A 72,089-nucleotide genomic window follows, 5' to 3' on the forward strand; every position below is an offset into this window, starting at 1 on the left:
TCTCCCTCCTGTTTTGCTTGCCTTACGCCTGCCATGCTGTTGTCTCCTACCCCTCCGTTCTACCCTTCCACTCCGCACCTTCTCAATTCCCCTCCTTTCACCTTTCACCTTCCACTTCTTTCTTACCCCTGTCATTTCCTCTCTAACCCTCTTCCATTCTACTTCTTTCCCTCCCCCTCCTATATCCTCCTACCTTCCACTTCCCTTACCCTCCAGTCCCCTCCTCTCCCCAGCCAATTTCCTTCCTCCTCCGTGCTCCTGTTGCCGCCCCTCTTTCCAGCCACTTCCTTACCTTCCTACATACCTTCCAGTTCCTTCTCCATCCAAAATCCTATCCCCAACCAACTTCCTGACCCTCTTATCCCACCTCCCTCCTCTCCGCTCCCCCTTTTCATTTCTACTTCCACTTCCCTCCCGTTTTCCTATCCTATTTTCCCCTCTTCTTCCCCCTTACATCCCTCACATCCCTCCACCATCCCCTCCGCTCCCTTCTCACCTTCTACCCCTCAGTTCTTCCCATTGAGTTCCATCCCTATTCTTTCTTCTTCCCTTTTTCCTCCCCCTCCCTTTCCCACCTGCCCCATACCCTCTCCCCGCCTCCTATTCCCTTTTCTCCCTTCCCCACTTCTCCTCTTATTCCCTCCCCTCCCTTCCAACCCTTCTATACCCTCTTCCTTTTGCTTCCCTTCCACTTCCTCTCCCATACCCACTTCTCTCCTTTTTCCCTTCCACTTTCCACCCTTCCATTCCTTCTTCTCTTAACATTGACTCCCCCTTCCAATTTCGTTCCACCTCCCATCCCCTCCTCTCCACTCCCATCTTTCCTTCTAGACTTCTCTCCATTTCCTTATCCTATCCCCTTCCATTCCCCTCCCATATCCCAGCAACTGCCCTTCCATCTCACCATCACCATTACCCTCCCATTCCCACCTCTATCCCTCTCTTCCACTTTCCTGCAACTTCCCCAGCCCTTCTCATTTTCCCTCACCCCTCTAACCTTCTCCTTCCCTTTTCCTCCCAAATCCTACTCTCCTGTCCTCTATTCCCTTCCACTTCCCTCGTATCCCTTACTCGCCCCTTCTGATCTCATCACCTCCTCTCTCCTTCTCTCCCATTCCTTCCCCTCATCCTTTTTACTTTCCTCCCCATCCCCTGCTCTTTTCTCTTCTGCTTGCTCCCATCCTCCCTTGACACCCCTTTCCCCATTCCCCTCTTCCTATACCATCGTATCCCCTTTTCCTTTCTACCTCCCCTGTCCCTCTGTGGAAAAGTAAATTTTGCCATGTTATATGTGCCTACGTGTTTCCCATCTTATGTTATATGTGCATGATCGATATGCATGTATTCCCCCTGATCAATTAAAGACGCAATTACAGTTGTGTCCATCTCTAGTATGCCAGTTTCCAGTCCTCGTGAAAGCTACGAATATTAGGCCTATGTAAACCTACGTTGCCACATTTTACAGTGTGCACGTTAATTCATTGAATTGTCCCCGTTTCTAGGCCTCAAAAGGGCCCGGACTCAGATTCAGCTCCTGTCTCCTGAACCCTCTCCGAGGAGCGATACAGCCCCCACCTGCATCCCTGACCCTTCGCTTACTTCATGCCTCGCAGTGCCCGGCCCGGCCTGGCTCTGCCTCCCAGTCTGCCAAGAATATGTTATGTTTCTAGTTATCAGTCCAGCCCTCCTTTTCTGCATTCCTAAGCTACTGAATCGCAGCAATAGTTTCCGTCATGGTCTAGCCTTTATGTCTCCATGTAAGAGAAATACTGTATTAATATTCATAGACTATTCCTAGCACACGCAATACATGAAGAATAATGCATGCACCAGTCTTAGTGTCTGTTAGCCTTTGCCCTGATAACTTTTGGATTCTATCAACATGTACTCTAAACACCAGATACTAGATATGCCTGGGTACATGTTGCTCTGACACTCCAGACTTTAGTCTCCTTTTCTAGCGCAGAAGTCATAGCCCCCAGTTCTCCCTGGTAACACGTCATTGCCCATTTGCGCGCACCACTAGGTTAGAGGTCCCAGCTGCTCAGGTAGCCCCCTCCATGTTTCCGCCCCGTTTATGACATATTCTGTTACGTTTGCATCACATGTCTATGTATACGCCCTGTACACGCCTTCTTGTTACATCATTTTGCCCTTATCTTTCGCGACTGCTACGAAACCACGCCTACTGCTACGCCTACTGTATTGAATGTAATGTATTTTGTTCAAGTATATATATTGTGCACCCATATTAAAAGTTATCCCTTATGCTCCCAGATCCTGCCCCCGGCAGCTGCCATCCTATTCCCATGCAGGCTGTCCTGTTCCTGTCCTTTATGTCTGATTAAAGCCTGTAGACTCCAGCTACCTCGAATCCTGACTCTTATTTATTGAGCTATCTGTTTATATGAGTATCCTGAAAAATAGAACCGGTAATTAATTATTTATTTACCACATAATGGCGCCCGAATAGGGACTTGCCCTTTCCCCACGCGCCGGAGAAGCCACGCAGGCCCCCTGATCCTCTGCAGCCGTGACGGAACCATACCGTGCACGTGCAGATATTTCTGCTTCAAGTATCCCTCAGGCCCACGGAGGAGACGGAGGTTGCGGTCCAGCGTCCAAACGAGGCGGTGGAGGAACGCGGCGAGTCCCGACCAGAGCCCAAGCCGAGAGTCCAAGGTCCGAGGTATCCGGAGGCCCACCTGTAACTGAAGTCCGAGGTCCGTAGTCCGTCGTCGTAGCAGTCCAGTCCAGTCCGAGGCCTTCCGTTCTTGCTGCCCGGTGAGTACCGTTGCTGGGGTAGTATCTAGACAGGGTCAATTAATTTGTCTCTGGTCCGTGGGTTTGGGTACGCAGATCCAACACGAAGTGTTCACCTAGGTGGACGCGGGTCCTGACGTGTCTCTTTATGGGACCGGTAAGTTTCGTGCTGTTTTAGCAGTACATCTAGTCATTCCAGTAAGTTCTGTTCTCGAGAAATTCATGTGTTCTGTTCTCAGTATTCCAGGTAGTATTCTGTCCGAACTGTTATTTTAAATGTTATTTCATGTGTTTTCAATGTCGTGGTATGAATGATTTGTTTTTTCAGTTATTATTGTGTTTATCGTGTATTGTATTGTGTCCAGACTCCAGCCTAAACTATGCCTCTATTCTCGAAGTTACGCCAGTTAAAAACAAGAAAAGGATTGCTAGAGGAAGCAGTTCCTGTCCCGCCTAGGGACAGTCCAGGTCATTTTATGTATCATAAGCATGGCTTAAGTGCCATATTATATCTAGACTTATGGGTGGAGTACACCAAGGAATTAGACGAGAAATATAGATGGCCCGTATCAGGTACGTGGGATGCCGAGTGCATCATGCGAGTAGAAGAAGCATTATGGAAAAAGAAAGCCAGACAGTCCCAGAAAGATGCCATCGAGTTATGGCGCAAAGAATCTCATAAAAGAACCGAAAAAGAAATCAGAAAGACAGAATTAAGTAGGGAATCCTCAGAAAGAGCCCAAGAAAGGGAATTAATCGAAGTAGGTGAACGAGTTAAAGCCGAACAGTCAGACAGACAGAGAAATGCCCTTATTAAGGGTATGTATCCTCTTCTTACCGAGGGCTTGCCGAAAGCAACCCCGGAAGCACCATGTAATTTCCCGCCGCCATTAGTTCCGATTAAGCTACGTCACAAACCGACCGCAGCTGATATTTTTCTCTCGTCCTATTTGGACGACACAGTCCCAGAATATGCAAATCCTGTTCCGCCAGCTCCAGCAAATAATGTAATTCCTGTTCCTCCAGTCACCGGGGCACCCGTTACAGCACCTGTTACGGTACCCCCGGTCCAGCCCACAGTACATGTACCCGCTACATCAGTCACTCTACCAGCACGTACAATACCCGTCGACGATTCTAGTCAAGGGGCCTCGGGGGGAAGTCCTCCTGGAACCCCGCCTCAACACAAACGTGTGACATTACTCGAGCTACATGCCCGAGCGTTACAGCGTTCGCCCAAACAGCAGTCAGTTGCCGATATCAAGCGAGCCCTTACCGAATGCCGTTATGATCCAGTCCCAGGCGATGATAATATGGTCATATATTCATTGCGCGTAAGACGGGTGACCGAATACTTGGACACCCTACCAAATATGAAAGAATATCTAGACAGAATATATCGTTTCATCCGTACAGGAGCAGATCCAGGAAGTATTGGCGAAGCCATGACTCAAAGAAAAGTCGAAATTCAGCTTATGCTTTTAAAGTTTCTAATTAATTGTTTAATAAGAGAACAAGATTATCCGGATAAAGATCCGGAAGAAATGAAAGTCCTGACCAGGTGGAGTGACCACATAGCCGAGGGAAGACACAAGACACAGACCTGTATAGAGAGTATGTACAAGAAAATCCGTAGAGAAATAATAAAGTTACACGAGAAACGAGAAGCACTACAAGTAACCGAGAAAGAAGATAACTCTGATACCGAAGAGGTAGACGCCGAGAATCCCACCAGAATAGCGTATGTAGGTGGAACTAGACTTCCCGAACGACATTCACGCCTGGAACACAAGAAAGTTTTCCCTCCTCCCGCACCAGAACAAGGTTCTCTTGAGCAAGTATTTCAAGCTACCGATCACATTCTGAAATCACGAATCGGTTATAGTGAACTTAGTACCATGCATGAACAAGAACTAGCCCGATCAGCAGTTCGATGGACTACTGATTCTACCACTTTTCCAGACGAAATAGTGGCACAAATGTTTCTGAAACTGCCCCCAGCCGAGCAGCGACTGGTGGGTATGTATATGATCCAGCACCTCATTACACTGTATGAGGGACAACATTCTGATCCAGGTCCGTTACATGATGTTCTGAACGAGTTACTCCAGCATAGATGGAGAGGTCTAGGTACCGATTTAATTAGTATCATTCTAAACCAGCGCCACAAATATAGAACGTTTCTGAACCCGCATTTTGTTCACGTCTCACCTCCAGAAAGTAAATCATTTTACATAGATAGACAGCATCCGTTACGAGAAGTACACCCAGTTAGGACAACGGGTGGTGATCTAGAACGAGTATTTGTTTACACCCCTATCACCAAGATGGAACTCTTAGAGATGAAAAAGTTAATTCCCTGTCATGACAAAGATCCAGCAGGGTTCCATCGAGAATTAAAGGACATGCTCCGTATGGGAGAATACACGTATCCTGATATCATCAAAATGCTAAAGGTCCTGTTGCCCGCAGGGATATATGAAAAACTCAAGGAAAAAGAATGGGAGGTGGGAGAGAAAAAGATTGATTGGACAGCTCTAGAAGCTGAAGATAATTCACGAGTACCGGGTACCGGTCTAGGGGGTAAAGTTAAAGAATTGCCCGAGTTATTGATTCAGGTTTTGCCAAGGTTACTAACCACGAAAAAGGAAGATTGGGATGCAATCTCAGCTTGTAAACAGAAACAGGATGAAGACACTAGTGATTTTTATTCTAGATTTGAAAAATGTTTTATTATCAACAGTGGTCTGAAGACGAGTAGTGAATCGTACCCTCATCTTTTTGTTACCAAACTAGTCGAGAATTCAAGTCCACAAGTTAAAAATCGAGTTTTGAAAGTCGAAAGTAGTTGGCAAGCTAATACCCCGTCACAAATGCTACAAATGCTCCAGTATCACCAGAACAGAATCAGGGAAGAGCAAGAACACGAAAGGAGACGTATGAAAGACACGAAAATGAGAGTATTAGTTGCACAATCTGTACCACAAGACAGTCAGAAGAGGGGTCCGAATCAAGCCAGTCATCCTGCAGCTCCCATTAAAGGGACTTGCAATTATTGTAAACAGCCAGGTCATTTTATAAACGAGTGTGCAGTTCTGAAACACAACATAGCTACTGGTAAATCTAAAGAAAGACCACGTCCGCCCAGACAAGAACAAGTTTCACAGACTCCTCAGCCACCACAGAATGCACAACAGACAGTTCCAGCACCGCAGCCTATCGCTGCAACACAGCATGTTACACAACAGATGTACCAGTATGCACAGTCCGAGTATCCGGAGTACCAGCAGTATTCATGAAACAGCCTAGAGAGGGAGGTAGGCTTGCCTCTCATCGAGATACCTGTAGATCAAGAGGGTCCCTATGTACACAGTCAAGTATTAGGGAAAGACAGAAAGTTTCTGATTGATACAGGGGCAAGTAGGACTACTATCAGTCATGACGAGGTTCCAGGGGCTCCGCTCTCAGGCTCTAAAAATGTTTCCCTTGGATTTTCAGGAAAGCCTATTGTTAACGAGATTTCAAAACCAGTTTCTCTAGAAGTTGGTCCATTGTCCCGAACTACTGATTTGTTACTTACGAAATCATGTCCAGAAAATTTGTTAGGCATTAAAACATTAAAGGAATTAGGTGCAGTAATTTGCTTTTCCCCAGAAGGAGTTCGATTGTTCTTACGTGACTTTAAAGGTCACTATGTACTACGTGATTTTGATCCAAGAATATTGAATGTACCGCCGCATTTATGGGCGCAAGGTCCAACTGATGTAGGATGTATGCACATCACACCCCATCGTGTGACTCTCAAACAAGGTATAGTTTTGCCACGAATCAGACAGTACAGATTGCCACCTGAGGCTGTAGCAGCCTTGTCCAAAATTATTGACGAGCTTATTACTCAAGGAGTGGTTGTAGAAACTGACTCCAATGTATGTAATTCTCCTATCATTCCAGTTCTGAAACGTACTGATCCAAGTGCACCTCCAGTACATCGATTAGTGATTGACCTTCGAGAGCTTAATAAATGTATCATACCCCAGTACCCAGTAGTCCCAGATATTTCTTCCCTATTGACAGCCATTGATTCTGAAGCTACGTTCTTCACTGTTATCGATCTCAAGAACGCATTTTTCAGTGTCCCCATTCATCCAGACAGCCAGTACCTTTTCGGTTTTTGTTTAAATGGAAGGAGCTATAAATTTACACGAGCTCCTCAAGGTTTCACAGAAAGTCCTAGTATTTACAGTCAAGCACTTAAGAGACAACTAGACAATATTCACATGCCAACTGACACTGCCCTGCTCCAGTATGTCGATGATCTACTGATCACAGCCCGTTCCGAACGTGACTGCGAGCGTGCGTCACTTACAGTCCTGTATTTTCTGGCCGAGCAGGGGCACAAGGTGTCTCCTTCCAAATTACAATTCTGTGTCCAGCAAGTGGTATACTTAGGACACTTACTGTCCAAGTGGGGTAGGCAGTTGACACCAGACCGTATCCAGTTAATAGCGAGTCTTCCAAAGCCCAAGACACAGAAGGAGGTACGAGCTTTTATTGGCCTCACTTCTTATTGCAGACAATGGATTCCTCAGTATGCATTTCTAGCTAAGCCACTGATACAGTTAACGACACAGGAGGCAGCCGTATCGACTGTCCTCCCTTGTACCCAGGAACATACACTTGTTTTTAATGAATTAAAGAAAGCCTTATGCCAAGCACCTGTTCTAGCTACACCGAACTACAGTAAGCCTTTTACACTTTTTGTCACAGAACGTGATGGTACTGCATTATCTGTTCTCACACAAGATCAAGCAGGACAATACAAGCCCTCTGCTTATTTTTCGAGCACATTAGATCCAGTAGCCCAGGCTCTGCCTGCGTGCCTCAAGTCAGTTGCAGCCACAGCTCTCGCTATCAGACAAAGTGATTCCATAGTGTTAGGACACTCCCTGACAGTACAAGTTCCACATTCCGTGGAAGTTCTTTTAAACCGAACACAGACTCAGCACTTGACCATTGCACGTTTAACAGGTTATGAACTGATACTGTTCCAGCCACACATAGAAATCAGACGCTGCAACATTCTAAATCCTGCTACACTGTTACCGTCAGTTACTTCAAATACTGCCACACATGACTGTGTGGAAGTTGTTAACACTATGACAAAGCCAAGACAAGACCTGACAGACATTGCATTACCTAATCCCGACCTGACACTTTATGTGGATGGTTCATGTATGAGAACAAGTACAGGAGAACTAGTAGCCGCGTATGCAGTGACTACTGACACCGAAGTTATAGAAACACATCGTATTGACACCCTGTCTGCTCATGCAGCAGAGCTAGTTGCTCTGACCCAAGCCTGCATACGTGCCAAGAACTTGAAAGTAAACATATATACAGATTCACGTTACGCATTCGGAGTCGTACACGACTTTGGAGTGCTCTGGCAGGAGAGAGGTTTCATGACTTCTCATGGAACCAAGATTCAGCATGGTCTCCTCATCCAAGCTCTGTTAGATGCAATACATTTACCGACAGCTATCGCTATCATGAAGTGCAAAGCACATACGAAAGTTACTGACATCATTTCCCAAGGTAACGATCTAGCAGATCGAACAGCCAAGCTTACAGCTCAGACCCCAGACATTCCAGTTAACACGACACAGACATTCACTCTGGATCAGACTACCTGTATGACAGTTAAGGACCCTACACAAGATGTCATAGACATACAGTTACACGCTACTCCCGAAGAAATAAAGAAATGGTCCGAACAAGGAGGGGTCCAGACAGATCAGGGATGGTTGACGAAGGGAAAAGCCACATGGTTTCTCCCCGACTCTATGGTTCAAGTCATTATCAATACCGCACATAGTCCAGCACATTTAGGAGAAAAAGCTATGTTAGACAGTATTCAGAACCTTTGGTTCAACAAACACTTACGAGCTGCAGCCAAGCAGAAAGTCCGTACTTGTATGATATGTTGCCAGTTCAATCCAGGTAAAAGTGTCCCGGTGGAACAAGATGGATTCCAACCTCCTGACCACCCTTTTGAGGTCCTCCAGATGGATTATATTCAGATGGAGCGATGTCGAGGTTTCAAGTATGTCCTCGTAGTTGTATGCGCTTTGTCCAGGTGGACAGAAGCATATCCAGTTCCAGATTACACAGCCGCGACCACTGCCAGGCAGTTGGTTCGTGAATTCTTTCCCCGCTATGGACTCCCTAGGGTCGTGTATTCTGATAACGGCCAGCCATTCTCATCTGAGCTTATGAAACATGTTTCCCTTCTGTTAGGGTACCAGTGGAAGTTCCATTGTGTGCGCCATCCTGAAGCAGCCGGTCTCGTAGAGAGACATAATCAGACATTGAAAGTCCGCATTGCAAAAGTGTGTAAAGAGAAAGGTGTAGACTGGCTAGTTGCCCTGCCAGTTGCTTTATTTTACATGAGGATGGTTGCACATTCCAGATCAGGTCTGTCCCCGTATGAGGTCATATTCGGCCACCCCCCAAACATGTGGGGTACACCTAGACCCCGCAGTATTACAGATGTCTCCAGTAATATGCTGACAGATTACCTAGCTTCCTTGATGTCTGCCCTACACTCTTGTCGTTCACAGGTTGCCGCCGCATTTCCAGACAACACCGAGGTGAAACCGCATGAAGTCATTCCAGGAAGCCTGGTGGTGGTGCGGAATTTTGATCGTTCAAGTCCACTGGAGCCCCGTTGGAAGGAGCCTCGTCTTGTCTTGTTAACAACAAGGACCGCCGTGAAGCTAGAGGGCAGGAAAGGATGGGTCCACCTGTCCCATATAAAGAAATTCCATGGAGTTCGTGAAAAGACTTTTGCAAAGGACTGCCTCATTTCTAAAGACTGCCTAAAAACAGACTCTGAACTCAAGCCTCCCCTGTTAGAGGAAACTCCGCAACAGGAGTATAAAAAGAAACTCAGGTCTAGTAAAATAAGTCAGCCAGTTTAATTGTCTAAGTCCCTCTCGGGTGAATCGGTTAGACAGGTCTCTGACATGTATGAGATAGACCCCCATAGTGAGAGAGTTAGTCAAAACTCTATCAAATGTATCATTGTTCTAAGTTTTTTATTATATGTGAGTCTAATGGTTACCTGCACAAGTTATGCTTTATATTTATGTTTTCCAATCTCACATGTAAATAAGTTTTCTAATGCTACAGTAGAGCACACATTTAGTGATCTGCCTCCTCACGAGCTATCCTATCGTCTTGCTATGCAAAACAATACATTCATCCGAATGTTACACTATTCCCAGCAGACCAGCAATGCCACAAATTGTTGGGTGTGTGGTCGACTCCCCCCTTTCCAGACACCGAAGGGAGTTCTGCCACTCTTTCCTTATCCATTTTCACATAATGGTTCATATGGAGCATGGTCCACTTTAACGTCATCCTCCAATGATATGTCCCTTCTGAATAGAACATGTTTTCCAGACAAGCAAGGTCTCTCCCATAGAACAGGGTTAGATCTAGAAAATGAAGTATATAATTTTGGTAATTATTCTTCGAATTTTATGGTCCTGAATGTTCAGTCTGATACTACTCCAGATTTGCCTGCTATTTCAGTACTACCAGTCAAAGGCGAATTATGTGTCAGAAAGAATGGTTCCGCACATGTAGGACATAGTGATTGTACTACTACTGTCGAGTATAGTGACAGTGGGAAATCTATTTTCAAAGCCTCACGTCATTCTTATTTTGTGTGTGGTCAGACCGCATATGTTCGTCTGCCCCTCGATTGGGATGGAACATGTTACATTGCCTTCCTACTGCCACCAGTTTTTCTAGCTCCATCTGATTATCACAGAAACACACATCTAGTACACGTCAGACCTAGAAGGGAGATCGAGTCCCCAATTGTCGATCAAACTGAAACTACTCTAGAACAATATCAAGACTTCAATAAAGGTTTCTTCTTCTTTATAGGACCTGTCCAGAATAGTAAGTTAATACGTAGGTTAACCAGAACCCTCGAAGCAGTAGTGAATGAGACTACTTCTGCTCTAGGTAACTTAACTGAAGAGCAATCTGCTATGAGATTTGTCGTGCTCCAAAATCGTCTCGTTCTTGACGTCATACTGGCCGATAGAGGAGGAGCATGTAGAGTCATCGGATCTAGTTGCTGCATTTTCATTCCTAATAACACGCCGTCTGTTTATTCAGCTATAACCAGACTTCATAAAATTGCCCATCAGTTACACCAGAATCCAGGCACCTGGACATGGTCCAGTTGGGTCTGGAGTATTATATCTGCCTGGGGATGGAAAGTATTGTCATTCCTAGGTATTGCAGTAATGATCATATTCAGTTGCTGCCTCTGTATACAATGTGGCCCTGCGATTTGCGGCATGTGTGCTACCTCTTGTATTCCTAGTCCTAAGTCCCGCTCTAAATCCCGTTCCAAGACAATTCGAGACGAGCAAATGATGCTATATGAAATGATAGATGGTATCATGAATATTGATGTTTCCTGATGGAAACGTAGGGCACAAGGAGGGAATGTGGAAAAGTAAATTTTGCCATGTTATATGTGCCTACGTGTTTCCCATCTTATGTTATATGTGCATGATCAATTAAAGACGCAATTACAGTTGTGTCCATCTCTAGTATGCCAGTTTCCAGTCCTCGTGAAAGCTACGAATATTAGGCCTATGTAAACCTACGTTGCCACATTTTACAGTGTGCACGTTAATTCATTGAATTGTCCCCGTTTCTAGGCCTCAAAAGGGCCCGGACTCAGATTCAGCTCCTGTCTCCTGAACCCTCTCCGAGGAGCGATACAGCCCCCACCTGCATCCCTGACCCTTCGCTTACTTCATGCCTCGCAGTGCCCGGCCCGGCCTGGCTCTGCCTCCCAGTCTGCCAAGAATATGTTATGTTTCTAGTTATCAGTCCAGCCCTCCTTCTCTGCATTCCTAAGCTACTGAATCGCATCAATAGTTTCCGTCATGGTCTAGCCTTTATGTCTCCATGTAAGAGAAATACTGTATTAATATTCATAGACTATTCCTAGCACACGCAATACATGAAGAATAATGCATGCACCAGTCTTAGTGTCTGTTAGCCTTTGCCCTGATAACTTTTGGATTCTATCAACATGTACTCTAAACACCAGATACTAGATATGCCTGGGTACATGTTGCTCTGACACTCCAGACTTTAGTCTCCTCTTCTAGCGCAGAAGTCATAGCCCCCAGTTCTCCCTGGTAACACGTCATTGCCCATTTGCGCGCACCACTAGGTTAGAGGTCCCAGCTGCTCAGGTAGCCCCCTCCATGTTTCCGCCCCGTTTATGACATATTCTGTTACGTTTGCATCACATGTCTATGTATACACCCTGTACACGCCTTCTTGTTACATCATTTTGCCCTTATCTTTCGCGACTGCTACGAAACCACGCCTACTGCTACGCCTACTGTATTGAATGTAATGTATTTTGTTCAAGTATATATATTGTGCACCCATATTAAAAGTTATCCCTTATGCTCCCAGATCCTGCCCCCGGCAGCTGCCATCCTATTCCCATGTAGGCTGTCCTGTTCCTGTCCTTTATGTCTGCTTAAAGCCTGTAGACTCCAGCTACCTCGAATCCTGACTCTTATTTATTGAGCTATCTGTTTATATGAGTATCCTGAAAAATAGAACCGGTAATTAATTATTTATTTACCACACCTCTCCTCCACTCATCTCTCCTCTACTCTTCCACTTTCCTCCTCCTCCTATTCCCTACTCTCCTGTCCCCTCCCATTTCACTCCTCACTCTCCAATCCCATTCCCTCCTCTCCCCTCATCCCCTCCATTTCCCTTCCATAAGCTCCTCTCTTCCCTTCTACCTCCCTCCTCCTTACATCCCCTCCTCTCTCTTCTTTTGCTTGTCTTCCCCCTTCCATGTGCTTTTTCCTTCCTTCTTCCTTTACACTCCCTTCCTTTTCCCATCCCCTGCTTTCCCCTTCAACTTTCTTTTCCACCATCCTCCAATCACTTCCATGCTCCTCCCATCTACAACTTCTTTCCCCTCCTATCCCCACCTCTCCCTTTCACCTTCTCTCTCCCTCCAGTCCCCTCCTCTACCCCCTTCCCTCATCTCACCTCCCTCTTCTCCACTTACCCCCTTCCAATGTTCTCCCCTCCATCCCTTATTTTCCCCTTCTCTTTTCCTTTTTACTTTCCTTATATCCTTCCACCCCCCTCCTCTTCATCTCCTATCTGCTCTCCTCTATTCACTTTCACTTCCCCCTCCCCATCCTTTCCACCTCCAACTCCCATCCCCATCTCCACCTCTTCCCTACACTCGTCCCTCAAATATCTTCCCTCCACCCCGCCATATCCTCTTCCCTGCCACTTCCCCATCACATATGACTTTCACTTCCCTTCCCTTCCACCTCCCCCTCCCATCACCTCTGCCTTTCACTTCCCTTCCACCTCCCCCTCCCATATTCTTTTCTCCCATCCTGTCCCCTCTTCTCTTTCGGTTTCCTGCCCCCTTCCATGCCCCTCTCTTCCTTTCCACTTCTCTTCCACCTCCCCAAAACGCATCCACTTCCACTTCCTGTCCTCTCTCCTCCCCTTTTCTCTTCCACTTCCCTCTTTCCAACTCCCCTCATTCCTTCCACTTCCCTCTTACCTACTCCTGTCTTCTTACCCACCCCCTACTCCCCTCTTCCCCTCCACTTCCCTCTTCAACATCTCCTCTCATTTCTCTTCCACCCTACTCCTCTCTTCCCTTACACTTACACTTCCCATCAGTCCATTCCCCTTCCACGTCTCCCTTTTCTTATCCACTCCACTCTTCCCTTCTTCTTCCCTCCCATCTCCTCTCCCTTCCCACTTTCCCTTCCAACTCCATCCCATCCTCTTCCCATCCCCTTTTCTTCTGTTCCACTTCCCCCTCTCATCACATCTTCTCCTCTTCTCTCTCTCCGTCGCATTCTCTCCCATCCCTTCCTCTTCGCATATCCCTTCTATTTACATCCCTCTCCTTGCCATATGGTCTTCTCTTCCATTTCGCTCCCTCTTACATCCCATCCTCTTCTCTTTTGTTTGCCTCCCCCTTCTATGCCCTTCTCTCTCCTTCCTCCCCTCTTCCCTTCCACTCCCCTCCTACAATCCCCTCCTTTCCCATTCTACTTTCCTTCCCACCCTCCCACCCCCTCCTCGACACTCTTCCCTTCCACTTCTTTCTCCTCTCCTCCTATCACCTCCTCCGCTTCTGTCACCTCCAGTTTTTCCTCTTAACTTCCAGCTAACAACTACCATTGCTTCATCTCTCCTTCCTCCATCCTCTTAACTCCCCTCTACTCTTTCCTTTCACATTCCTTCCTTCATTCCTTTATGATCACCTCCCCCTTCCCTTTTACTTCGCTTGCATACCTTCACTATCCCCTCCCACTTTCACCTTTCATCTCCTCATTGCTTCCCTTCCAGTTACCTCCTCTCCCCATTCCTTCCACTTCCCATTTACCTCCCCCTCCCATCCCCATCTCTCCCATACCCTCTTCCCTCCCCTTCTCATTCCCTTTTTTCCTACCCATCTCCCTTCCACTTCTCTTCCCTCTACCCCTCCCATACCCTCTTCCTTTCTAATTCCCTCTTCATCTCAACCCTTCCCCACCACTTCCATTCACCTCCCCCTTCCCCATTCCATACCCTTCATTTCCTTTCCACTTCCCTTCCACCTCTCCCTTACAATCCACAAGCTTTCCCTCTTCTTCCAGTTCACCTCCCTTTCCCATTCCTTCCTGTCCCCTCTCGCTTCCACCCCCTCTTCTCCTCTGCCTTCTTCTCTTCCACTTGCCGCCTCTCCACCATGCTATCCTGTCCTCTCTCCTCTCACACTCCTCTCTACCCTCCCTTTCTCATCCCTTCTCTCTCCTCCCCTAATTTCCCATCCTCCCTTACACTTCTATCCCCTTCTCCCTCCCATCCCTTGCACTTCCCGCCCTTCCTATCTCTCCCAGCTCTACTCCCCCTTGACACTCTCCTCTTCCATCCTCCCCAATCTCCTCTGCCCTCCTCCCCACTGTCCTCTTCCTTCCTCCTCATGCTCATCTTCTCTTAATTTCTCTCATCCCTCCTAACTCCCCTCATTTCTTCCATTTCCCTCTTCAATGTCTCTTCTTTCTTCTCTTGCATCCCCTACTCCTCTTCCCTCCAATCCATGTCAACTCTCTCTTTCCCTTCCACTTCCCTTCTCCCCACTCCAGTCATCCTTTCCACTTACCCCCTCTCCCATCCACTCCTTTCCCTTCCACATCCCTTATTCCCTCTATTTTCTCCTTCTGTATCGCTCCCCTCCCAACCCATTTTCACCCTTCCCCTCTACCTTTTCAGTTCCTCCTTCTCATCCCTTCTGCTCCCCTTCCACATCCCTCCCCCTCCTATTCCAACCCCTCCTTCTCTCTTCCCCATTCTCTCCCAGTTCAGCAATTTGTGCCCCTGTAGATTCCAGGGCATCCCCTCAAGGTCTGCCTCCTCGTGGACCGTGGGAACAATGGGGGCTGGCGTCCCGCGCCCCTACCTCTTCTCATTAAGGCAGGTTCCTGGGCCATACTTTCAGGCTCCAGGATCTCTTGAGCACCCTTACTGACTGCCCTAGACCAAGTGGTCACTCACACCCACTCAGGCAGGCCCAACATCTCTAAATTAGCCTTCTTCTCCACCTTAACCCAAGGGGATTTCTCTAAATCATTGCCCAACAGACATCCACTGGCCCGGCTGCCCTCACAGCTACTTGAAGAGTACCAGAGAACTCCCCCCCCCCCCACTCAAAGGGAACTTGAGCAAACTCACACTGGCTCTGTGAGTTGTCCACTGCAACTACGGGGAAGAATGCATGAGGAATAACCTGCTCTTTGGCACCAACCGGCAACTGACAGCTGTCACACTAGCCCCGGTGTCCCTCAGAGCCTCCACTCTATTGTGGAAAAGTAAATTTTGCCATGTTCTGTGTCCCTACTCATCCATCATATGTTATGTGTGCATGACCAATATGCATATGTTATTCCCCATGTCTGATTAATGACGCAATTCCAGTTGTGTCCACCTCTAGTATGCCAGTTTCCAGTCCTCGTGAATACTACGAATATCAGGCCTATGTAAAGTAATGTTGCCACGTTTCTCAGTGTGCACGTTATTCCATTGTAAAGTCCCCGTTTCTAGGCCTCAAAAGGGCCCGGACATCAGATTCAGCTCCTGTCTCCTGAAAGCCTCGCTGAGGAGCGATACAGCCCCCACCTGTATCCTCGACCCTTCACTTACTTCCTGCCTCGCAGTGCCCGGTGCAGCTTGGCTCTGCCTCTGAGTCTGCCAAAAGTATGTTATAGTTCCAGTTATCAGTTCAGTCCTCCTTCTTTGCATTCCTAAGCTACTGAACTGCATCAATAGTTTCCGTCATTGTCTAGCCTATTCGGCTCCACGTTAGAGAAATACTGTATTAATGGTCATTTAATATTCTTCATCACGCACTACATGTAGAATAATGCATGGTCCAGTCTTAGAATCAAGTTAGCTTTTCCCCTCATGACTTCTAGTTTATATCAACATGTTCCCTAAACATCAGATACCAGATAGGGTTTAGGTACATGTTGCTCTGACCCTCCAGACTCTAGTCTCTGCTCCTAGCACAGAGTTCGTAGCCCCCAGCTTCTCCTAGTAACACGTCATTGCCAGTTTTCGCGCACCACCAGGTTAGAGGTCCCGGCTCCTTAGGTAGCCCCCTCCTATGTTTCCGCCCATTCATGACATATTCTGTTACGTTTGCATCACATGTCTATGTATACTCCCAGTTACACCTACTTTTACTGTTATCTCTCGCGACTGCTACGCGTCACGCCTTCTGCTCCACCCACTGCTACGCCTACTGCAATGTAATGCTATGTGTTTGCGCTATGTATATAAGTCGATGTATTGTTATTAAAAGAGAGCGCGCTCATCCCAGATCAAGCCCCGGCAGCTGCTGGGCCCCAGTTGTCCTGCTGGGCCCTGTTACCCCCGTTCTATGCAGGTTGTCCTGATCCTGTCCTTATGCTGTAATAAACCTGCAGAAACTCCTACTACCTCGAATCTTGACTCTTATTTTATTGAGCTATCTGTTATTCATTTATTCATCCAAAAATAGATCCGGTATTATTTATTTATATACCACATAATGGCGCCCGAACAGGGACTTGCCCTTTCCCCACGCGTCGGTGAAGCCACGCCGACCCCCTGACCCTCTGCAGCCGTGACGGAACCATACCGGCCACATGCAGATATTTCTGCTTCAAGTATCCCTCAGGCCCACGGAGGAGACGGAGGAGGCGGTCCAGCATCCGAACGAGACGGTGGAGGAACGCGGCGAGTCCCGACCAGAGCCCAAGCCGAGAGTCCAAGGTCCGAGGTATCCGGAGGCCCACCCGTAACTGAAGTCCGAAGTCCGAAGTTCGTCGTCGTAGCAGTCCAGTCCCGTCCGAGGCCTCCCGTTCCGTGCTGCCCGGTGAGTACCATTGCTGGGGTAGTATCTAGACAGGACCAATCTAAATTGACTCCTGGTCCGTGGGTTGGTGGTGCCCAGACTCACAAACGAAGTGTTCACCTAGGTGGATACGGGTCTTGATGCGTCCCTTTATGGGACCGGTATGTTCCGTACTGTTACAGCAGTGCATCCAGTAACTCTAGTCTGTTCCGTTCTCGAGAAATTCTGTTCTGTTTCTGTTCTCAGTATTCCAGGTAATATTCTGTTCGAACTGTCATTTATAATGTTGTTTAATGTCTTTCCAATGTCGTGGTATGCCTGAATTGTTTTCCCAATTGTTATTGTTTTTCGTGTATTGTATTGTGTTCCGATTCAAGTTTACAATGCCGCTCTTTTCCAAGTTACGTCAGTTAAAAACTAGAAAGGGTTTATTAGAGGAAGCAGTTCCTGTCCCGCCCAGGGACAGTCCAGGTCATTTTATGTATCAGAAACATGGCATAAGCGCCATAATGTATCTAGATTTATGGGTAGAGTATACCAAACAGTTAGAAGAAAAGTATAGATGGCCCGTATCGGGTACATGGGATGCCGAATGTATCATGCGAGTAGAAGAAGCATTATGGAAAAAGAAAGCCAGACAGTCACAGAAAGATGCCATCGAGTTATGGCGTAAAGAAGCTCATAGAAGAACGGAAAAGGAAGTCAGAAAGTCAGAGTTAAGTAGAGAATCCCAGGAACGAGCCCAAGAAAGAGAATTAATCGAGATAGGTGAACAAGTCAAAGCCGAACAGTCAGACAGACAGAGGCATGCCCTTATTAAGGGTATGTATCCTCTCCTTGCCGAAGGTTTGCCAAAAGCGACCCCAGAGGCATCCAGTAATTTCCCGCCACCATTAGTTCCGACCAAGCTACGTCACAAACAGACCGCAGCTGATATTTTTATTTCGTCCTACTTGGACGACACAGTCCCAGAATATGCAAATCCTGTTCGCGCTCCGCCAGTCCCTGTAAATCAGGCACTTCCCGCTCCTCCAGACACCGGGGTGCCCTTAACAGCTCCCCCGGGTCAGCCTGCCATACAAGTCCAGCCCACGTTACAATTACCGACCCTGCCAGGACGAAGAATGTCAATCGACGATTCTAGTCTAGGGGCCGTAGGAGGAGGTCCTCCTCAAACCCCGCCGCCACACAAGCGTTTAACATTACTCGAATTACATGCTCAAGCGTTACAGCGCACGCCTAAACATCAGTCTGTTACAGAAATCAGGCAAACCCTTACCGAATGTGTCTATGATCCAGTTCCAGGCGAATATAATATGGTTTTATATTCCTTACGTGTAAGGAGAGTGACCGAGTATCTAGTCACCTTGCCGAATATGAAAGAAGATCTAGACAGAATATATCGTTTCATCCGTACAGGGGATGATCCAGAAAGTATTGGCGAGATTATGTCTCAAAGGAAAGCCGAGATCCAGCTCATGATATTAAAGTTCCTGATCAATTGTCTAATAAGAGAACAAGATTACCCGTCTAAAGATTCTGCCGAAATGAGAATCCTGACAAGGTGGAGTGATAATATAGCCGAGGGTAAGCACAAGACCGTCGGTGCTATGGAGAGTATGTACAAGAAAATTCGTAAAGAAATAATAAAGATACACGAACAGCGTAAAGCAGCACAAGTAAGCGAGAAAGAAAGTATCTCTGATCCTGAAGAGGAAGACGAGAATCCCGCCAGAATAGCGTATGTAGGAAAATCTAGATTTCCAGATCGCCATTTACGCCTAGAACGCAAGTCTATTTTCCATCATCAAGCACCAGAACAAGGTTCTCTAGAACAAGTATTTCAAGCTACCGATCACATTCTGAAATCACGAGTCGGTTACAGTGAATTAAGTACCATGCATGAACAAGAACTAGCCCGATCAGCAGTCCGATGGATTACTGATTCTACCACTTTTCCAGACGAAATAGTGGCACAAATGTTTCTGAAACTGCCCCCAGCCGAGCAGCGACTGGTGGGTATGTATATGATCCAGTACCTCATTACTCTGTATGAGGGTCAACATTCTGATCCAGGCCCGTTACACGATATCCTGAACGAGTTACTCCAGTATAGATGGAGAGGTCTAGGTACCGATTTAATTAGTGTCATTCTAGAACAGCGCCACAAATATAGAACGTTCCTGAACCCGCATTTTGTTCATGTCTCACCCCCAGAAAGTAAACCATTCTACATAGACAGACAGAATCCGTTACGAGAGGTCCACCCAGTCCAAGGGGCGGGTGGCGTAATGCAACGAGTGTTTGTATACACTCCGATTTCAAAGATGGAACTTCTTGAAATGAAGAAATTAATTCCCTGTCATGACAAAGATCCAGCAGGGTTCCATAGAGAATTAAAAGACATGCTCCGTATGGGAGAATACACTTACCCAGATATCATTAAAATGTTAAAGGTCCTGCTGCCCGCAGGGGTATATGAAAAGCTAAAGGAAAAAGAATGGGAGGTGGGAGAGAAAAAGATCGATTGGACAGCTCTAGAAGCTGAAGACAAGGCACGAGTACCAGGTACCGGTCTTGGAGATAAATGTAAAGAATTACCAGAATTATTGATTCAAGTTTTACCCAGATTATTGACAACGAGAAAAGAAGACTGGGATGCAATCTCAGCCTGTAAACAGAAACAAGATGAAGATATTAGTGATTTTTATTCTAGATTTGAAAAATGTTTCAGTATCAACAGTGGTCTCAAGACAAGTAGTGAGTCATACCCTCACCTTTTCGTTACCAAATTAGTCGAAAATTCAAGCCCACAAATTAAAAACCGAGTTTTGAAAGTCGAAAGCACCTGGCAAGCAAATACCCCGTCCCAGATGCTCCAGATGCTCCAGTATCACCAGAATAGAATTAGAGAAGAGCAAGAACACGAAAGAAAACGTATGAAAGACACGAAAATGAAAGTACTAGTTGCACAATCCGTTCCTCAAGACAGTCAGAAGAGGGGTCCGAATCAAGCCAGTCATCCTGCAGCTCCCGTTAGAGGGAACTGCAATTATTGTAAACAGCCAGGTCATTTTATAAACGAGTGTGCAGTTCTGAAACATAATATAGCTACTGGTAAGACTAAAGAAAGACCACGTCCGCCTAGACAAGAACAAGTTTCACAGACTTCTCAGCCACAGAATGCACAACAGACAGTTACCGCACCGCAGCCTATCGCTGCAACACAGCATGTCACATCACAGATGTACCAGTATGCACAGTCTGAGTATCCAGAGTACCAGCCATATTCATGAAACAGCCTAGAGAGGGAGGTAGGCTTGCCTCTCATCGAGATACCTGTAGATCAAGAAGGTCCCTATGTTCACAGTCAAGTATTAGGGAAAGACAGAAAGTTTTTGATCGATACAGGGGCAAGTAGGACCACAATTAGTCATGCCGAAGTTCCAGGGGCTCCGCTCTCAGGCTCAAGAAATGTTTCCCTTGGATTTTCAGGAAAGCCAATAGTTAATGAGATATCTAAGCCAGTTACTCTAGAAGTAGGTCCATTGTCCCGTACTACTGATCTGTTACTTACTAAGTCATGTCCAGAAAACCTATTAGGCATTAAAACACTGAAAGAGTTAGGTGCAGTCATATGCTGTTCCCCAGAGGGAATACGTCTGTTCCTACGTGACTTTAAGGGTCACTATGTATTACGAGATTTTGATTCAAGATTGTCTAAAGTTCCACAGCATTTATGGGCGCAAGGTCCAACTGATGTAGGTTACATGCAAATCACACCCCATCGTGTGACTCTCAAACCAGGTGTAGTGTTACCCCGAATCAGACAGTACAGATTGCCACCTGAGGCTGTAGCAGCCTTATCCAAAATTATTGACGAGCTCATGGCTCAAGGAGTAGTTGTAGAAACTGACTCCAATGTATGCAATTCTCCGATCATTCCAGTCATGAAACGTACTGATCCGAATGCACCCCCAGTATATCGATTAGTGATTGATTTACGAGAGCTTAATAAATGTATTATTCCGCAGTACCCAGTTGTCCCAGATATCTCTTCCCTGTTAACAGCCATTGATTCCGAAGCCACGTTCTTCACTGTCATAGACCTCAAGAATGCATTTTTCAGTGTTCCGATTCATCCAGACAGCCAGTTTCTTTTCGGATTTTGTTTAAATGGAAGGAGCTATATGTTTACACGCGCTCCTCAAGGTTTCACAGAAAGTCCTAGTATTTACAGTCAAGCACTCAAGAGACAACTAGACAACATTCACATGCCAACTGACACTGCCCTGCTCCAGTATGTCGATGATCTACTGATCACAGCCCGTTCTGAACGTGACTGCGAGCGAGCGTCACTGACAGTTTTGTATTTTCTAGCCGAGATGGGGCACAAGGTGTCACCTTCGAAGCTTCAATTCTGTGTCCAGCAAGTGGTATACTTAGGACACTTGCTGTCCAAGAGGGGTAGGCAGTTGACACCAGACCGTATCCAGTTAATAGCGAGTCTTCCCCAGCCCAGAACCCAGAAGGAGGTACGTGCCTTTATCGGCCTTACTTCTTATTGTAGACAATGGATTCCCCAGTATGCATTTCTAGCCAAGCCACTGATACAGTTAACGACACAGGAGGCAGCCGTATCGACTGTCCTCCCTTGGACATCTGACCATACACTTAGTTTCAATGAGTTAAAGAAAGCCCTATGTCAAGCTCCAGTTCTAGCTACACCGAACTACAGTAAGCCTTTTACACTTTTCGTTACTGAACGCGAAGGTACAGCATTATCTGTTCTCACACAAGATCAAGCAGGACAATACAAGCCCTGTGCTTATTTTTCGAGCACATTAGATCCAGTCGCCCAGGCGTTGCCTGCGTGCCTCAAGTCAGTTGCAGCCACAGCACTAGCTATCAGACAAAGTGATTCCATAGTTTTGGGGCATTCCCTGACAGTACAAGTCCCACATTCAGTAGAAGTTCTTTTAAACCGAACACAAACTCAGCACTTGACAATTGCACGTTTAACAGGTTATGAATTGACACTGTTCCAGCCACACATAGAAATTAGACGCTGCAACGTTCTGAATCCTGCTACACTGTTACCATCAGTTAATTCAAATCCAGACCCACATGATTGTGTGGAAGTAGTTAATATTACGACAAAGCCAAGACAAGACCTGACAGACATTCCGTTACCAGATCCTGACCTGCCACTTTATGTGGATGGTTCATGTATGAGAACTAGTACAGGAGAACTAGTCGCCGCGTATGCAGTAACTACTGACACCGAAGTTATTGAAACACACCGTATTGATACCCTGTCCGCTCAAGCAGCAGAGCTAGTCGCTCTGACACAAGCTTGTATACATGCCAAGAACCTGAAAGTTAATGTTTACACAGACTCACGTTACGCATTCGGAGTTGTACACGACTTCGGAGTGCTCTGGCAGGAGAGAGGTTTCATGACTTCTCATGGAACCAAGATTCAGCATGGTCTCCTTATTCAAGCCCTGTTAGAAGCCATACATTTACCGACATCCATTGCTATCGTGAAATGCAAAGCACATACGAAAGTCACTGACATTATTTCCCAAGGTAATGATCTAGCAGACCGCACAGCCAAGCTTACAGCACAGACTCCAGACATTCCAGTTAACATGACACATACTCCAGATCCGATTACATGCATGACAGTTAAGGACCCTACACAAGACGTCATAGATATACAGTTACATGCTACTCCCGATGAAATCAAGAAATGGTCTGAACAAGGAGGGGTCCAGACAGATCAAGGATGGTTAACGAAGGGTAGAGCCACATGGTTTCTCCCCGACTCTATGGTTCAAGTCATTATTAATACCGCACATAGTCCAGCACATTTAGGAGAAAAAGCTATGTTAGACAGTATTCAGAACATTTGGTTCAACAAGCATTTACGAGCTGCAGCCAAGCAGAAAGTCCGTACCTGTATAATATGTTGTCAGTTTAATCCAGGTAAAAGTGTCCCGGTGGAACAAGGTGGTTTCCAGCCCCCTGACCACCCTTTTGAGGTCCTCCAGATGGATTATATTCAGATGGAGCGATGTCGAGGTTTCAAGTATGTTCTTGTAGTTGTATGCGCTTTGTCCAGGTGGACAGAAGCATATCCAGTCCCAGATTACACAGCCGCGACCACTGCCAAACAGTTGGTTCGTGAATTCTTCCCTAGATACGGACTCCCTAGAGTCGTATATTCTGATAACGGTCAGCCATTCTCATCCGAACTCATGAAGCATGTTTCCCTGTTGTTAGGGTACCAGTGGAAGTTTCATTGTGTACGCCATCCTGAAGCAGCCGGTCTGGTAGAGAGACATAATCAGACCCTGAAAATCCGTATTGCCAAAGTCTGTAAAGAAAAAGGTGTGGACTGGCTAGTAGCTCTGCCAGTTGCTCTGTTTTATATGCGCATGGTCGCACATTCCAGATCAGGTCTGTCCCCGTATGAGGTCGTATTCGGCCGCCCCCCTAACATGTGGGGTACTCCTAGACCCCGAAGTATTACCGATGTTTCATGTAATATGCTGACAGATTACCTAGCTTCCTTGATGTCTGCCCTCAACTCATGTCGTTCACAGGTTGCCGCCGCATTTCCAGACAATACCGAGGTGGCACCGCACGAGATCGTTCCAGGCTCCTTGGTGATGATCAGAAATTTTGACAGATCAAGTCCGCTGGAACCACGTTGGAAGGAGCCACGTCAGGTCCTCTTGACCACCCGTACTGCCGTCAAGTTGGAAGGCAGAAAAGGATGGATCCACCTTTCTCATGTAAAACTTTTTAAAGGATTGAAATCCGTTTCTAAAAACATTTCCCAGGATTCGAAAGATTGCCAGAACATTGCTCTTAAGGACTGTCCCGCACAAGACATTATTACAACCCCTCCCTTGTTAGAGAAAACTCCGCAGCAGGAGTATAAGTTAAAGCTCAGGTCTAGTAAAATAAGTCAGTCAGTTTGATTGTATAAGTCCTCCCCTAGGTGAAACGGTTAGACTGTTTCTGACATGTATAAAATAGACCCCCATAGTGAGAGAGTCAGTAATAACTCAATTCAATGTATCGTTTTTCTGAGTTTCGTATTATTCATCAGCATAATGATTTCCTGCACCAGCTATGCATTCTATCTGTATTTTCCAGTTCCTCATGTAAATATGTCTGCTAATGCTACAGTAGAGCACACGTTTAGTGATCTGCCTCCTCACGAATATTCATACCGCCTCGCTATGCGCAACAACACATTTATCCGTATGTTACATTACTCACACCAGACCAGCAATGCCACTAATTGTTGGGTGTGTGGTCGGCTCCCCCCTTTTCAGACATCAAAGGGAGTTCTGCCACTTTTTCCTTATCCATTCTCACATAATGGTTCGTGTGGAGCATGGTCCACGTTAACGTCATCCGCAACAGATATGTCTTTTCTTAACAGTACATGTTTCTCAGACAAGCAAGGTTTCCCCCACAGAACAGGTTTAGATCTAGAAAATGAAGTTTATAATTTAGGTAATTATTCGTCGAATTTTATGGTCCTGAATGTTCAGTCTGATACTACTCCAGACTTACCTGCTATTTCAGTACTACCTGTCAAAGGCGAATTATGTGTCCGTAGTTATGGTTCTGTACATGTAGGTCATAGTGAATGTACTACTGTTATCCAGTATAGTGACAGTGGGAAATCTGTTTTCAAAGCTTCACGTCATTCTTATTTTATTTGTGGTCAAACCGCATATGTCCGTCTGCCCCTCGATTGGGAGGGAACCTGTTACATTGCCTTCCTACTGCCACCTGTTTTCCTAGCCCCATCTGATTATCACAGAAACACACATCTAGTACACATTAGACATAGAAGGGAGTCCCCAATTGTCGATTATACTGAAACTACTCTAGAACAGTATACAGATTTCAATAAAGGCTTCTTCTTCTTTGTAGGACCTGTCCAGAATAGTAAACTGATCCGTAGGTTAACAAGAACCCTTGAAGCTGTAGTAAATGAGACTGCCTCTGCTCTAGGTAACCTAACCGAAGAACAATCTGCTATGAGATTTGTCGTTTTGCAAAATCGTCTCGTCCTTGACGTCATACTGGCCGATAGGGGCGGGGCCTGTAGAGTCATCGGATCTAGTTGCTGCATTTTCATTCCAAATAACGCGCCGTCTGTTTATTCAGCTATAACCAGACTCCATAAAATTGCCCATCTGTTACACCAAGATCCAGGCACCTGGACATGGTCCGGTTGGTTCTGGAATATAATTTCCGCATGGGGATGGAAAGTCCTGTCCTTTCTAGGTATTGCAGTAGCGATCATATTCAGCTGCTGCCTCTGTATACAATGTGGCCCTGCGATTTGCAGCATGTGTGCTACCTCTTGTATTCCTAGTCCCAAGCCCCGTTCCAAATCCCGTTCCAAGACAATTCGAGACGAGCAAATGGTACTGTATGAAATGATAGATGGTATCATGAAAATTGATGTTTCCTGATGAAACGTAGTGACAAGGAGGGAATGTGGAAAAGTAAATTTTGCCATGTTCTGTGTCCCTACTCATCCATCATATGTTATGTGTGCATGACCAATATGCATATGTTATTCCCCATGTCTGATTAATGACGCAATTCCAGTTGTGTCCACCTCTAGTATGCCAGTTTCCAGTCCTCGTGAATACTACGAATATCAGGCCTATGTAAAGTAATGTTGCCACGTTTCTCAGTGTGCACGTTATTCCATTGTAAAGTCCCCGTTTCTAGGCCTCAAAAGGGCCCGGACATCAGATTCAGCTCCTGTCTCCTGAAAGCCTCGCTGAGGAGCGATACAGCCCCCACCTGTATCCTCGACCCTTCACTTACTTCCTGCCTCGCAGTGCCCGGTGCAGCTTGGCTCTGCCTCTGAGTCTGCCAAAAGTATGTTATAGTTCCAGTTATCAGTTCAGTCCTCCTTCTTTGCATTCCTAAGCTACTGAACTGCATCAATAGTTTCCGTCATTGTCTAGCCTATTCGGCTCCACGTTAGAGAAATACTGTATTAATGGTCATTTAATATTCTTCATCACGCACTACATGTAGAATAATGCATGGTCCAGTCTTAGAATCAAGTTAGCTTTTCCCCTCATGACTTCTAGTTTATATCAACATGTTCCCTAAACATCAGATACCAGATAGGGTTTAGGTACATGTTGCTCCGACCCTCCAGACTCTAGTCTCTGCTCCTAGCACAGAGTTCGTAGCCCCCAGCTTCTCCTAGTAACACGTCATTGCCAGTTTTCGCGCACCACCAGGTTAGAGGTCCCGGCTCCTTAGGTAGCCCCCTCCTATGTTTCCGCCCATTCATGACATATTCTGTTACGTTTGCATCACATGTCTATGTATACTCCCAGTTACACCTACTTTTACTGTTATCTCTCGCGACTGCTACGCGTCACGCCTTCTGCTCCACCCACTGCTACGCCTACTGCAATGTAATGCTATGTGTTTGCGCTATGTATATAAGTCGATGTATTGTTATTAAAAGAGAGCGCGCTCATCCCAGATCAAGCCCCGGCAGCTGCTGGGCCCCAGTTGTCCTGCTGGGCCCTGTTACCCCCGTTCTATGCAGGTTGTCCTGATCCTGTCCTTATGCTGTAATAAACCTGCAGAAACTCCTACTACCTCGAATCTTGACTCTTATTTTATTGAGCTATCTGTTATTCATTTATTCATCCAAAAATAGATCCGGTATTATTTATTTATATACCACACTATGGCCATTGATGGTCACCCACTGCCTGTACTTTATAGTGTCATCAGGCAGATGAGTTTAAGGGACCATCTCAAAGGCTCCTAATGAGATATGGGACATTTCTGCAGGACCCCACCCACCTTGGGCACCCATCTCCTCCCCACCCAAGGCTACACTGGCCAACTGACGGGATGGTGCACTGGTGGCACATACTGACCCTTTTGGGGACACAGGGGATCATACCAACGGTGTCCCACTTGCTTACACTGAAAGCATGTAGTGGGCCCCCTATGAACAGGTTTACCTGTCGGGGCTCTGGATTTTTCTCAGGGGGAAGCTGGGAACCCTTCCCTTGGTTCCCTTGGGAATTACTTTGGGCCCTTTCTAGAACTCCCTCTGTTTACCCTTGTCCCCCCCACTCGTCTGCTGAGGACCCTTCTCTCCTTAGGCTGAGTCTCCCACATGACCCTTGTGGACCCTGGTACTGACCCAGCGGTCCGCCTCCTCAGCAAGCTTCCTAGGGTTAATTAACTTGCTATCAATAAGGTCCTGGCGTAGCTCCGGAAAACAGTTAGCAGACAAGTGTTCCCTTGCAAAAAAAATCATAGAGCGCTTCAAAAGTATCCACTTTGCTAAACTTCACCCAACCATCCATAGCTCTGCAAAAGAAAGATACATATTCTACCTAAGTGGTTCCCTCCAGCTTCTTACAATTCCTGAACCTCTGTCTATATAGTTCTGGGGTCAAACCATACCTTGTCATCAGGGCTTCTTTCATGTGGGCATAAGACATTCTATTTTCACTGGATAGGTCTAGCAAAGTATCCCTCCCTTAACTCACAAAGCGGCCCCACAACCCAGCTACCCAATCCTTCTCAGGAACCCGGTGGGCCAACATGGCTATCTCATAGGCTTTAAACCACAGCCCAATATCCTCATGCTTATGAAAATCTTTGATGACATCCTTGGGGATATATACCCTGCCTTCTGAAGGCACAGATGGTGCGCTGCCACCAGAGGGATTGATCTCTAAGCCCTTTGCCTTGATCTCTAACTCCCGCAATATCCTCTCATGTTCCATTCTCATTCTCTCTCTCTCAAAGGACAATCTGTTATTCTCTAATACCCTCTGACCCTCCATCTTAAGCTTAGCCATCTCCAGCTTGTGTGCCCTATTTCTCTCCCTGTCTTCCAGCTCCCTGGGGGAAGAGGTCTTTGGAGGAGGTACTACTGCCAGGTGGGGATGATACCCCTCCCCTGGCTGGAAACACTGGCCCATCCAGCTGCCCATCTGTATCCCCAGCTGGCTCCACCACAAACTCAGGGGCATTTCTTGCTTCTACCCAGGCCCTCAGCGCCTTTTGGTAGTCATCCTTTTTGGAAATGCCTGGTGTAGCAACTTCAAATTTCTTGCAGAGATGCTTGAGCTGTTTCAAAGTGTAGGTTTCGAAACTCTCTTCCTCAAAATCTAGATCCATAGATGCAACAGATGCTGGTCTACTCATGGCAGTAAGAATTGACAGTTCTCAGGAAAAATATCAGTCCAAGGAAAAATATTTTACCAGAAAAAGTATGTGGTCGCGTTGGGCCTGCACTCACTAGTAGTGTACACCAATTACTGTATATGAGTCACAAATTCAGGTCCAAATCCTCACTGCTGACCACCAATGTTAGAACTGGGGGTCTCTAGTTGGCAATGGTATACACCTTTGACCAAATAGGGACCCTTGCTTCTAAGTCAGGGAAAGGGGATTACACTACTGGAAAACCCCTGTTCACCCCCTTGGTAGCTTGGCACGAGCAGACAGGTTTATCTCAGAGACAGTGTGTTAAGCATTTGTGAACACATACAGCAATACAGTGAAGACACTACAGATGGACACAACACAGAGTTTATAAAAAGAAGTATTCTTTATATACACTTAACACCAGACCACAAATGACAGAAATCCATAATACTGTACTTAAAGTAGACTTAAAGATGGTAGAAGTTGCTTAGTTCAAGTTGATGATAAATGCAACAAAGTTCTCACAAAAGTACCTGGATGCGTAACGCAAAACAAACAAAAGGCTCGTAGAGTGGGAGATGCGTCAGTTCCTTGCTTCGGGGAGATGATGTGTCGCGCATCAATGCTTGCGCAGAGTAGGGGATGCGTCTTGATCCTTACCGGAGAGGAGGTGATGCGTAGATTCTCGTACTGCGGTCCGGTTACGATGCTGCAAGATGGTGCCTCAATGCGATGCGACAATCCAGTGCGATGTGATAAGATGGCACCCTTGATGCGATGACGAAAGACAATGTGTGCATGCCCGTCGACCATGCGGCGAACTCTGTAGACGCGACAGGCCCTGCGACACGATTCTCCGGTGATGCGAGGGTGACCTTGCGGCGGGGACACGCTTCTCTGGTGATGCCTCGGGTAACAGCTTTAATGAAGGAATGCTTATCTGGTAATGCGGCGACAACCTTTGCCGTGGAAACACGCTTCTCCGGCAATGCGACGGCAACAGCTACAACTGCGACATGCTGCTTCTCGATGAGTCGCGCTCCCAGCTCCCAGCGACACACAGGCCTCTGCAGATAGAATTCCCAGCAAGGAAATTCAGAGGGGAGCTGGTGGTGAAGTCTTTTGTCCCTGAGACTTCAGCAGGAGGTAAGCACAAATTCAAGCCCTTGGAGTAATATTCTGCAAGATGATGAAAGTCATTTAAAAGTTCCTTCTCCTTTCCTTGGCAATAAAGAAACCCCTGCAGGCCAACCCAGCAACACAGCACACTGGCAGGGGGGAAGTCCAAACTCCTGCAGCTTCTTTGGTTCTTCTCCTTGGCAAAGGTTTGTCTTGTTGTTCCAGAGGTGATCTAAAGTCTTGGGGTCTGGGTCCCCATATTTATACTGCAAAATCCTTTGTCCTCTGAAGTCAGAAAGGCCTTATCCTAGTCCAAACCAGTTCTGGTCAGTCCTGGAGCCCTTTGTTGACAAGACTCCTTCTTTCCTTTCACAGTGTAGTCCAGGGAAATCAGACACACCGCAGAAGGTGGAGCCTGCATTGTGGAGGGAAGGCACAGCCCTATTCAGGTCCCAGGTGCAACACCTCCCACCCATCTACATACAGATCTCTCTATTTAGCCCTGTGCTGACTCACCCTGTCTCCTGGAATCCCCCAGCCACTGTCACTCAAACTCCAGACAAGGAATACACAACCTAGCAGAGGTAGGCTTGGATAGTTAGGCAATAAAATTCCTACTTTCTAAAAGTGGTATTTTCAAACACAGAATGTTAAAACCAACTTCACTAAAATATGTATTTTATCATTCTGAGTTCAGGCATACTAAACTCGAATTTCTACCATGTTCCCTGAGTCAGTTAGGATTATAAGATGTTATAATCAAACTGCCCATTTTGGCCTATGGGGAACAGGTAGCCTTGCAATAGTGAAATATTAAAATGGCTGTAATTCACTATTAGGACGTGTCACACACACCAGGGCATGTCCTACCTTATACTTACAATGTACCCTGCCCTTAGGCCTACCTTAGGGGTGTCTGATATGAAGATAATAGAAGGTTAAGGGACTGGCAAGTGGGTGCACTTACCAAGTTGACATGGCAGTCACAGACTGCACACAGGTTCTGCAATGGCAGGCCTGAGACACATTCTACAAGCTGTTGTTGTGGCTGGCACACGAGTGCTGCAAGCCCACCAGCAGCATTTGATTTACAAGCCCTGGGCATCCTTGGTGCACTGTACTAGGGTCTGAGAAGTAAATCAAATAACCCAATCATGGAGTCACTAATCAATACATCAATTTAACCTAAGGAGCACTTGCACTGTGGCACTGGATAGGAATGGCAGAGTGCCCAAAGAATCTAACCAGCAAAACATATCAAAAACAGAGGAGGCAATCTGTAAAAATGGAAGGGAGACTCACGCAAATGATACCAGGTCTAACATCAAGCTAAACCCAATTTACTAAAAACAGTAGATTGGATTTAGTGTGAGAAAACTGCGCCCTTTTCAACTAGGCGCACGGAAGGAGAAATGATTTAATTTCTCCTTTCTTTTCCATCTTTGCATGCGTGCTGAACTGTGCAGAACGCATGCAAAGTGGGAAAAGCTTTCCCTTGTGTCGAGCATAGTATTTTGTTCAGGAAGGGGAACATTCCTGTACAAAACCTATGCTGGACTCATGCACACACCCTAGCGTTGCAGTGCTAAGTGTGTGCATGGCACACAGCAGCTGTAATCAGCGCTAGTGCAAGGGAAAGGGGAGGAGAGAGCCATATCTTTGAAGATATGGCGCACTCCTGCTCCCTCCCTGTCGCGCAATGCAGTGGGGAATTGCCGCACATTGTGTGACTTTTTCATAAATCTCCCCCAATGTCTACAGAGTACACCTCCCAAATTACTTGAAGTACCCATACATCTGAAGTAAACCAGCTTTTTATTTCTTTTGTGTCTTCTCTGCATACTCTTGGTGTGTTTGCTGATTTGAGAAGTGGGCTGCTCGTTCCTGGGTGCTTTTTTAAAGGAGGAATTCCCTGAGGAGTCTGATAATACTGATTGTGTCTGATGTTATCTAAATGATGATTATTATTAAACAAACAAAGCAGTCTTTCTTCCAACTCTGAACCAAAAGAGTTCTCTCCATGAAAAGGTATATGTAGACGGGCTGCCTTCTGGTATGATCTGTATGTCAGTCCTTTAATACCAATGGGCATATTTACTAGGAAACAGTCAGATCATGGAGTTAAGCCAAGAAGGCTAACAGTGCGATCCAACAGTTTCCAAATGCAGGGATGTTCCATTTTTACAAGAGGTCAATGTACCCCTGCATTTCCCTTAGCACTGGCGCTAAATGTAGCTGCCTATCACCAATGCAGGCACACTTGCTCCATTGTGCACGGGTGTCTACATTGCAGGAAAATATTGTTTATGTGCAGGAAGATGCCCCTTCCACCACTTAAACAATCAGTAATGGCGCTTTGTAACTTCTTTGTGTGCTACAGAATGCAGCACACATAAATGTTGCAACTCGTAATTTTGTTAAATTATTGTTTATGTGCAGGAAGGGGCGCCTTCCTGCACATAAAGAATCAATGACATTTTGCTGTTTCTATGTGTGCTGCACAATGCAGTACACATAAAAGCAGCAAAAACAAGGAGAAATAAAACATTTTTCCTCGTTTCACCTGGTCAAGTCCAGGTTTTCCCTGGTCTCAATTTTGCCGCTACCCCATACTTACGCCTCCCTTGTAAATATGGGGCAGTGTCAAAATCAATGGGTGTTGCGGCGGAACTACCACCGCAACACCATAGCCCACCCCTTTCACTCTAAGTGTAGCGTGAAAGGGGGCCTTATTCACCAGGTGGCATTAAGCCACATTAAGTGGCTTTAAATATGCCCTCAAGTTCTTTCTGGCAACCACATTTTGTACCTTCAGCTAAAGCTGATGTTCTTAAGGAGGAAACATCCAAAAGGAACAATGCCTGCCGTTCCTTCCCCTCCAGCATGACTGAGAGTTCTGATGCTTCTTCAATTGATATGAATAATTTTTGAGTAGGTTGTATATGCTCTATAAATTACAGCAAATATGTACTGAAATATGCTCTCTGTAAGAAGGTGGATTGTTAGTTGCAAAAGATTGGTTCCTTCACAAGTAATAAGATTGCAACCTTTTGTCTACTGGGAACCAATTACCTCATTGCAGAACTTGACTCTCCCAGGATAGTGAGACAGAGCAGTCCAATGCCTACTCAGTGAGCAGTGGTTGGATGCATAAAACATAAGGGACTGCATAAACATTTTGCAATTAACTAGACTATATTAAAAATTCAGTATTGTGGAAAACAAGCATGCTTATGCATAGTAAAATAAGATTCGTGAATTCTCCCCAAATTTTTTTTCACTTTCTCCTTCATTTTCCCCTTTTCCTATCCCAACTATTGAAATAAGATTTTTTAACAAACGTCCCTGCACTGTATGTGTAATGGCCTGATTTACAGTATGGTGGGCAGGATAATTCACACCGGTCATTCAAGCCTTGGGTTTACTAGCTCTATTTTGAGTTCAAAGGACCATCAGGTTTCTGACGGCGGTGCCCTCACTGGCTATGCTGTTTGAAACTTTACGGTATAGAGTAACAATGGTCCTCAAACCAATGATTCACTGAAACAAAAATATATATTTATCATTTCATTATTCAGCTCGAGCTCAAGTTAATTTCATGCTCATAGGGAGAACAATGCTTCTGTAAGAACAGAGTAAAAAACGAGAGATGTGTAGCCACTGTATTAGTTATAAAAACACGATAAAGTTATTGTAATTCATGCATTTTTTGTCAAAGGCAATTATTAAAAAAACTGTGGTTGCTCCCGAGGAGGAACGTGCAAACAGAAAAAGAGTGCTCGAGATAAAGTGCGTGGATGGGTGATTGATTCAAAATCTCAATCCTGTACATCTGGCCCAATGTTAGTTTACAAGGTCTATTTACATAATTTCTTTACAATCACAGATTGTATTTTTTAAGCACGTCAAATATTGAAATGGTGGATGGGTCCAGATGTGTGGATATATGAGCGTCGACGTTTCGACTCGACTTGCGGCACATAGGGTGGTAGGGCCTTGGCCTGCGAGTCTTCTTCAGGACAGGGGTACGGAGGCAACCAAATAGTGGTTTGAAAACCTCATCTAATGACAAAAGAAGTGGCAATTAGTATACTCCATAAACTAACACATCCCATTGGGTACAACCTTAATTAATTGTAAGCGCTTACCTGCATTAGTGATGGCGGGGGTATTACTGGAGAGGGTCTGTCCAGTGATTCTGCTGACTAGGAAAATGATTCATGAACTCCGGAAGCCTCAAGGTCAATCTATGGACAACTGAATTGTGCGATATCTGTGGGAGGGTAAGGTGTTATGAAGGACGTAAGATGGCTGCTGGAGGGATGGAGTTTTGCCTGGTGGTCGGCCGAGGACAGGTCCACCGTCGAGAACCACTTTATTCCTTTCGTCCTAGCAAGCATCTCGTTTATGCGTGGGAGTGGAAATTTGTCAATTATAATGTTTTTGTTAAGTTCCCTGAGGTCTACACATAGCCTCACTTTCCCATTGAGTTTTTGAGCCACCACCAAGGGCGACAACCATTCCGCGCTCTCTATGGCTTGTATCACACCACTTCTTTCCAACCTGTCGAGTTCTTCTTGTACCGCCTCCCTGCAACGAAAGGGAATGTTTCGGACCTTGTGGATAACGGGTTTCGCTCCTTCTTTCAACCGTATCATGTGCTTGAATCTGGCCAATTCTCCTATCTGACCACTGAACACTTTCGTATACTCTCTGTGCCAGGATTCATCCTCTTGTCCTTCTTCCGTATTCATCAGCAACACTTTTTTTACACCCCCTGGATTCAGCTGGATCCCCAGCGCGCCTTGATCCTTCCAGCTGAGCACCGACGGTCCCTTCTCAGCCACATACAATTTACAGGTGGCTTGACGTCCTTTGAATTCAAATAGTAAGGGGCAATAGCCCACCATGGGTATCCTCTCTCCAGTATAGGTGACTGGTCTCACATCCATGGGGTGCAGTTCTTTCTTTAATTTTTTCATGAATTTCTCTTCCCACACTTTTCTTTGAACTATCGTGATGGGGGCTCCTGAATCTGCTATTATGTCAATCTGTACCCCGCCGATGTGCATGTTGAGCTTTGGTTTGTCTGACTCCTCACATCCCACGTCCAGAACTTGGGCGTCGATGTAAAGGGCTTCATCAAGGTATTCCTCCTCTGCCTGCACTTCTTCTTCCTCTAGACCCCCTTGGTCTATGTATTTGACGGTGGCTCCCTTGGATTTACGACGGCACACCTTCTCATAATGACCAAATACACCACAGAACGCACACTTCGCTCTAAACGCTGGACATACTTTTTCGTTGCCCAAGTGCGAGGAGCTTCCACATCTGTAGCAGCTTGGTCTTCCTCCTCTTCCTGTCTTTGGGGTTGCTCCTGCGGTCTGTTGGCCTCTCCTGGTGTCTTGGTTCCTGGGTGGTTCTCGTTGCCTGGTTTTGTCTCCTTTGCTGTGCATCATAACTCTACATACCGTTTGCGTGCTTCCCGTGTCCTTCCTCACTGCTTGCGCACATCGTTTGGACATCTCTGCCTTTTTCACCAAGGCCCAAACCTCTTTAAGGGGAGCGTCGCCATTCACCCATAGTTTTTCTTGAATGTGCGTGCTCGACGTATGCATTATGATTTGATCCCTTACCAGGTCATCGTGGAGGGTACCAAATTTACACGTAAGTGCTAGCTTCTGCAGAGCCGCCACATACTCAACAACAGTCTCTCCGCTTTCCTGTTTTCTCTGGAAAAAATTGTATCTGTCAATGGCCACACACACCACAGGCCTGTAGTGCGCGTCCGGTGCTGGCGTGTTCCTATGTGGTTTTTTTTTTTTGTTATTCCTGGCTCTGATCCCGCCTCGTCGCCATTGTAGGAACCTTGCTTGCACCAATAACACTCGGAGCCTGGGGGATATTTGTTAAAGTGGTTTATTCCCCGGAGCGCCGGGACTACGTGACTCTGACTGAGCCCGACCGGCGCCACACAAAATGGCCACCTTCTGGTTCCTGTTCTCACCTTCCGGTTCCGGCCCTAGTCGGCAACAACTAGACCGTCACCATACAGAAAGCATTAAAAAAAAGAGGGTGTTGACAAATAATATGGCATAAAATAAATTAAACAAAACACCATGGGGTTAAATTACTTATATTGCATGTTAGGTGAAACTTTACAGCAATGGCCTGATGGAGCAGGTGCGATCGGGGTAAGAGCATCAGACAACTTGCCATATTTAGAGGGCAGCGAAAATATGGCTGTCTTGGAAAGAACAAAATACTAATAAGCACCACACCCTGGGCGAAAAAATCCAAGGTGTCAAGGTCATTAGTGTTTTGGCTTTCAAAAACAAGCCCTCACATTGGGAGCTTATTTTGGGGGGAAAAAGCTTGAGGAGCAGCTATTTGAAACACGGCAGCCACTCACCAAACTAAACTTTCTGTGCTTTACCGAAGCTGCCATCACAGCTCACCTTGCAAGCCCTTGTGGTGCTTGGTAAATCTGGAGTAACGCAAGGTAGCACAAGTCCCTGACTTGCGCTACTCTGCTTCAGGGAGGTGTCCCAAGGATGAAAAGTTGGTGTCCCCACGCATCCATCTATAGATTTATCTGCATTCCCAGATTTACCATGAGTGGTAGACCTGGGAGTTGGTCAAAAAGCTGCCAAACAATAAATCAGAACCTAGGACGAGAAACTTGGTTGTGATGATCCAGCGGAAGCATTGGTATTTTTTTTAATACTCATTTACTATATCTACAGTATATCATGAACAAACTTTAATATAACCAAAAGTGTGGGCCCATAGATACTCAATAGCCACTTACAAACATCTGGTCCTCCGAAACATCTTTGGTAGAGCTAATGGGGACTAAAGACAAACTCTGAGTACTTATCAAGTCATTTGTATCTAATATTTCAACATATGAATGGTCATATTACAAAGCACATTTAGTTTGTCAATTTTTGTTAATTCAATGTTACAGATTAAATCACAATAACAAAAATACAGGTCATGGCAAATACATTGTAAAATCAATCACAAGTGAAAGGGGGGGAGAGAGAGAGACAAAAGGAATATATTGTTGCAAATATCAGAAATACAATTCAGAAAATCATACAAACCTAAGATCAACGAGCTAATGCACACGGTGCAAAAGTCAGAAGATAGCTAACCCTTCAGCCTAAGAGGTATGCCTTGAGCAACATTTACCAGCCAATGATGTGCTAGGCAATCAGGATAGTATAAAGATTTGGACCAACAGCATTCCACGCCCAAAATTTGCAAGGAATATAGCTAGCTAGAGTAGCATAAAGAATGCAGTGGCAGAGCTCTCTTCTCAAGAAAAATCAGCTACTTCACAGTTCTTTTCTCACTGTAATAATTATACCCCATAATGTTCAAAAATCCAACCCCCTAATTTTTCACAGTTCCACACAATTTTATTGGTCAGGTTTACGAGGTGATCATCATCAAAGCCAGTTAATTAGTATTTCTCTGTTATAGTGCTTTGTTAAAATTAATGTTACCATCTCTCTTCGGAAGCAGGAAAAATACTGTAACTCGCCCACATCCCCATGCTTACTTCTACAGCAGCTTGCAACATACTCGACACAGATATTCATACACAGAAATGCTCCAACAGGAGGAAGGAAACTCTAGGGATAGTGATAGTTAAGCACAGCTAAACAAAACAAATAAATCAGCATTTTAGAAATAATGGAGGACGAAAAACATTCTTCTGAGGCCTACATTAGGAAAAAGGAAATAACTCTAGCAGAGTTTGAGGCCTTCATAGAGAAACCATAAATAATCGTTTTTCTGAAGAATAAAACACACTTTAGTTAGGAGAATAAGAGAAATACATAAGGAAATTGATACTCAAAGATTCATTATTGTAATTAAACTCATAAGTATTATCTAATTTCAAAACGTAAATTATTAATTGATCAGTTATTTTCGTTATAAAAAAGAAAACATAATCATAGACATTTTACTCCCAACGTTTTCTTTATCATTATTTTCACAGAGAGCTGGTGGTGTGTGTGCCTGGTAAAAGCGTGCACCGATGGCTGGTGGTGTGGGTGTGCCTGGTGAAAGCGTACACTGACGGCTGATGGTGTGTGCCTTGTGGAAGCATGCACCGGCTGGTAGTGTGTGACGGCTGGTAGTGTGTGTGCCTGGTGAAAGTGTGCACTGATGGCTGGTGGTTTGTGTGCCCAGTGGAAGCATGCACTGACTGCTGGTGGTGGTGCGTGTGCCTGGTGGAAGCATGCACTGACGGCTGGTGGTGTGTGTGCCTGGTGGAAGAGTGCACTGATGGCTGGTGTCGTGTGTGTTTGGTGGAAGCGTGCACTGACGGCTGGTGGAGTGTGTGCCAGGTGAAAGCGTGCACCAATGGCTGGGGGTGTGTGTGTGGCAGGTGAAAGCGTGCACTGACGGCTGGTGGTGTGTGCCTGGTGGAAGCGTGCACAGACGGCTGGTAGTGTGTGACGGCTGGTAGTGTGTGTGCACTGGTGGCTGGTGGTGTGTGTGCCTGGTAGAAGCATGCACTGACGGCTGGTGGTGTGTGTGCCTGGTGGAAGCGTGCACTGATGGCTGGTGGTGTGTGTGCCTGGTGGAAGTGTGCACTGACGGCTGGTGGTGTGTGTTCCTGGTGGTAGCGTGCACTGATGGCTGGTGGTGTGTGCCTGGTGGAAGCGAGCACTGACGGCTGGTGGTATGTATGCCTGGTGGATGCGTGCACTGACGGTTGGTGGTGTGTGTGCCTATGGAAGCGTGCACTGACGGCTGGTGGTGTGTGTGCCTGGTGGAAGCGTGCACTGACGGCTGGTGGTGTGTGCCTGGTGGAAGCGTGCACTGATGGCTGGTGGTGTGTGTGCCTGGTGAAAGCGTGCACTGACGACTGATGGTGTGTGTGCCTGGTGGAAGCAGGAGCATTCACAGTGATAGAAAACACAAATGAAACTGACGAAGAGGGAGGGGGAGAAGGGAGGGGGGACTGCAAGCAGAGGAGCATGATTCACAGCTAGAAGACACAAATGAAGCTGACCAGGAAGGGGGGGGAAAGGGAGGGGGTAGTGCAAGCAGAGGAGTCCGATTACAGTTATAAAAACACAGATGGCAGCTGTGCATGTGCACGAGCTCGTGAACGCAAGCTGTAGGACAGCAAAAGCCTCTGGTGTCACTTTTAAAAGCCACTTACTAAATGTCTCGAATGCGCTGTCTCAGGCGAGACCTAAAAAGCGATAAAGGAGGAGAAATAAAAGTACTTCTCCTGGTATTTCTCCTCTCTGCTTCACTGTAATGCCTCCCCTGGGGAGGTGTTGGATTCTGATTCATCCCCAAGTTTAAGAAACCTTGCAAAACTGGGAATGTGCCAGAGGAATCCCGTGGATCGCCCCTTTCATGCAGATTAATGCCTGAAAGGGGGCCATATTTACAAATCCATGAAAAGCCACGCAGGGTGGGTTTGAGTGGCGTTGTAAATATGGCTCAACATTGTGCGCCACCGGAGCGACAAAAGAAGTGACACTCTGGTGGCACAGGGGCCTTGTAAATATGCCCTTTATCTTTCACATTACGTTAGTTAGTACAGTGATAAGACATATTTTGGTTTTTATACATTTTGAACATTTTGCAACATATATTTTCCAACCCATAATGAGGATAAAGTTAATGTGAAATGATATTCTCTCTATGGAAATCTATAATTATTTATACAAATGATCTGCTTGTAAGGTGTAGTTCCTTTCCTGGTGCATTAATGTATTCAACATTGGATTTTCTTGAAGTTCTCATATCTTTCCCTCCAGATGAGGTCATTAGGGAACCAATAGGAGCTGTAGCAGAGGAGGTTTGATTATGCCTTCTATCGGATCAGGTATGATTGTCTTAAGGGGAAATTATAAGAGATTGCACGTTTCAGTTACATTGCAGTGTTTCCAGCAGAATATTAAATCAGACCAGCTCTAGAGAAATGACTGTGCTGCCAATACATACATTCAGAGCATGAGTCGGGGTACACGCGGGTGGACAGCGTCCACCCACTATTTTCACAGGGAGTACGCCGTCCACCCTGCAAAGAATTTGGGCCACACTGAATAATTTGATGAACTCATCTTGGTGTACTTTCCAAACACAGGGACACATTCAGCAGTGCCTGCGCGTTGTCTGCTTTCCAGCTGCAACAAGCAGCAACGTGCAGGCGGCGACGGGGCTTTCTTATTTTAGACTCCTGCTGGGCCCATAACAAAGGCCAAATTTGAGGAGTCTTCAGGCCTCCTTTTGTTCGAGTCTCATGGCTGCGAGCAGTCAGGAGCCTCACTCCTGATGCATATGAAGCATAGGGAAACAAAGGCTCACACCTTCCTAGCACTTCACACATACTTAAAAGAATCAGCTTTTCACTTTGTTCAGTTCCTGTTTATGAGCTATGCATGCACTGTAAGAATGTCAGATGCGTTGGTCTTTCCCAGTATTTATGCAAAATAAATTGCATTTGTATAGAGCTTACTTACCCTGAGGAGGCGTTGAAATAATTTAAATACAAGTATTTTTTCTTGTATAGCCTACTCTTCTCTTAATGCAGGGTGTCAGAGTGCTTTACATCAGACCTGCATATTACATATACAATAAAGTATATACGTTTGTAAATGAATGTATAGGATGTGTTACATAAAACTGGGGGATTACAAGGTGTATGGGTCACATATCTTCCATGCTCACTGTGCTATTATCCTCGCAATGTGCTCAAACGTACATATGATAGACCTGCTAAACATATATGTGAGGGCTTAAGATCTGATGCCACTTCTTGTGATGCCACTTCCTATAAAGTCATGGCTTGTAATACCACTTCTGGTGATGTCAGTTCCTGTGATGTCATGTGCCGTGATGTCATGCACCTTGATGCACCTTGATGTCACATGCTGTGATGCCACGCACCGTGATGTCACTTGCAAGCTGCCTAAATAGGTTAGTCTCCCCACTTCTTTTTTTAGGACTTGTGCCCTGCATACACCATACAGTATGCATTCCTATGGGACAGAATCAGCTGGTTGTTTGAAAAACTTTTGAAAGTCAACATATTCGAAAATACTTTTTATCCAGATGAAGGACAGCGTTTGTAAGATGTGCGGGTCATGGTAACGGAGGAGAACAGATGAATAGTATTTCTGCACTACAACAGCCCCTAAACACACAGACATCTTGATTGTTAACAATATTATTTCTGAGAATGTGAGGGTTACTATGGAAATGGAATATACTTGCACTCTGGTAGGGACTTGATTTTGTTGATATATCCATTAGAAGGAAGCGCGCCTGAAATCTGCCTTCACAACTTTTGCTACCTTTTTGAATTTTAGGACTGACTTAGAGAGGACTTCAGCTCTCTGGTTCTCCCAAGCTTGCACTCTTGTTAAGCGCCTATGCTTAATTGTTCTTGCGTTCTGCAAAGTATAGTGGTGACTGGTCTGGGAGTCCACATTTAACTTCCCCTCCCCTTAGTCTCTGTAACTCATAAATTTCGTAGATGAAGAAATGAAAGACTGGTGGGGACTCTGCCCCATGCAAGGATCCGGATCTCCCAGGGTAAAAACAGTATTTTATCCTTTTTTAGGTTTTGCTGGCAATGCGTACGAAGTACGCATGCGCTAGCAAAATCCTTATGTTTCTCTGTTTGGGTCGGGTATCCGCCCCCTCCTCGCCCCCTCCTCCCATTGGCTAGCTCCATAAATGGAGGCTAGCCATTGGGAGCCGGATCTGTCCGTCAAAGGCCGGACCAGATTCGGGGGCGTTCCCGACATTTTTTCCCTCTCCGCCTCTGCGATGTCGTCATCGCGGCGGTGGGCGGAGTTTCGTTTTTTTTTTTATTTGGTTGTTTTTCCCATTACGCGGCTGACCGCCGCTGGAGGAAGTCGAGGTGAGTGTTTGTTAATGAATGTGCATCTTCGTCCAGGTCCCGGTCCCGCTCCCCCCCCTCCCCTCCGCCCGCAGCTCCTTCCGTCCTGCTCTTCCCCCCTCCCTCCGCCCGCAGTCCTTCTTCGTCCCGGTCCCGCTCCCCCCCCTCCGCTCCGCCCGCAGCTCCTTCCGTCCTGCTCTTTCCCCCTCCCTCCGCCCGCAGTCCTTGTTCGTCCCGGTCCCGCTCCATACACCCTGATTGGCAGACAGATGAACTGGGCTCACTGGCCCAAAAACTGGGCTACCCCTGCTGCACCATAATGACCATCATAATTTGTTTGCCTTGCCGCCAACTCGCCAGCTACCACCACTAGGGAGACTGAATGAGGCACTCGACTACTGTGTTAATGAATGTGCATCTTCGTCCAGGTCCCGGTCCCGCTCCCCCCCTCCCCTCCACCCGCAGCTCCTTCCGTCCTGCTCTTCCCCCCTCCCTCCGCCCGCAGTCCTTCTTCGTCCCGGTCCCGCTCCCACCCCTCCCCTACGCCCGCAGCTCCTTCCGTCCTGCTCTTCCCCCCTCCCTCCGCCCGCAGTCCTTGTTCGTCCCGGTCCCGCTCCATACACCCTGATTGGCAGACAGATGAACTGGGCTCACTGGCCCAAAAACTGGGCTACCCCTGCTGCACCATAATGACCATCATAATTTGTTTGCCTTGCCGCCAACTCGCCAGCTACCACCACTAGGGAGACTGAATGAGGCACTCGACTACTGTGTTAATGAATGTGCATCTTCGTCCAGGTCCCGGTCCCGCTCCCCCCCCTCCCCTCCGCCCGCAGCTCCTTCCGTCCTGCTCTTCCCCCCTCCCTCCGCCCGCAGTCCTTCTTCGTCCCGGTCCCGCTCCCCTCCGCCCGCAGCTCCTTCCGTCCTGCTCTTCCCCCCTCCCTCCGCCCGCAGTCCTTGTTCGTCCCGGTCCCGCTCCATACACCCTGATTGGCAGACAGATGAACTGGGCTCACTGGCCCAAAAACTGGGCTACCCCTGCTGCACCATAATGACCATCATAATTTGTTTGCCTTGCCGCCAACTCGCCAGCTACCACCACTAGGGAGACTGAATGAGGCACTCGACTACTGTGTTAATGAATGTGCATCTTCGTCCAGGTCCCGGTCCCGCTCCCCCCCCTCCCCTCCGCCCGCAGCTCCTTCCGTCCTGCTCTTCCCCCCTCCCTCCGCCCGCAGTCCTTCTTCGTCCCGGTCCCGCTCCCCCCCTCCCCTCCGCCCGCAGCTCCTTCCTTCCTGCTCTTCCCCCCTCCCTCCGCCCGCAGTCCTTCTTCGTCCCGGTCCCGCTCCATACACCCTGATTGGCAGACAGATGAACTGGGCTCACTGGCCCAAAAACTGGGCTACCCCTGCTGCACCATAATGACCATCATAATTTGTTTGCCTTGCCGCCAACTCGCCAGCTACCACCACTAGGGAGACTGAATGAGGCACTCGACTACTGTGTTAATGAATGTGCATCTTCGTCCAGGTCCTGGTCCCGCTCCCCCCCCTCCCCTCCGCCCGCAGCTCCTTCCGTCCTGCTTTCCCCCCCTCCCTCCGCCCGCAGTCCTTCTTCGTCCCGGTCCCGCTCCCCCCCTCCCCTCCGCCCGCAGCTCCTTCCGTCCTGCTCTTCCCCCCTCCCTCCGCCCGCAGTCCTTCTTCGTCCCGGTCCCGCTCCATACACCCTGATTGGCAGACAGATGAACTGGGCTCACTGGCCCAAAAACTGGGCTACCCCTGCTGCACCATAATGACCATCATAATTTGTTTGCCTTGCCGCCAACTCGCCAGCTACCACCACTAGGGAGACTGAATGAGGCACTCGACTACTGTACTTACTGCCTGTCTTCTCCAGCTGGACGCTGAATACTAGTTTAAAAATAAGCACTGTCAAAGCCAACTGTTCTAATCTTTGGAACCTACTGGATTTGCCCCAATGCTTTTTGACGATTCTGAACAGCCTCGATATGGCAAAGCTTTTGCCAATGCTCTTTGTATCTGCCAAAAAAAGAGAGAAAAGAAGGTGCAATGCAACAACTAAGACGCTGCTGGTGCTAGCTTCATTCTGTCGGCATGTGCATGAGTCACAGTGCATGCATGTGGCTACAGAATGATACAGGCAACATTTTGTTTGTGTGAATGATCTACTTTGACACTATAAGTGTGCAAATGCGCTTTTTGTGGAGGACCTGCAGCAATTTGCCTGGCTCTTCCAAAAATGTGAATTTAAAAAAAAAGTGCAGCAGGGAGTGGGTTGAGGTGAAGTATCAGGGTGTGACTAGGGAGCATAAGAGGGAGAGAGCGCAACATGAGCTGTAGGTGGAGAAGCACATGCGGGAGACAAGGGAAGGAGGGACAAACCCACACGGGTGACTGCAGCATCAACCATGGGGGCAGGGAGAGGTACATTTGCGTGAGGGAGCCAGCAGCAAAGAGGGTGAGAGCAAACAGAGAGTGGCGGCAGGTATTTGGCAGGGAGAGGGGAGGGAAAGACTACAGAGAGAGCTGGAAAACACATGCACTCTGATGGAGTGTTAAACCAAAAATAACAAGCATTTACAATGCAACGGTTTCGCCTTTGCAAAAGTTAGAGCTATTGGCTTTGTAAATGACAACATTTTTATTTATGTGTTGGTTTTGAAAACAGATAAATAAATGGCATTGTCATTTACATTGCCAATAGCTTAATCTCTTGCAAACCCAAACCTACCCATTATCTACACACTCCCTCTCAGACTTCTTGCTGTGTACAACCCTTTTCACACTCCTCTTTTATCTGCACAATCCCTCTCTCTCTCACTCCTACATCATCATCTCTCTCCCCAGTCGGTCACCTTTGAAGTCCTTTTTACACCTGTTGGTTACCTATGCGGTCGGTTCATCTCTAACAACAGTGTATAACTTGCACAGGGGGCTCGTAGTGTGTGGAGGGCTCTGTGTGGGTGTGTGGGGGGCTCTGTGTGGGTGGCTCTGTGTGGGTGTGTGGAGGGCTCTGTGTGGGTGTGTGAAGGGCTCTGTGTGGGTGTGTGGGGGGCTCTGTGTGGGTGTGTGGAGGGCTCTGTGTGGGTGTGTGGAGGGCTCTGTGTGGGTGTGTGGGGGGACTCTGTGTGGGGGGGCTCTGTGTGGGTGTGTGGGGGGGCTCTGTGTGGGTGTGTGGAGGGCTCTGTCTGGGTGTGTGGGGAGGCTCGCAGTGTGTGTGAGGGCTCTGTGTGGGTGTGTGGGGGGGGCTCTGTGTGGGTGTGTGTGTGGGGGGCTCTGTGGGTGTGGGTGTGGGTGTGTGTGGCATTTGCGAGAGATTAAGCTATTGGCATTGTAAATGACAATGCAATTTATTTATCGTTTTCAAAAAGAAAACATAAATAAAAAAATTGTCATTTACAATGCCAATAGCTCTAACTTTTCCAAAGGCAAAACCGTTGCATTGTAAATGCTTGTTTATCTTCTGCTATTGAGGTTTTAAATGAGGAAATTACGAATGTTGAGGAAGAATTGGCTCAACAGGTGAGGGTTGATGAAGTTCGCCCTCTTACAATGGGTGTACTGACGGGCAATGTATACTTTCCTAACACAAGCTCCTCAGCATCCCAGAGAGGGTTGGCACTCCCAACACTGCTCATGTTCAGCTCCTCTGCTCACCCAACGAGGGTTTGGCACCCCCAACACTGCTCATGTTCAGCTCCTCTGCTCACCCAAGGAGGGTTTGGCACCCCAACACTGCTCATGTTCAGCTCCTCTGCTCACCCAAGGAGGGTTTGGCACCCCCAACACTGCTCGTGTTCAGTTCCTCAGCTCCCCCAACAAGGGTTTGGCACCCCCAACACTGCTCATGTTCAGCTCCTCTGCTCACCCAAGGAGGGTTTGGCACCCCCAACATTGCTCATGTTCAGCTCCTCTGCTCACCCAAGGAGGGTTTGGCACCCCCAACACTGCTCATGTTCAGCTCCTCTACTCACCCAACAAGGGTTTGGCACCCCCAACACTGCTCATGTTCAGCTCATCTACTCACCCAACGAGGGTTGGCACCCCCAACACTGCTCATGTTCAGTTCCTCAGCTCCCCCAACGAGGGGGGGCACCCTCAACACTGCTCATGTTCAGGTCCTCAGCTCCCCCAACGAGGGTTGGCACCCCCAACACTGCTCATGTTCAGTTCCTCAGCTCCCCCAACGAGGGGGGGGACCCTCAACACTGCTCATGTTCAGCTCCTCTACTCACCCAACGAGGGTTGGCACCCCCAACACTGCTCATGTTCAGCTCCTCTGCTCACCCAACGAGGGTTTGGCACCCCCAACACTGCTCGTGTTCAGTTCCTCAGCTCACCCAAGGAGGGTTTGGCACCCCCAACACTGCTCATGTTCAGCTCCTCTGCTCACCCAAGGAGGGTTTGACACCCCCAACACTGCTCATGTTCAGCTCCTCTACTCACCCAACGAGGGTTTGGCACCCCCAACACTGCTCATGTTCAGCTCATCTACTCACCCAACGAGGGTTGGCACCCCCAACACTGCTCATGTTCAGTTCCTCAGCTCCCCCAACGAGGGGGGCACCCTCAACACTGCTCATGTTCAGTTCCTCAGCTCCCCCAACGAGGGGGGGGGGCACCCTCAACACTGCTCATGTTCAGTTCCTCAGCTCCCCCAACGAGGGGGGGACCCTCAACACTGCTCATGTTCAGCTCCTCTACTCACCCAACGAGGGTTGGCACCCCCAACACTGCTCATGTTCAGCTCCTCTACTCACCCAACGAGGGTTTGGCACCCCCAACACTGCTCATGTTCAGCTCCTCTACTCACCCAACAAGGGTTGGCACCCCCAACACTGCTCATGTTCAGTTCCTCAGCTCCCCCAACGAGGGGGGGGCACCCTCAACACTGCTCATGTTCAGTTCCTCAGCTCCCCCAACGAGGGGGGGGCACCCTCAACACTGCTCATGTTCAGCTCATCTACTCACCCAACGAGGGTTGGCACCCCCAACACTGCTCATGTTCAGCTCCTCTGCTCACCCAACGAGCGTTGGCACCCCCAACACTGCTCATGTTCAGTTCCTCAGCTCCCCCAACGAGGGGGGGGGGGCACCCTCAACACTGCTCATGTCCAGGTGATAGTATATCAGACAGATATGTCACCTTGTGAGGGTGCCCTTCCTCCCATTGACAGGGGGACGGAGCATGCTGCTGATACGCTCCTGCTGTTGCGCAAGCGGAAAAAAGTATTGGACAGCTTCAGAAGGGAGCCTTGGTCTGCTGGCTCAAACAAAGGAGGTCTCTCTTACTAAACCAATTTAGGCTTTTATCAGCAATAAAACGTATGGACACCCTTTATTCAAAGTTGGAATCCCTAATTAAGAAGCTTCTTCATCTACTTGAGATGCACTGCTGGAACATTGAGCAAGGTATCGTAGGAAATAAGGGTCAGAGACGTTTTAATGCTTGGGCAAAGTGGGCCCTGGCCCAGGGCCCCAGCCTTTCAGGGGGGCCCACTGATAGAGTCAACTCCGTTCTGTAGAAAGTCCTGCCCTGTTGACCTTGAACAATTCCTAAACAGATTGTTTTAAATACTGTGTTCCTTTAATTTATGTTTAATGTGAGTGATATGACCATGCAATATTCAGAAATCATGCTTGTTTTAGCTCAAAACAGGACCTTACATAGGAGAAATAGGAGGGGATCACAATGATTATTTTCATTAATATTAATGAGCTGCTGCTGCATCATAATATTAAAAAAAGTTACTTTGTCTGAATATTAGATGCAAATAGATTTAGAATTTTGACCAGTGTGTGCCTGTGCACTTGCCAAAGATTACATGAAAGAGCTGTAACTGGATCAATAATGCTCAGCTGTTCCCAACAGGGGCCTCCAAAATGCATTTGGCCCAGGGGTCCCCAAATCCTTCAGAAGTCCTTGTTAACAGTTTTTAACCTCCGTCAGTCACATCCACCTCATCTCTCTCAGGACCACCAGCTGACATGCTTGAACGGGTTATGGACCACTCGCTTTGTTATCAATTTGACGAAGGGTGATGCCTGTATATCCAGACAAGAGGCCCTTGCGGACAGGGGCAGGTATATCTCACCAAGTAAGTCAACCGGCATAGGCATCATGTTTCTCTCCTCCGTTAACTAAATCCAAATTCTGGTCCCATCACTGACCTTCCCCAGAAGCAACCCCCTGTGTTGTGATCCTTGGAAATGTGCCGCTTCTGATCGGTCATACGTATGAATCATATGACCAGTTTGAAAAACAATGTGTCCCTCTGGATTGGCGCAGATTTGAACTTGGGCCCTACCATTCATGACCGGATCAACATCGTTAGAAGGGTCCGATGGCTGGGAAAAGGTGAAAAGACATTCAGTGGGGACTGTGTGGTACTTAATTTCAATTGCTCTAATGCAGCAGAACAAGTATTTACTGTGGCAAGCTCTTTTAGATCAGCCACACCAACCTCAATTCAAGTGCTCCCTTTATGATTTTTCTACAGACCTGAAGTAGTATGTCCTGCACCTTGGACTATGGTTAGACCTCACAGTCATGGTCGCTACATTAAGCAGCCTCTTTTTTATCCCTTTGGTGATCGCCATTAGGTATGTTCCACTGAGTTCATTGGATTCTTGGGACCGGCTTGAGCTACCTGCTCCACCACCAGTTCCAGTTCCTCCTACCCCAGACTGTTCTACTGCCTGCTCCCACGCTGATACAGCCACTGGTAACTGCAGCAATTTCAAGCTGCTAAGCTGGAACATCTCAGGACATGCCTCTAAATGTATGGATCTGAACTGGCAGTAATTTTTTGGGGGGTTTCATTTGATATGTTACAAGAGACTTGGGAGACCACAAATTCTTTCTTTCTGTAAAACTTATTTTGTTCAAGCAATTCACTCAGCTTCTGGTAAGTAAAAGGGTGGTATGATAACCTTTCTCTCTGTAGAGATCAGTTGGTGGTTTAATGAATTGCACTCAGGGGCACCAATTTTACAGGTTTTAAGTATAACCCTCTAAGGCTCCCATGCTATACATCTGATTAATTTTTATAAGGTAAAAAACGTGGATACTGGCCTCCTCTAACATAGACACTATGGACTCATTTATCCACACGCCGTCTGAGAATTAGCAGGGGCTGGCAAATTTAATCATCACTGGGAACTACAATATAGATCTATGCGAAAGCCCCATTGATGATTTGAGAAATTCTGCCAGGTGCATGTTATCTATGAGGCTACTTATAGGACAAACCAAAGAAGGTTGTGAGATCTAAACACTGAGTTAAATTATTTTAATCTTGTTTTTTCTTTGGACAAGATGTTTAATTACTACCCAGACTGAACTGGAAGGGGTTGTGCCTCCATTATTGATTATATTTTTGTTTCTGCATCCTTTTACCTCATGATCTCTAATTGTAACATCTCCCACAGTGTATCTAGTGACCATAATCTGGTCTCTCTTGCCTGGGAAGTGTCATTTTCATCTGTTCACAAAATGGAGAGGGCCCCAGGTGATCTTTTTCCAAACTGTCAGGGCAGATGACTAAGATGGTCCACAGTAGAGTCTGAGCATTTTAAACATTCACTGTTCCATAGTTGCGCCCAGGACACTTTAACCTGCCTTGAGCTTAACACCTCAGATCATGCAATTTTAAATGCCTTTGGGAGCATTTTTAAAAAAATAGCTGAACTACATTCACCAGTTAATACACCCTCCCTAACTGCCCCTAAGTGGTTGACCCCAGTTGCTCGAAGGCTCTACGGAATCTAAAATGTGCCCCAAAAACAATACCCAGAGCTGGTGAGCGAGTAGCTATCTCTCGGTGTATGTATAAAAAGGAACTTAGTAGGAAAAACAGGACCTTGAAGAAAACAGCCTGGGATGATCTTATGTAAGCGAATACTTGGAAAAATAGCACTGCCTTTTGGCGTATTATTAACCACCCCTGCTTTGCTTGAGTGAACGCCCCTAATTTATGTCATCACATCACGGCCTGTCAATGGGTTATCCATTTTGATGGTATATATAACTGTTCATTGCCCTCTGGCACACCAGAGACAGGGACCTTAACTTGGGATAGGTTGAACCTTGAATTTTCTTTAGAGAAGACTACATAGGGTGTCATGAGTCATACTAGACAAAAGGCCTCGCGTCCTGATGGAATCCTCTGGACCTGTTTGCTAGAGATGTGGAATTGTGGGGTCCAGCGTTGAATTAGATCCTGAATGCGACAGTCAGGGAAGGTAAATCTTCCCTCCCTCTTGGTCCATGGCAGTTATAGTGCCAGTTTTTAAATAGGGCAATAAAGACAATCCGCAGTGTTACAGGCCTATATCGCTTATTGGTTCTGTCGTAAAGGTCTTGGGTGTGTGTTATTGGACAGACTATCTTGATGGGAAATCACACCATCTAAGATTCACAATGTGGCTTTAGGCAAGGCAAATCTACCATTGACCAGTGTTTGAACCTCTATATCATATTCAGCAAATATACTGTTGTACGCTCCTAGTCAGTCCATCTCGCCTTTATGGACCTTACATCGGCCTTCCACGTTGTCAGTCGTGACAAACTGTGGAGCATTCTTTTGAGAATGGGGCAGACACAAACATAGTTTATTTATTACGGGATCTCCATGCAAATGTGACCGCATCTGTCAGATACAAGAATGATTCTGCATGTACAAACAGTTTTAAGATTAAGAGAGGGGTGCCCCAGGGGTGCATTCTTGCCCCGTTTTATATTTGCCCTCTACGTAAATGGGCTTGAACAGGCGCTAGTAGCAGCCAATGTAGACTGCCCCATATTGGCTCTAGAACCATCCCGGTATTTACTATGTGGATGACGCTGTAATGCTTGCAAGGACAGCCAAGGGTCTGCAAGGCCTTTTGAACTCATTTAAGATGTTCATGAGTAAGTTAGATCTGTCTGTTAATCTTACTAAATCTTGTATTATGATGGTGGGTCCTCACTCAACAAGATCTAAAACATTCAGCATGAGCAATTCACTGCTGACAAAAGTTAGGGATTTTCACTATTTGGGTTGCAAGACCCCTAATCATAGCAGAGAAAGAGGAACTAATTAGGACTAATGCAGCTGTACTTAGCTTTGCAACAATACTTGGGTATAGACCCCTCAAGGCACTAGTCGGGATTTACCAGGCCAAGTGCATTTCAAAGGTATTCTATGGGAGTGATATCTGGGGCAATGTGGCTATAAATAAACTCCAGACTGTAAAAAATAAGAGGCATATTTACAAGCCCCTATGATCACAGACACATCACTTTTTACTATGTTGCAGTGGAAAAAGGGCCTTTGCCTTATTTACAAGGCGGTGTTAAAGCCGGTTAACGCCGCCTTGTAAATAAGGCCCCCTTACATGCTGTACAAAACGTGAAAGGGGAGGGCAATGGGTGTTGTGGTGGGCATTCTGCCACCACACCCATTGATTTTGATGGTGCCCCATATTTACAAGTATGGCAGAAATATGGGGCAACTCCTAAATTAAGACCAGGGAAAACCTAGTCTGAACATGGCTAAACAATGAGAAATGCTTTATTTTTCCTCCTTTTTTCTGTTTGTATGTGTGCTGCGTAGTGCAGCACACATAGAAACAGCAAAACACTATAAAGAATTGTTTATGTGCAGGAAGATGTCCCTTCCTGCACATAAACAATCATTTAAAAAATTACGTTTGGCAACTTCTATGTGTGCTACACAATGCAGCACACATAGGAGTTACAAATCGCCATTTGTGATTGTTTATATGCAGGAAGGGACACCTTCCTGCACATAAACAATCAGGTAGAGATACTAAGGTATAACAGTAGTAAGAGCTGCATTCTGAAGAAGTTATGTATAGGTAAGATTTTAGCGATTTTAACAAAATAAATGTTATAATACTCCGTTTTAAAAGGAACAAGAGAAGTTAAACTACACGTATCTTGAGGTGTACTTGTGGTTTTAATACTGTCATGTTATGCTGCTGTTCTTTCTCTTTGCTGAATATTGTCATGTTATGCTGCTGTTCTTTCTCCTTTTCACGGAATGTGGTAAATGTACTTTTAAGGTTTTAACAACCAAATAAAGTTTTGTTTGGCTGACTGACTGACAATCATTCCCCGAACGCAGGCACCATTGTACCATGGTGCAAGGGTGTCTGCATTGGTGCTAGGCAGCTTAATTTTGTGCCAGCTCTAGGTGAAATGCAGGGGTACCCCGTATCTTTGTAAATACAACTCATACCTGCATTTTCTGAATGGTGGAGTCTGCCATTAGCACGTTTTGCTTAACGCCACACTCCATCATTCTGATGTACATATGCCCCTAAATTTCTTAGACACCTGCTATGCGTCCCCCAAAGTACTTCAACCTTTTGAGTGCACAAGGAGTTGGGAGTCAAGTATCTTAGTGATCAGATAGCCCTTGCTCAAATATGTTAGGGATTTCTTCCAGAGGATAGGAAGGGTGGCGTCATTTTGTATTCCAGAGGCTATACACAAAGCAGATTACAAATGGGTAAAGGAGCATTTTCTCAAATGGAATATATTGTTAAGAGAGGAGTCCGTACTGCCGTAACCTTCCATTTGAAACTAAGTAATGCTAACTACTATTCACGATATGAAGCTCTATTTAACATTAGTGAAAATCAACAGGGAAAGGTGTTGCTTATACGATTTAGATTTAATTAATTGCATCTGTCTTTAGCCCACCCTAGAGGTTAAAGAGACCTTAAATCCCTGGGTACCTTCAGCTGCGACAATAGGTCCCCGCAGGACATGTTACATTTTATCATATTTTGTAAATGTTATACTGCGCCCAGGAGATCTTTTAGTGTTCAATTATTTAAAGATAGAAGCTTTTTACAAGTTAGCACAGCACTTTTGTTTTTACAGATGTTACCGATGAGTTCACTGTCTTAAATGTTGTATCTTTCCTAAGAGCCTTATTCACCCTAAGGAGTTCACAGGAAGAATAATCATGCTGCTTAATTTTTATGTATTACTAGCTGTACCCGGCCACGCATTACTGTGGCTCAGTGTGATTAAATGGAAGAGAAAGAAAAGAGTAAGCGCACATTTCTAATATGTTTAATTTCACAATACTTGTGGGTATACAATATGTTTTTGTCCATCCTAATATATGTAGACTATTGTCTATATGCGTCCCTTGTATTTGTTGCGCAGCAACCAAATCAATAGGGTCTGTTCGGCCTTTCGATTAAAAACACGCGCTTATTGGACACGCTTGTATTCAAATCCAACGTTGTGTATATATAAACACGCCCTAATGTTGCAAAGTGAACCAACTCCTCCCCCCTCCCTCCAACCACTTCCCGGTCTGCTATCCTGACACCAACTGTCCATCCTAATATATGTAGACTATTGTCTCTATGCGTCCTTTCTTAATGTTGCCAAGTGAACCAACTTCTCCCCCCTCCCTCCACCCACTTCCCGGTCTGACGCGCTAATGTTGCAAAGTGAACCAACTCCTCCCACCTCCCTCCACCCACTTCCCGGTCTGCCATCCTGACACCAACTGTCCATCCTAATCTATTTAGACTATTGTCACTATGTGTCCTTTCTTAATGTTGCAAAGTGAACCAACTCCTCCCCCCTCCCTCCACCCACTTCCCGGTATGCCATCCTGACACCAACTGTCCATCCTAATATTTGTAGACTATTGTCTATATGCGTCCCTTGTATTTGTTGCACAGCAACCAAATCAATAGGGTCTGTTCGGCCTTTCGATTAAAAACACGCGTGTATTGGACACATACATATTCAAAACCAAGGTTGTGCATATATAAACATGCGCTAATGTTGCAAAGTGAACCAACTATTCCCCCTCCCTCCACCCACTTCCCGGTCTGCCATCCTGACACCAACTGTCCATCCTAATATATATAGACTATTGTCTCTATGCGTCTATTGTAGTTGTTGCGCAGCAACCCAATCGATAGGGTCTGTTCGTCCTTTAGATTAAAAACACACGCGTATTTGACACAAGCGTATTCTAATCCAATGTTGTGTATATATAAACACGCGCTTATTCGAATTCAACGTTGTGTCAAAATTTCACATCAATCGGTGAAGAACTTTCATAGATTTAACATTTTTATCAAACGCACATTGACATTTGTATGTGTTTGTTTGTGCTTTCGATTAAAAACACACGCGTATTCGACACACGCGTATTCAAATACAACGTTGTGTGTATAAAAACACTCGCGTATTCAAATGCAACGTTGTATCAAAATTTCAAAGCAATCGGTGAAGAATTTTCGGAGATTTGAGATTTTGAACAAACAAACAGTTACATTTTTATTTAAATAGATTTTAAGGATGCATTGTTTCATGTATTGCTTTTAGGATCCACTTGTGTCCTTTTATGGTTTTAAACGTAACCGAATAACAATATAAATTGATTAAATACAACAAGAAACTGGCTTGTGGTGAAGCTGTTTATTTACATTGTGTTGGGCTGTCGAATATGGGAGCTGAGAATGAGTCAGTGATTCAGCAGGAGCATCCACAGAGCATACATGTTGGAGAAAGGTAAAGCTAATGTGGTCTTCTGTTTTCTTTCCCACCCTAAACAAAACTTCAGAATATACTGTGAAGAAAGGCACATGCAATTCTATTTGTATGCTATGGAGACTACTCCCTCCTGAGAACAGTACTGGAAACTTAGGGCCTCATTTAGCCTACCAGTTAAGCAGAGGCCCTGGTTTCCACTCCCTTAGCAGATGATCTTCAGCCACATTTTGAGGTCTTTGCAGTCTTTGGGGGATCTCTTGGACTGCAATCCACCAGCTTCAGGTGTAGATGTGTTATAGGTGGAACAGTATCTCGAGTTCATGGCAGGTTTTTTGGCAGAGCTCAGCACACTTTTGTCACGAAGCTGGAGATAATTCCAGTTAAACCAAAAACTAACGACCCTGGGGCAGATTTGCAAGCCCCTTGCGACACTTTTGTGCCACCGTTGTATCACTTTTTGTGACGTAGCGGCGGCGTATACAGTGTGTGGACAATTTACTACCTAGCGCATCTAGGGAGATGTGTCACCTTGTAAAGCCCTATGGCACATATGCCTGAGTTGGGTGTAATGTATGCAAGGTGGGAGTACCCACGCAAAAAGCCATATAGAACTGTTGCAGTGAAATTTACAACATTTCATTGAGTCATTCAGTGCCTTCACTGCGTCAAAATCCCTACGCCTGCTCAGACCAGGTGTAAGGAATGACGCAGGGCTTTTTGATTTGGACCTGCCTATCTGTTGTTGCACATTGCTGGAGTTGAGTCACTTTTATGAGCAACTCCAGCAATGCGTCACTTCAGTGCCAACATATATGTCAGAATTTCTGATGCATCTGTCAATCCTTGTGCCATGGTGCACCGTATTGTAAATATGGGGCATCCAGGGTGGCTCAAGGGTTTTGTATGGAGGAGCAGGGAAACATGCATCTGTACAGATGCGCCAGTTTCTTGTAAATCTGCCCCTGATGCATAGGGAGAAAACTGATCTTATGGATTCCCTGCCCACTTCTGCAGGTCCTGTTTAGCTTATCACCAAAGTGCACAGGAGTCTTGCTGCGGTTTATCATAGGTTTTGAACTAGAAGTGTCATATTCAAATACAAAACCCTACACCTAAACAAACTTTACAACTTTTCCTACTTTGTATGTGCCCTACACAGGGCTGAGCATTTGCAAAGTCATAAACGTTTAGAGAACTATAAACTCTTCTCCTTTTTAACAACTGTCTCGGAGAGGAGGTATTTTTTGGTGTGAACCCCTGTCTACTATTGTTAGTAGATAATGCTTTGCATCAATAAGCAAGAGTGGTTGCATGGCAATACCCAGATACCACCTTTGGAAAGATCCTTTAAATCAAAGTAATCAGGGCTGGATGGGCAATATATTCCACTGGGCAATTCTCCAATAGGCTGGAGCCCTTGGAGGCCAGTTGTGGAAGCCCAGTGCCACTCCTGGAGCCACTGTCACTTTCCCAAGCTCCATGAGGTTAATTGCAGTAGGCTTGTAGAGTCCTCAAGAGAGATAGAAAGAGAGGGAAAGGGTATAAAGAAGGCATTCAGAGAAAGAGGGGAGTAGGAGAGAGAGAGAGAATGGTTGGATGGAAAGAGAGATAGCACAAGGAGACAAAGGGAACAGGAGACAAAGGGAACAGGTGCCCTCCATGGCACCGGACCAGCATACCTGAACAGCCGACTCAAATTCCACGCACCCCAAAGGACCCTACGATCAGCCCAGCTTTCCTACGCTGTGGTCCCCCGCACCAGAAAGACCAGATCGGGAGGCCGCTCCTTCTCCTTCCTCACGGCCAAAGCATGGAACGCCCTTCCGCTCCACCTCAGACAGACAACATCGCTCCCCATCTTCGCAAGAAACCTCAAAACCTGGCTCTTCGACAGACCCCCTCCTTGATGGAATGGAACCTGCACCCCCCCAACCACCCCCCACCCCTAGCGCCTTGAGACCCTTACGGGTGAGTAGTCGCGCTTTAACAAACTCCTGATTGATTGATTGATTGGTTTGAGCATTTTGCCAATGGTGCTTTTGGTTCCCCAGTCTAACCCTGAAAGTAACAAAAGTAGTGCAGTCTGTGCTGCTTTGCCTTACTTTCAAGCAAATTCCCAACACATTTATTTATTTATTTATTTTTCGCAATTTTTAAAGCGCATCAAATACCCCTACGGGTGTCTCGGCGCTAATGTTACAGATCGTCACTTCAGTAGGGGAAAGATTTAGGAGGTAAACAGCCAGGTTTTGAGACTTTTTCTGAATTTTAGCAGCGTGGGGGCAGTTTTAATGTGGAGTGGCAGAGTGTTCCATAGTTTGGCAGTTGCGATGGTAAAGCATCTGTCTCCCCAGTTGGTTTTTTTTGTTCGAGGGACTTTTAACAGGTGGGCTGATGCCGATCGTAGTGTTCTCTGATGTTCCACTGGGCAGAGAGCTTTTTTCAGGAACCAAGGTCCGGGATTGTTCAAGGTTTTATAGGCTATGCAGAGTGCCTTAAACTTTATTCGGCTCCTGATGGGGAGCCAGTGCAATTTTCTGATGTAAGGGGAGGTGGGAGTAAATTTGGGAATGGATAGAAGAATTCTAGCCGCGGCATTCTGCACTGTCTGGAGCTTATTAAGTACCTTTTCCTGAGCATTCAGCAATAGGGAGTTGCAATAATCTGTTCTAGAGAACACTAGGGTACTGATCAATGTTTTACCGGCGGATTGTGGCAGGTAGGGGAGAAGTTTCTTTATTCTTTTTAGGATGAAGAAAGCCGAGGATACCACAGAATTGGCGTGGTGGAGGAACGTCAACTTGTTATCAAAAGTGACTCCCAAATTTCGGAACTTAAATGCCAAATAAGCATTTTGTACCAGATCGTGTCACTTTTGTGATGCACACCCGGCACAAACTCTTAGTAAATCTTTTTCAAACTTTCCACAAACTCATGAAGCTGTCCCTCCACTGGGAACAATGGAACAGTCCCGGCATAGTCCAGAGTGGACCTGCTTAGTCAGCGAACAAGTATTTATTTCAGCTGTCTTCCCTGTATAACACTTGGTATGTCTGAGGAAGTGTGCTGATAATTTCTGAGGTGTTATTTGAAAGATACATTCACAGAGGGGCCTGATTTCACTATTGTGCCTGATGTTGTCTATAGGATGATAATTTTTGTCTATCTCTAAAAAAACTATGCAGCCCTTCTTCCAGCTCTGAACCAAGGGATTTCAATACTTAAAAAGTCATAAGTAGTGTGGCTGCCTTCTTGGATGACACTGTATGCCTGTCCTTTTACTCCTAGGCACAGACGTACAAGCAGTTTACATCGTGGTTGCTCCACCTTTTCATCCTAGCCATAGCACATAATGTTAGTTGGCATTTACTAAGCCATGCAAGGGCTGACTTGCATTACCTTGCACTGCGTTGCATTACACTGCGTCTGGAAGAGTATTCCATGGGTAGAGCATGGGCGTTCCCATGTAGACACCCATGGATTTTGGCGCATTCCCAGAATTACTAAAGCTACAAAAGCCCCGGTACCATACGGAATACCCGGTCATCTGTTCCAATTTGATAAAAAAACTTGCGGTCACATTATATGCTGTCACTCTTCAATGCCATTGCAGGGGGGGAACCAATTCCAGATTCATGGAGGGGGCCGAGGTCATACCTTTTTTTTAAAAGGGGGATCGCAGTAAACCAGCTAACTGTAGGCCTATTAGCCTAATAGACTATATCCAGAAGGTGTTCAGTTGCACCCTTTTAGCTAGAATTCAGAACTGGATGACTGATGGAAATATTTTGACACTACACCAAGCAGGTTTTCAACAAAAGACTGGAACAATTGATCAGGTTTTTAGATTAATTTTCCTTTGTTGGAAAGTTGTGGTTTTGGGCAGAGGGAGTCTATATGTTGCCTTCATAGGTATGAATGCAAAAAGAACAATTGATGGACAGAATGCAGGACAATGTGATACATTCACCCAAGTACAGAGATCTGGGCCTAAATCCATTGTTATTTTTCTCAATTCCAGTTTGAACCCAGCCATTTGCAAATCAGTGTTGACCCTGTGCCTCATGGGAACAGTTCAGCCCAAAATGCCAGGCCAGGTCCTCCCTGGACTGGAAACAAGCATCCTAGGACTGGTTTCGGGGTTTCACTCCTCATCAGCCAGGATAGCTTGACTCCAGAGGCATGGAGAGCACGGGACTCACGTCTGGGCATACCCGTCCCACTCAGGGTGCCAAATGCAAAAAGAACAATTGACGGACAGAATGCAGAACAATATCATACATTCACCCCAGTACAGAGATCTGGGCCTAAATCCATCGTTTTTTTTGCTCACCATGCCATTTCAGTTTGAACCCAGCCATATGCAAATCAGTCTTGACCCTGTGCCTCATGGGAACAGTCCAGCCCGAACTGCCAGGCCAGGTCCTCCCTGGATTGGAAACAAGCATCCTAGGACCGGTTTCGAGGTTTCACCCCTCATCAGACAGGATAGCTTGACTCCAGTGGCATGGAGAGCACAGGACCCACATCTGGGCATACCCGTCCCACTCAGGGTGACAAATGCAAAAAGAACAATTGATGGACAGAATGCAGAACAATGTCATACATTCACCCAAGTATACAGATCTGGGCCTACATCCATCATTTGTTTGCTCACTATGCCATTCCAGTTTGAACCCAGCCATATGCAAATCAGTCTTGACCCTGTGCCTCATGGGAACAGACCAGCCCGACTGCCTGGCTGGGTCCTCCCTGGACCGGAAACAGGCAACCTTGGAACGGTTTCGGGGTTTTTCCCTCATCAGCCAGGATAGCTTGACTCCAGTGGCATGGAGAGCACAGGACCAATGTCTGGGCATACCCGTCCCACTCAGGGTGACAGATGCAAAAAGAACAATTGATGGACAGAATGCAGAACCATGTCATACATTCACTCCAGTATAGAGATCTGGGCCTAAATCAATTGTTTTTTTGCTCACCATTCCATTCCAGTTGGAACCCAGCCATATGCAAATCACACTCGACCCTGTGCCTCATGGGAACAGTCCAGCCCGAACTACCAGGCCAGGTACTCCCTGGACCAAAAACAAACATCCTAGGACCGGTTTCAGGGTTTTTCCCTCATCAGCCAGGATAGCTTGACTCCAGTGGCATGGAGAGCACAGGACCAATGTCTGAGCATACCCGTCCCACTCAGGGGCACAGGGTCAATACTGATTTGCATATGGCTGGGTCCAAACTGGGGTAGTGTAGAGGGCAAAATAACGATGGATTTAACACAGATCTTTTGACTGGGGGAGAATGTTTGCATTGTCAGCATTCCGTCCATCATTTGTTTGCTGTAACACTGTTCACGCTAAGTGGGATGGGTATGCCCAGACGTGGGTCCCTTGCTCACTGTGCCACTGGATTCAAGCTAGCCTGGCTGAAGAAGGGTGACATACCCTGAAACCGGTCCCAGGATGCTTGTTTCTGGTCCAGGGAGGACCTGGCTTGGCAGTTCGGTCTGGACTGTTCCCATGGGGCACAGGGTCAAGGCTGATTTGCACATGGCTGGGTCCAAACTGGGGTGGCGTAGTGGGCAAAAGAATGGATTTAACCCACATATTTTGACTGGGGGAGAATGTTTGCATTGTCAGCATTCCGTCCATCATTTGTTTGCTGTAACACTTCATAGGTCTGAAGTCAGCATTTCACCGTGTGCCATGTGAAAAACTCTAGGAGGTAGTGAGAGAAATGGGGATTGCCCTGGAGATCCTGGAATTGATTGTTCATCTTCACGAAGACAATTATGCCAGGCTAAGCTGGGGCACTCAGGGCCAAGTGTCCTAACACATCACTGTAAACAGGGGGGTTTGACAGGTCTGCGTGTTGGTCCCCACATTTTTTCATTATACATCAATCAGGTTGTGGACTTTCTAGCTAGAACACCAGCTGATGCTCCTTCCCTCATGAACATAAAGATCACCATGCTCCTTTTTGCGTATGACACGCTCCTTGTCTCCAAAACTCCCAGTGGGCTGCAGATGCTATTAAATCAATTTAAATCGTTCTGCAATGAGAGGGGGATAGAAATAAATACTAGCAAGAGGAATCTAATGATGCTTAACCCACACAATTCTTTTAGAGGTAGTTTACTCTAAATTATGCTAGGCTGGAGCGGGTATGCAGTTTTGAATATCTGGGTGTAAAACTGGCTGAGGGAATGTCCTGGAAGCCCCACTTGACTAAGACCAACTTAAAGGTTAGACAGAGAGTTGAAGCCCTGAAAAAGGAACATTCAGGATCTTATACAAAACCGGATGCTCCAGCCTTAGATATGTACAAAACCAAAGCAGTAAGCAGTGCTCTCTAAGGGGCCGAGCTGTGGGGGTTTGACAAAATAGATGATCTCACTATAACTGAGAACAGGTACTTGAGGAACCTGGGGGTTCATTATGATGGCGAAAGGACCTCCACCGCCGGGCCGGCAGTGGCGATCCTTCCGCCATCACATGGGAAATTCCCATGGCCAAATTAGGATGGCGGTGGGAATCCCAATGTGTCCGCGGCGGACAGAACGTCCGTCCGCCACGGTTCTGCAAGGTGGTCCTTTTTCACCAGCCTTGCGGAACCAGGACAAAGGGCAGCATTGCGACGGTGCCTTGCAGGTACCGCCATAGGGATTAAGGAATCCCTTTCCACCTTTATTTTTGCGGCGGTCATCCCACCGCAAAAAGACAGTTGGAGGCTGGATGCAGGCCCTCTCTGTGTGGGGGGGTGCACTGGGGGATTTCCATGCACCAAGTGGCAGGCACTGTATGCTGCCTGCCACGTGGTGCAGGGAAATGCAGTGCATCCTCTTTTAACATTGCGTATGGTTTCTGCAGCCAGCAGCACCGGTCGCAATGTTAAAAGCCCAGGATGCTCCCACCAGAATGGCGGGCGCATCCTAATATATGTGGTGGGACCACTGCAACTGTGGTTGGGGGTCCCAGCACCGTAATGATGGCAGGTGGACTGATATCCGCCCGCCATTGTAATGAGCTCCCTGCTCTCTCTCCCACTAAGCACCCCATTACTTCCTCTGAGATTTAATATGGGCGTTAAATTGATAAAGGACCTGGCCAAACTATGTCCTCCTTTATTTTGACTCAGACTCCATTCAACTCCGGATTTGCACCCATATGTCTCAGCCTGCGAGGAAGTATGTATTTTAGACACATACTAGATAGATAGGCTGGATACGCAATATAAACATTCTATTAAAAAACGTTGGGTTACAAGGAGGCTGCATTCATCCCCAAGCCCTCCCCACAAAAACACATCTAAAATATATGTATTGCAGCTGGGTATTCAGAAATGAGATCAGGAACAGCAATTTAGGAAGACTAACGGAAAATCTTTGACTTCAAACTGCAGCGATGTTTGAAGAGTTTCCTCGATCTGATACAGGTCCCGGCAGATAGAAAGCTCTATATGCAATATAGATATGGTACAATTCCTTTGAACGTATTTACAAGTTCATGGTCAGGTAACGCTGTGGCCAATAAGGGCTGTCCATGCTGTCATGCCCCTAGAGAATCTACAGGCCATGTCTTTTTTGGCTGCCCAGAATACTCAGTGCCCGATTCACAGAACCAACTTAGGACAAAATCCTAAACTTACTACCATTTTGGTATTCACAGAAGGCACTTACTCATTTTGGTATTCACAGAAGGCACTTACTCATTTCGGTATTCACAGAAGTTAGGAGTCCTAACTTTAGGACTCCTAAATGCCTTCTGTGAATACCGAAAGTCTTAAAGTTAGGATTTTTCTCAGTTTAGGAGTCCTAAAGTTAGGAGTCCTAATTTTACTACTCCTAAACTGAAAAAAATCCCAACTTTAAGACTTTCGGTATTCACAGAAGGCATTTAGTAGTCCTAAAGTTACTCTGTTGAGTATGACCATTTCCCAGTACCTAGCTTTCAAAATCTTTTTTAAGAGAAAGCATGATGTGGCAGGGTCCTCCCAAAGCATTGACAAACTAATTTTAACTAGGATGTCCTTAATACCTCGAAACCAGGAAATTTTATGAAATGTATCAGATTTTATTACTTCTAAAAATCCAGCAGCGTATGGTGCCAATTCAGGCGTAGTCCACAGTCTGCGCCAATATAGTACAACACGTAGCTTTACAATATCAGCGAGAGGGTACCTCCCAAGATTGTAAAACAGCGGGAACAATGGCGCCCTTTGTAGAAGATTGGTAATACCACGCAAAAACGTATTTTCAGACAGACTAAGCTTAGATATGTTGCCTAAACCCCATAACTCTGCACCATATAATAATGCTGAGCTGACTACTTTAGTTTCACATACCTGAAGCACCGGACTGATGGGTTTCGTAAAGGACCTATTGTGCTCCAGTCGTAAAGCCCCCAAGAGTTGTTTATGCTTTAGGGTGGCCATGTCGATCTGATGGTTCCACCTGAGATAATTTTTAATATTTGCCCCCAGATATTTGAATTCCTTCACTTGCTCCAGAGAACGATTGTTCATTGTAATACCCCCCTTAAAAACTTTATGTTGATTAAAAGTAATTAATTTTTGTTTTCGACACGTTGATTTCGAGACCTTGCATAGCACAGAAATTCTCAAATATATTCAGAGCCTTCTGTAGTCCACTTGGAGTCTTCGAAATTATCAGCGTGTCGTCTGCGAATAATAAAATCGGGATTCTAGTTCCAGCCAAAATCGGGGCATCAGTATTCACACAGGACATACAGTCAACTATACTATTAATGAACACAGTGAACAAGGTTGGCGCCATAACACAACCCTGGCGTACCGCCTGCTCCACCGGAAAACAACTAGTCACTTGTCCCTGGGAGCCCCATCGTATCTTCGCGTAATTGCCCTCGTGTAATCTCATTAAGAGAGTCAATAAATCAATGGGCAGGCCAAGATCATTTAAGGTTGCCCATAGCCTTGAGCGGGGAACAAGATCAAAAGCGATTTTTAGATCGACAAAGGCAGCATACAAGCTGCCTTTGCCCAACACCACCACTCTCCAGTATAATTGTACAATACGGAACACCTGGTCAATTGTACTTGTGGCAGCACGAAAGCCAGCTTGCAGAGGTGATAATATATTACACTCCTCAATCCACGCGTGTATTTTATTAGGAATCAGTCTCCCTAATATTTTTTGTGCTACGTCAATCAGGCTAATGGGTCGATAGTTCCCCGGGAGAGACTTGTCACCTTTTTTGTACACGGGGATAATTTCCGCTCCTTTCCACGAAGCCGGTACAGGGGCTCCCTGTGCAATCGCATTGACCAGTAACATTATGTATCTTCCCTGTCTGGGTTTATCGTGGAGGAACACGTCAACTGGGATGCCATCTTGGCCGGGTGCTCTCCCACATACCACTGCTCCAAGCACTTTCTCTACATCCCTACTTTTAAAAGCCTCGTCTTCGTAAAGCACATAACTAAAGTCTGCCACAGTTGACTCAAGTGGGCTACATTTGTATTGAGGCTCAAAGTGTGTGACTCAGTCTTCTTGTGTAACATGATTTTGTGGTTGGTCTGGGATACCCTTCCTACCCCACTTGATGATATTCCAAAATCATTTACTGTTTTTCTTGGCGCAAGCCTCCTTGAGATCCTGCCATCTTTTGTTATCCCAAAGGCGTTTAGCTAAGGACATAGATTTTTATATGCCTGCCTAGCTGCACGTAATGCAGCTGGTTCACCACTTCTAATCGCGTTGCCCAAGAGAACTCTTGACTGCCTGCAATCAGTGTTATACCAACCAGCGGCTTTCTGATGTGTTACCTGTCTGGATTTAAATGATTTGATAAAATATGTTTTCATTTTAGAAAAAAGACTTTCATGGGACCTTATGGGACCATATGACAGTCTCAAAGCCTGAGCTGGTTTGAGCCAACATTAATATAGCATTATCATCATCCTTAGCCATCAGTTCTAAAACCCCCGGATTTTCCACTTTGGTCGACCACTTCAGTCATTTTGTGTTGTTAATGGGGACAACGTCATGCGTATGCAACACTACCTCTCTATTAGACAGTTTTGGTGACACCACCAACTAGAAGAAACACAAAGGGGATTATGGTCACTTTTGAGTTGAACCCTTACTTCCATATCATGGATGGTATGCCAGAGTTCTAGACTCACAAGTATATAATCAATTCTACTTGTACTAGATCCGTTGCTGAAGTATTTGATCCCAATCTATCAAGAGGGGTTCTTCCATTCAGGGCCCTCAGCTCCTTTTCTAAACAAATAGAATTTACTTGAATAGCAACCTCGGTTCATTTCTTTACTGGGGCAAGCTCTAGTTTTGGGATTCCCCACTTAGCTTCTTCCTCATCAATGGCAAGCCAATCATCGCAAATAAGCGGTTCAAATGTTGAATTAAAATCACCCGCTATGATTATATAACTATCTAGTGAGTGTAGTTCGAGGAGGGTATCTAAAGCCGCTAAAACTTGAGACGTACCCCCTCCAGTACCTCTCACATAGATATTGTAAATATCAACTTTTCCCAGTAGTCCAGAGGTTAGTCTCACTACTTGGATGTCAATACTGTTGGAGGATAATTCCTGTATGCTAACACCTAGGGCTTGCCGTACCGATATAGTCAAACCCCCCGAAGGATGGCCTTTACCCCCTTTCGTTGCTGGCACATGATAGTTTGGATAGCCTACCCTGTATAACAGAGTTAAGAGCCAGGTTTCTTGAAAACAACAGATATCAAATGCATCAATAAAACTAAGCCATTCTGGTGATGAAAATTTGAAACTAACTCCTGTGATGTTCCATGATACCAGAGTGTCCCTATCGAAGGCATAGCTACTACAACCTGGCTCTACAAGATACCCTGCGGTTAAATCAGAGGGCCCAGCTGGGCACACAGTTACAGACCGCTGCAAGGATGAGCTTTAGGCTACCATTTTTGACAGACCTAGATTACAGCCAGACCCGCTCCCTTTACCATTTTCTATAGGTGATAGCAAATCATCATCACTGCTGGTTCGGGATCTAGGTAATTCAGTCAGTCAATCATTGCATTCCAACGTGGAGCTGCCTATTCGTCCCACTGCCAGGTGCTCTAAATAATTAGGGGACTTACTAGTAGGTGGGAACTGTCAGAACTGGATAGCTGAATGATCAGGTGAACAGATTCTGTATTCTAGCGCTAGTAGATTTTTAACTAGAGCCTCACTGACAAGGGTTAATTCTATGCAATCTAGAGGGTATACAGGGGAAGTGAGCCTGTGCCCTTTTAGAATATCATCTCTTATTACCGAACGACAGCCCCTTACATGCCGCATCCAGTGGATAGCCTTATTAGTCAGTGAGTCTACGTTTTCTATTTTATTTTTGCAAGCAATAAGACCACAACCTTCCATCTAAGTAGAACCAAGTACCCTTTTATAGCACTTAGCTCTCTTAGGGTAGTGAGGCAGAGCAGTCCAAGGCCTCAGAGGAGGCAGTGTGGGCTAGTACCCAAGTCTCCAGTCAAGCAACAAACACCAAAGAAACCATAATCTAATCAGTGCTTTTTCTTACAAAAAGGAAAATACTATGCATTCATTTACTAATAAACAAATGACAGCAGGTGGAAAAACATATATTGACACTCTCATAACGGTTCACACCCTTAGCGAGTACTGAACCCTAAAACCACTATACTGCTTACATATACAATAATGATATGCTGTTATCACACGGAAGGTCTGCTAGCTTTGTTATGGTTGCACTATAATATTAAAAGCAGAAGATTTCACAGTAAACCTTATGTAACACCATTAAAATCAGGAGGAATGGCATTGTGTTACAATGACAGTCCTTGGAAAAAGTAATCGCTCACTGACAAATTTCTGATTGTTAAAGTATTTCTAATAAACAATGAATTAATGTTAGCTTTGTCATTAAATCATTTCAGTGATCTTGATTAATGCAAGTAATAACTCACTGTTAACCCTGTTATTATCAGTAAAGCATTTCAGGTTCAACAAACTGCATGAGCCTTTCGTCTTCTACTCACATACCGCAGCACAACCTCTCTCTCTCTCTCTCTCTCTTTCACACACACACAACATTGACCATAAGGAACAAAATCCCAAGCACCAGGAGTTCCCCAGGTGTCATTTATTATACAATAGTAGGTGCTTTGGTGGAGGGGACTTCTGCACTCCTGGCAGACCTGTACAAAATCCTTTAGCTTGCCAGTGGTGACCCTGCCATCCCTGGGGCACCACAGAGAGAAAATATAAAAATTCATCAAAACGAGGAAGGACTGAGTATAATGTCATTACGGAGGGAAGGACTCCGCGGAATGCAACCAGTAAGCAATATAAGCATTACCACCTTGTCCTCTTACTTTGCTTCATTACATGTGTGAATTAACAAGCCAATAAAGACGGGACAACTGAATTTGTACTCAGAACACTGGAGCCAAACACATCATCCAACTTTATTGCCTTTTAGTATCCTGTAGTTCTTAGTAAAGCTTGAAGCAGCCCACGCTGTTGCCCCACATATCTCAGTTAGTGAAGTACCCTATATCTTTGCCATTACGCTGGCATCCCCCCGTAGAGCTGAACCCTTAAAGGGGAGGAAAGCCCTGATTCCTTGTAAGCTATCTCTCTAAGAGATCTCACCCCTCTGCTCAAAGTTTGAACTGAGGGGTTTGACTCTCTCTTCACTGCCCGAAATGTCAAAAACAAGGAAAATGAAGTTCTGAGCTCCTTTACCCTCTTCAGGTAATATAACAGAGCACTCCTCACATCTAAAGCATGGAGAGGTACTTTTTTTGCATCAGATGGAAAATTGACAACCACTGGCAGATCAATTTTATAGTCCCTATTTGAAGGTATATTCTCCTTTGGTATGAATGAAGGACTTTGTTCAAGATAATTCTGTCCTCAAAGATCTTAAAAATAGATGTCTTACGGAAAGAGAGTCCAACTCCTCTAATCTCCTGGATCATGTAATTGCCTCGTATAAACAGGTTTTTAACATTAGGATATTGACATCAACTGAGTGTCCAGGTTCAAATGGAGGATTATTTTGAGTTTCCAGTACCAACAGTATATCCCAAGAGGGAAGTTACTGAACCATAGTTGGCCTCAAATTCTGAAAACCCTAAAATGTCTATTAACTATATCCAGGTTATCTGACAAATTTGTCCAGGACTCACAAACTGCCTTAATTGCAGGCCACTGAATTCTTAATGCACCTTTCAACACAAAAATAACCCATCCTAAAGAAAGGAGAAAATGTTGACAGATCTGCCAGATGAGGAACCAGATTGCTTGAAGAGCACCACTTAATAAAAGACTTCTGATGATTGTTATATGATTTTAAAAGGTCTCTCGGATGCCAGTAATGAAAAAGCTACTGCCTCTGAATTCCTCTAATCCTGACACCTTCACTTTTAAGTAAGCATGGGCTGAAAATCTGTTCCGCTCGCGGAATTTGCGAATTTTTGGCAATTTCGCGTTCCGCGAATCACGCGAATTTGTCAAAAAAATTGCAATTTGCAAGCTGGCGGATTTTTTTGCTTGGTCGCTCTTCATAAATTCAATCTCGTGCGCGCGGCATTGACTTACCGTGATTCTGAGTTCGCCGAGTTGTTTTTCCTCCCGGTTTGCGTGCGCTGCGCCATTTTGGACCTGGCTGCGTGATCGCGCGAGACTTTTCGACCGCGAGTACGTCATAGCGGCCCGCCATCTTGCACTGCGAGAGTTTGAGAACGCGACTACGTCATAAGGGCCCGCGATCATGCATCGCGGGAGTAAACAATTGCGAACACGTAGATGCGACGTGCAGCTGACTTCCGGCGGGAGATTTGAACAGCTCACTTTCCCGAACTTGCAAAAATTGCAATTCTGCACAAGAAAACTACCGCAGGCAGCATAAACCTTCTGAAAATGATGATTTGCATCAGAATAACTCCTCAGATTGACATTTGGCTGCACTTTTTTGTGCAAGGAGTCCATTTTTGGGGGGTGGGAGGAAGGAAGTGCCCCAGAGTCTCCAACTTCCTGTTCCTGTCCAGCAGGCTCCTCCCAGTGCAATAGCGGCCCGCACATAGGAAATGCACAACGGGAGCATGCAACAGGCGCCCGGAAACGAAAATACGCAACGCGAACACTGAAACCAAGATGGCCGCGCCCATGTACGACCACACGGGTAAGTTCGCGGTCGCCGCGCTGAAAAAAACCCCGCAAACACACAAAGCTCCGCGCGAACAGGCAAAAAAAATCCACAAATTCCTGGATTTTGCGGACCGCAAATTCGCTTTCGCGCGAATTCGCGTACCGCGAATTCGCGTACCGCGAATTCGAAAATTTCACTCATACTTACTTTTAAGTTGCATTCCGCCAGCTTGAATGTGACCAAAGACTCCAGGCACAGCTTGCAACACCTTGATGGTGAGGGGGCCATTGGACAAAGTATCTCCTCTCAAGCTGACATTGACCTGAGGAGAGGGAAACCAACATGAACGTGGCTGAGCTGGCACAATCAGCTCTCTGCCACTCTTTCATCCTGGCAACGAGTCTTAGAATCAGAGGAAATGTTGGGAAAGCATATAACCACCCCTGCGGCCATGGGCATGACACAGCATTGATCCCCCATGCCCCCTCAATCTGATCCTCACACAAAGATGCCTCAGAAGGAAATTCTTGAAGATTGCTAAAAGATCTATTACTGCTTTCCATTGTCTCTGGCAAAGTATAAGAAGTACTTGTTGTCTCTGCCTAAGGGAATATCTGATCTGAAATCTTAGCCAAAGACACTAACTTTTTACCTCCCTATCTGAGTGTATAGGGCCTTGCTGGGTTCCAATGCTTAAGGATATGCCTCTTTAATCAGGAGGTAAGAGTAACCACTGACCTCCTGGCCATGTACTGCTCCCCTTCTGCAGCTGCCTAGTTCCTCATGACTGCAGCCTTGCACTCTGCCACTCGGTTGCAGGTTCAATCCCAAAGTCCACGAGGCTCAATGATACATGTCTTAATTTTATTTTAGTGAGTCTGCTCCCTGTTTTACCTTTTTCTTGTTACATTTTATTTAGTCTGTTTTTTTCTTTTGTGCCTCTTTTACTGCGTCTTCTCCTCAGTGCTTGTTTTCACCCCAGCCCCTCTGTTGCACCCATTGCCAGCTCCTGACATTTTTCATGCCCACGTCGTTTCCCATGCGCCACCCACCTTGCCTCCCTGCCTCCCTTCCAGCCCCTCCCACCCCCCAAGACTACTTCTGGAGGCCTCTACATGGCCAGGCAGCTGCCACGTGCAACGGGTGCACTACCAGTGCACCAACGGGGGCACATCTGTGCCCGTCCACACCTGGACAATACCAGGAACTCTGGCCCCCACATTCCCACAGATAGTCTGCCACAGATGTCTGTGCCCTGGACCCTGGTCAAAGCAACAAATGCTGCCTCCACAGAGGGAGGCTTTCACCTGCGTCTGCTGCCAGTTCACCTTCACTTCAGCACTGACCACCACCACAGCAACTATAACCACGCCAGCCCCATTAGCCGAGACCTCTATGAAACAAATCAGCTGCCTCCTGATCAATGCCAGATCGCTCTGCATACCTGCCACCAAAGTTTAGGACGCCATCTCACTCGCTTCCGCCATGTCATTACAGAGACCTGGATCACTCCTGCATCGGCTTCTGACATCGCTACAGCAACACCTATCGGCTACAAGATGAAACACAGTGACCGCACCAACAGGCACAGAGGTGGCGTCATCATTGTACACAAGAAATCAATCACATGCACCATCACCAATGACGAAACCACGCAGATCATGGACACATGAACTTCCAGCTCTGCACTGCTGATCACCGTCAAAGGCATACTCACTTACGGACCACCAGGACCACGAACTGGCCTAAGCGACACCGTTGCCGAACTCATTACCCCATTTGCCACTGAATCAGAACACTACGTATTTCTGGGAGACCTCAACTTCCACCTGACCACCCCACCGACACCAACTCCACTGACCTACTGGAGAGACTGGACAACATCAGCTTCAAGCAACTGGTCACCTACTCCACACACAATGCAGGACACATGCTGGGCCCCATCTTCACGTCCAGCAACAAAGTCAGACACAGCCACATCACAGAGTTCACCTGGTCGCAGCACTCCATCGTACACTTCGCCCTCGCTGGACTCTCGTTTACTACCCCAACCGCCACACCACCCCACTCTGCAGGTGAGCCAAGGTCACTCGGCACCAGTGGATCAATGACCTCCACATCACACAACCCAACGCCACCACCCACCTAAACCAAACAATAGAGAACTTCAACGTCTGGGTCACCAGCCCCACCGACCGAGTCACCCCCACTAGATAAGCTAAAATGCACTGGCCCACTAAACGAGCCAATTAGTACACCCAGGAGCTCAGCACGTCGAAGCTCAGATGAAAGTAACTGGAGAGAAAATGGCATACAAGCAGAAACCACACTGACCTTCAAGTCTGCTCTCAATATCTACCACAGCCTGCTCAAAGCCACAAAAAAAGAGACCTTGACTCGCCAAACCAAGCCAAACCAAGGAACTCTTCACCATCCTCATAAAGTACATCTGCCTGTCAGCCACCGAAACTCGATCCCTTCCTCACAGAAACTCTGCGACGCCCTCACCGACCACTTCCACAACAAGATAGTAACCATCTACAAAAACTTCGATCCCCAGCCTACTGACCTCCTCAACATCTCAACGACAACTTCTACCGACCACCCACTGGGTTCAACTCAGTACACCGAACACAACTACTCTAATGAACTCCATCCTCTCAAGAGCATCTACCAACCCATGCTCCCACTGACTTTTTAACCTCGGAAGAGATGAGATCAGCCACCAGCTCACCACCATCCTCAACACCTCCATCACCACAGCCACCTTTCCCAATACCTGGAAACACACAGAGGTTTGCCCCCTCCTCAAGAAACCCTCTGCAGACCCCAGCCAGCTCTAGAACTACCATCCATCTCATTGCTCCCATTTCCTGCCAAAGTCTTGGAGAAGGCCATACACCTCCAACTCACTGAACACCTGGAAAGAAACAACCTGTTGGGCCCCTCTAAGTCAGGTTTCAGAGCCAATTAGCACCGAGACAGACCTCAATGTCTCAAAAGAAGACATCCGCATCCTGCTCGACAGAGGAGAATCAGCTGCCCTGAAGCTGCTTGACCCCTCCACAGTCTTCATCACCGTCGGCCACAACAAAATCATCACCAAAATACTTTATTCTGTGTTTTTCAACCATAAAAGTACACAGGCAAATACAGTACATGTACAAAAAAACATTCAAAAGCTAAGCTAACAGCCCTCCCTAAGCCATATCATTAAAATATTCTGATGATCAATAAAAATATGCTTTCAAATTATGTTATAATAAGTCGCAATATCAAAGCATCCCAATAATAATTTATGAAAAAATACTTAATGATTAGTTAAAATTGATAAAAGAGAATGACATTTAAAATGCATCATATAACAATGTAGAGGCATTGTGATACTAAGACACAAAGAGGCTTGATAGATAAACAAATCATGTGAGCTACTCCAGCACCCTACACCTAATGGACCCAATGAAGATACTTGGATACTGTACAGACTATTCTCTGAGAAGATTTTTTGCAAAGAAGCTGTATAGCAACCTCTAGTTGACGGCAACCAAGTTACTTACATAGTGGAATGATCCATGTTTTCCTTTGACGGATGTAGCCAGGACAAAAGAAAACCAGTGATTCCGCCGACTGATGGCCGACCGGCATACACTACTTAAAGGTGTTAGTCAATTCCATTTTACGAATAAAGGCATTATTGGTAATGTTTCATAAAGGAATTTGAGGAAAAGTGACTTTGTAGGAAATGGGTCAAAAAGATCCACAAAGGACTCAAATAGAAAATCAGGTTTAAAATCTAGGAAAAGTGAAGTAAGCGTCCCCTCAGGCACATTTTGAAATTCACTAAGATGGAGTGATACAAAAATGCATTCT

Source organism: Lissotriton helveticus, chromosome 8 (genome assembly GCF_964261635.1).
Source record: "Lissotriton helveticus chromosome 8, aLisHel1.1, whole genome shotgun sequence".
Lineage (NCBI taxonomy): Eukaryota > Metazoa > Chordata > Amphibia > Caudata > Salamandridae > Lissotriton > Lissotriton helveticus.